The 72,089-nt window shown below is 34.5% G+C and overlaps 1 protein-coding gene across 1 annotated transcript; it reads left to right on the top strand.

Moving 5' to 3' along the window:
- Positions 1-17,835: 17,835 nt before the first annotated feature.
- LOC149828686 (KH domain-containing protein) lies at positions 17,836-38,401 on the top strand. Its single transcript, XM_090017684.1, has 7 exons — positions 17,836-18,371; positions 19,270-19,397; positions 19,477-19,662; positions 19,769-19,864; positions 20,386-20,457; positions 20,597-20,713; positions 36,880-38,401. The coding sequence occupies exons 1-7, from the start codon at positions 18,080-18,082 to the stop codon at positions 38,119-38,121; spliced, it is 2,133 nt and encodes a 710-aa protein (XP_089873810.1). The 5' UTR covers positions 17,836-18,079; the 3' UTR covers positions 38,122-38,401.
- Positions 38,402-72,089: the final 33,688 nt, after the last annotated feature.

Genomic DNA, 72,089 nt, shown 5'->3' with positions numbered 1-72,089 from the left:
ATTTATTTTAAATTCAATTTTAACTGATCTTAATTCTCGGATAAGACCCATCTAGGTGGTGTCACTTTCGGATTACTTCTTTCATCTGGATTTTTCGAAATTTCAGGGTCCTAGTTGGATTGGAACTCTGTCTTTTCACCTTTTTAAGCCTTTTCTAAAATCTCATTTCTTTTTTAAACTAGAAGTAATCCTACCCCTTGTCCATTTCTTTCATTTTGGCCAAAATCTCAGAGTCTCAATTGGATTAGGATTCTTTTTCAGAGTTTCTGTCAGATCAAGACTCTGCCTCTTACTTCTATTTTTGTTTGCTTTTGAGAAAAGCTTTCAAAATCTTTCATTTTGGCCAAAATTTTAGAGTTTTAGTTGGACTAGGACTATGTTCCAGAGTTTCAGCCAGATTAGGACCCTATCCCGATTTCATCTTTTATTCATGTTTTTTACTTATTTTCGAAAACCTTCTCATCTGACTTTCAAAAGAGCCAAAATCTTAGAGTTTCAGTCAAATTAGGACTCTATCATAGAGTTTCAGTCGGACTAGGACTCTGTCTTTCATCTCTATTTTTACTTATTTTCAATAAAATTTATCAAAATCTTTTATTTGGGTCAAAATTCTAGAGTTTTAGTCGGACTGAGACTCTACTTGAGAGTTTCTCAGTCGGATCAAGACTCTATCTTTCATTGTTGTTTTCACCTATTTTTGAGGAAACCTTTTAAAATCTTTCAAAAGAAGGCAAAATTTTAGAGTTTTAGTCGAATCAGGACTCTGTTCCAAAGTCCCAGTTGGATTAGGACTCTAACCCTAACTTCAATTTTCAGAGAATCTTTTAAATACTTTATCATTTATCTTCAAAAAATCAAATTTCTAAATTTCAGTACTTTATTGTAGAGTTTCAAAATTTTAGGACTCTACCCCAGAGTCTCAATCGGCCTAGAACTCTACTATGATTTCCTCCTTTTACTTTTATCTCGCTTATTTTTCAAAAATAAACCCAAATTTAAGAGTTTCAAAATCGGGTTAGGACTCTATTTTGAATCTTATTTTCACTTTCAATTCCACTTGTTTTGAAAATCTTTTCATTCGTCTTTCAAAAATTAGTCCATTTGCAGAGTCACAGTTGATTCGGGACTCTATTTCAGAGTTTCGATTGAATTAGGACTCTAACCCTGACTGTATTTTCTGACTTATTTTCATTAATTTTGAGAAAATCCTTTAAAAAACTTCTTTGTTTGGCTTTCAAAAAACTAAATGTCAGAGTCTTAGTTGGTTTAGGACTCTAAGTCTAGAGTTTCAGTTCGTTTAGGACTCTATTTTTTAAAACCTCTGATTGTCATCTGATGATTTCAACCTTGTTTTAAAACCATTTTCAGTCTTTATTTCAATTTTCGAAACCCTGATGTGGGGCCCACACAGTTGGTGTCACATCTAGAAGAGTCTCAATCCATTCAGAACTCTGATAGATTCAAAACTTTTAAATTCAAAGCCAATTTCATTTTAAACCTCTTTTTGAAAACCTGTATTTTCAAATTTTAAAATCGTTTTGAAAAATCAAGTGAGACCCACTCTGGGTGGCGCCACATTTGAAAGAGTTAGGGTTAGCCTAGGATTGGTTAGTATTCCAACTAGGTTAGGAATCTAAAAGAGTCAAAATTGTTTTTTTTAAAAGTCCATTTTCACCTTAGCATTTTTAAACTCATTTTAACCTTTAAATTAAAAGTTTTAAAGAAACCAAATGTGGGCCCCAAAAATGGCGCCACATTTGAGGATGTTTTAGGGTTTAGTTAGGACTCAGTTAATCTAATTAGGTTAGTATCCCACCTAGGTTAGGAGTTTATTAAAAATCACCTCTTTTAGTTAGCCTCATTAGATAAAATTTTGAAAAAGTCAAAAGGCATTAATTATCCCTAATTAATAGCTTTTGAAAAATATTATAAAAAAAGGGGCATAGGGGGTCGACCCATGCTCTCTCTCCCCTATTATTTTCTTGCTTCTTCTCTCTCCTCCAGCAACCTTCCTTCCTCCATTGGTGCAACAACCTCCAAGGTAAGATTTATTTATCTCATTTCATGCTTTTTATTACTTTCATTACTTGTTTTTTTTTTATATTTTCACCATTGTCGCCCCTTGCATATGGATTTCAAGCTTAGTTTTCATTCAAGAATCATGAAATTGATTCAAGAAAGCAATCTAATGTTGTGTGAGGGCATTTTTCATGATTTCAAACCTTTGAAATCATTTGAACTATCGTGTTTTATGTTTAAGCCAAATAAAAAATGAGATTCGCTCGTTCAATGGGTTGAATCCCTCTTTTCAAAAGCTAAATTGAATTCTAACCGTGTATTCCCTAATTTTTTTTATTTATTTATCATGTTCATGTTTATTTTAGTCATTCAAATGTCAAATCCAAATTTGTGATGTTATTTGTATGTTTTCTTTATTATTTTTTATGTTTAGATTAGGTTTTTCATGCTTTATCGATAATATGTGAATCTCGATCTCAGGCACGCGGGAACCATGTTATTTTATGTTTAAGTTTCTGTTCAAAAATACAATTTTTTTAGGGTTAAACCGTGAAGATGTCAGTGATTTTCTATAAAAAAAATTGGATTATTTTGGGTTCTATAACTCTGTCAAAAAAATAGAAAACCGAATCGTGCTTTTTAAACCATGAAAATGCTATGTGGATTCAGGAACAACTTGTCGAGGTAATATGTCTCTCGTCGAAGATTTAATTGATAATCTGTAAGTTGCAGTATATTTGTTATCATGTCTAGTATTTTCTGTAAAGTTTTCATATTTTTATATATCTGTTTGCTATTTTTTCTCTGACAGAAATCAGAAACGGTTTCACAGAGTCTGTTATGCATTATCTAAACCCTAAATCGACTTATATCGTTTGTATCTCCCTCACCGGAGATTTGATCAACGATCCATATAAAGGAGTATTTTTATCTGTGTATATATTATCATTTGCTAAAATTTTATATTTTTTTAACACAGTCGTATATATTTTCCTGCACCCGAAACCATATGTGTTTATTTCAACTCATTATTTATTCACCAAAATCAAACATATATTGCTGAAACGATATCTCCCTAGCAGAAGATGATTTTTTTGATCTGTAAAAAAGAAAACTTCTATTTATCTGTCTAATATCTCTTTGTAAATTTTTATGAATTTATATGGTGGTTTGATAGTGTGACAGATATGTGCCCGTGGATAAAATCACGTATTTTAGGGTTTTATTAAATTTTTATATTAAAATAATATCAAAAATATATTTTTGTGAATGCAGTTTAATTTTAGGGTTATCATAAATATCCATATCATTTTTTATAGATTTTTTAATTCATTTGATATATTATTTAATCAAATCACAAAAACAGGATGCCCGTAAGACACTGGCGAAAATCACTAATTTTGTGATATTTCGATTTTTTTATAAAAAGTTTTATATTTTTAATGTTTGATTATATTTATAATCGTGTCAGGTTGATTCACACCCGATTTGGTGTTTATTTGAATCCATTTGAACCCTAGATCCAAAGTTTTACCAAAATCTTTTTTGAAAACCCTGATTTCAAGGTCATAGTCTTGTTTTTAGGGGATTTTTATAATTTTTTACAAAAAAATGAATTTCAAAGTTGTTTATTTTTATTATTTCTTCAATTTTATATCATCTTTTATTATGTTTATCTTAGAAAAACATGAAAAAAGGCTTATATCTGGATAAATCCCTCAATTTCAGATATTATTGGATAAATTAAGAAAAGCCAACATATTTTCACTAACAAGTTTGCTAGTTTTGTAGGGATATTTAAGACTGTATTTCTTTTTATTTTCCTTTATTTAAATTCAATTAGTGATGTAAATTAAATATAAATTTGGAATAAGAGTTTACTTTTCCTGCTTAGAATAGGACTGCATTGCATGTAGTTTATTTCTTTCAATAATGTTAATATGTGATGAATGATGATTCATGCATATTCAAACTCACTATGGTCTACACGAATGGCACATGCACAAGCTTTTAAGGAGTTGATAAACTCGGTGGGTTTCGTATTTGTGGTCTTAGTTAGAATATGAACAAAACTCAGATTTATCATCTTTTTCTAAGCCACAAACATCATGTACTCTTAGGCTATCTTCAAAAGCCATTGCATATTTCAATCTTTTTAAAATACTTTTTTTTTTAGAACCAAATGAGATATTATTCAATACATATTCGTGACCATAGTCAGGGACATGTAGAGAATTTATTTCATCAAAATTCTATAAGGCACATAAATTCCTTTTTCAAGTGATTTTCTCAAATTCTTCAGAAAATACTTTCTCAAATTACATTTATTCATTCATCTAGGTTAGATTGCATCATGAAAATATCTCATAAGGCCACACACCCCTTCTTCTGAATTACTTCATAAATTCGTCTAAGAGAAATCGATTTTCTCAAAGTTGCTAAATTTTCCTCAGAAATCGATTTTCACAACACATCAAGATTTCTTCAAAACATGGTTCACGATTTTAAAGGTGTCGATTTTCTAAATATTTCAAGCATACATCATGTTTTTCAAGTCGAAATCTTTCTAAGTCATAGCACATGATTGATCCTTGGTTTGATTACCCCTGGTTGTGGTGCCAAAAATAGTTGAACCTCGTACCAACAGGCGAGCCTCATTCTTCAAAATTATCCTGCATTTTAAAATGGAGGTGAGTTATTTTCAAAATCTTTTTCAAAGGTCAGTTTGACTTGCAAAAGTAAAATTTTGTGATGATAACAGATTTGTACTTAGGTTTGCTCAACCGTTAAGTGATTATTGGTTTAGGGTTTATTATTTGTAGTGTTTCCTTTAAGTGTAAGGAACGTCACATAACATTAGTTTAGGCTTTAGGGTCCAGAGTTTAGAGAAACGTCACCTGACACAGTACTAATGTTATGCGACGTGTCATTCATTTACACGTACTAATGTCGTTTCGATGATACTAGTGAATAAACGATATCTTTTAATTAATATGAAATATAATTTATTTATTTATTATATTCTTGGGCATGATTTTTGAAAATGGGCTGGACGTGAAATGACGTGAAATGAAATGTTGGTTAACTTTAGTAGTGTGTTCTGCAAGGAACACAAGACGTTTCCTTTAAGAGTAAGGAACATGCGACATTCATTTTCCTACTTCGTGAGCAACGAACAGAAAAACTGACATTCCAATTAACCACCATTGTCGTAAAAACTGTATCGATGTCAAAGAAGGACGTTGCAATTCAGTCGTACGTCCACAAAAAGGGTATCTTCGATTCTTTTAACTTGCTTCATCTTTTTTATGTCATTTACAGTTCGTTTACTGAATATAATGCTAAGTTCCTTTACTGAATATTCAGCTAATTTCAGTGCAACATCCACAAACAAGGTGCCAGAAAACTCAGCAAAGTGCTTGAAGAGAACATCGATCAGAAGCGAGATAAAATTGCAAAAAGACACACTATCAATAATTTTGTATATATAAAACCACTATCAGTTATACATTTATGTATGCCATGGTCATGTATATTAACAAGTGCATATTTGTTGTAAACAGACTATACACGATTTCGTCATGTGTATTCACAGCAAGGGATTAACCATGTTGGTCCGCGTCGTCACCCCTTATTTTATGGTATATCAATTATCTTACATGTTTATTTTCTTTTTTGATTTACTAATGTACCTGCGTGTTTTAAACTTACTATTATTACTGTTTCGTTCAACAGAGTATCATCCATTGAATGTCATACGCGGTTGGATTTCTAGATAGACTAGGGTGACGGTGACCAAATGACAGACTTTTCATCAAGTGAAAAGGTTTATGATCATATCGATTTATAAGATGTTAAATCTATTTAAGATCTTGTTTTGATTCTTAATATCGATTTTTAAGCTATCAATAGGAATTTGCATATGGATTTAATATATTGTTTTGATTCTTAATATCAATTTCTATGTTGATTCTAAATATCGATTTAAGATAATATTTTGATTCTTAATATCGATTTAAGATATTGTTTTGACTCTAAATATCAATTTTTAAGATATCAATACAAATTTTCAAATCGATTTAAGATATTATTCTGAATCTTAATATCAATTTCTATGTTGATTCTTGATATCGATTTAAGATATTATTTTGATTCTTAATATTGATTTCTATGTTGATTCTTAATATCAATTTCTATGTTGATTCTTAATATTTATTTTAAGTTATCAATAGGAATTTTCATATCGATTTAAGATATTGTTCTGATTCTTAATATTAATTTCTATGTTGATTTCTAATATCGATTTAAGATATTATTTTTATTCTTAATATCGATTTATATGTTTATTCTAAATATCGATTTAAGATGTTGTTTTGATTCTTAATATCGATTTAAGATATTATTTTGATTCTAAATATTGATTTTTAAGATATCAATATAAATTTTCAAATCGATTTAAGATATTGTTCTAAATCTTAATATTGATTTCTATGCTGATTCTTGATATCGATTTAAGATATAATTTTGATTCTTAATATCGATTTCTATGCTGATTCTTAATATCTATTATAAGCTATCAATAAGAATTTCTATATCAATTTAAGATATTGTTTTGATTCTTAATATCGATTTCTATGTTGATTCCTAATATCGATTTAAGATATTATTTTGATTCTTAATATTGATTTATATATTGATTCTTAACATCAATTTTCAGATATTGATTCCTATATTGTGGAAATCGAAAAAGCATTTGGTCTTATACATGTTGGATGTATGAAAACAAAAAATATGGTTATACAACTCCTTGGACTATAACATTGGTGTAGACCATGACATTGTGCATTTGGTAATTTTTTATCTATAAGATTATTGTATCTTCTACTGTGGCCTGAAATTTACTTGCTTTTGCATAAACCACAGGTTGGATTTTTCATAAACATGTTGGGTGTTGACATTGGCCCATGGAGGCTTCATGTCATAGAGGATGCTCCTTTACAAAATAATGGCATTGATTGTGGCATCTTTGTAATGAAGTATATTGAAGCAATATACTTTGGACGAGCACCAAAATTCACCGTTGTATGTTGTACACTTAAACATGTTTTATTATCCTATATTATTGTTGACTACATTTCTATATTGGTCTAACTTTCAGTTTTTTTTTAGGATGATGTACCTGAATTATGCACAGAACTATGCGAAAAATTGATGAATTTTCTAATTGTAAAAGATACAAAACCCCAGACCGCAAGGCTACCTAGAAAGTAATGAAGAACGCGAGGCCCTCAGGAGTAAGAAGAAGTCATTTTAAACGTCTACCTGTTCTCAAGGATAACATGAAGAGAGTTACGTTCTACTGCTGAGAGAGAGAGATAACAATTTTTAGTTCAACATTCAATTTCCCGAACATGACAAATTTTTTGTGTACAAACATTTGTAACAAATTTTGTAAACCCTGTATACAAATTTTGTAAGACTATATACAAAATTCACATTGATCCATAAACCAAAATTACGCACCTGGCACATATGTGTTGAATATGCAAATCGCCACCTCAATCGTGCAAATCACAACAATATCAATTCTGGAGGAACACGTTTCAAAATCATAATACAAATATTTTGCAAATTAACACATCTTATAAATTGATATAATATTGCATAATATATTACAAATTGATTTGTAATATCGATTTATATTTTGATTCTTAATATCGATTTCTAAGCTATTAATAGGAATTTCTCTCTCAATTTTTATGATATTTTACCATCGATTTGTAGATATTGCTTTCTAACACGATGTCTACTATAAATTTATAAGATATTATATTGGTTTTTGTGAGATATTGTTTTGTTTGTTAATATCGATTTATAATATATTATGCTGAATTTGTATATCAATTTGTAAGATATTATGTGTTTTCTAGTGTCAATTTGTGAGATATTGTTTTGGTTGTTAATATCGATTTGTAATATATTATGTTGAATTGTTGTATATCGATTTGTAAGATATTATGTGTTTTCTAGTATCGATTTGTGAGATATTATTTTGTTTGTTGATATCGATTTGTAATATATTATGTTGAATTGCCCTATATCAATTTGGAAGATATTATGCTGAATTGTCGTATATCGATTTGTAAGTTATCAAGCCAAAGAGAAGTGGAAATTTTTATTAGCTTTCTTAGAAATGAGAACTTCAGGGTCATTAATTGATGAAATAGGGAAAGGTTCATCAACGGAATCTTTGGCTTCTTAATATTAGTCTGATTACTGATTTTGTCAACACACCATCTCTTTTCTCAAGCAAATGAATGAGGCAAAACCGCCTCTGCAACCTGCCTTTTTTAGAATGAAGCTTTTCGATATGGCAAGCACAAAAGAGATGTTGATGGTGAACGTGAAGGATCCTGCAATCTCACATACTGCCTTCTTGGAGGCTCTTCCAACACGGGTCTCCTCGACAATGAGGCTTCATGGTACGACAATCTTAGAGGAGAAGACTGAAGTGGGAAAGATGGAGGCTCCTCCAATTTCAACTGCAACTGCCTTCTTGGCGGGGTTGGCTCCTCCAGCATCAGTTTTTTCGACGATGTTGGTGTGTTGTGATAAGACAACAACGAAACAGAGGGTGGAGAAGATGGGGGCTCCTCGATTCTTACCTACGACCGCGTCAATGTCACTTCGTATTCAAAATCACTATAAACTACAAAAACCATGCAGAAAAGGTTGACGATACACTACAAACTAAAAACCATGCAGATAAATAAATGCATTGAGCAGACCATGTTCTAATTCACTATACTTCACATGCATTGTCATTGTCATCCTCCTTTTCACCTCTTTATGGATCAACGATTAGACATGATCAAAGCCCAAACAAAACCAAAATAATATCTTACAGTTAATATCGATTTGTAATATATTATGCTGAAATATCGTATATCGATTTGTAAGATGTTATGTGTCTTCTAGTGTCAATTTATAAGATATTGTTTTCTTTGTTAATATCAATTTGTAATATATTATGTTGAATTGTCGTATATCGATTTGTAAGATGTTATGTGTTTTCTAGTGTTTATTTATGAGATATTATTTTGTTTGTTAATATTGATTTGTAATATATTATGCTGAATTGTTGTATATCAATTTGTAAGATATTATGTGTTTTCTAGTGTCGATTTGTGAGATATTGTTTTGTTTGTTAATATCAATTTGTAACATTATTGAAGTATTCATAATATACTCTTGACTTTGGATTTACCAAAACATATTCATAACATACCCATCTTCATCCAGTTGCATTGCACTAAAGAAACCAAGGTCATTGCTTGAATTCTTCTGTAGGTAATTAACCAAAGAACATATTCCTCCATTCTTTATGTTGTCTGACCTTTTTTTTCTCAAATGGTTTCTTAGATCCATAGGTGTGAATGGTACATTCTCGCGACCACCATCTATGTGCACACACAAATTGTATGTCTTTCTTGGTGCAATGCTGACGCTATCAGCTATTTCAGTAATTGCAACATGCACTTCAGTTACTTTACGATATGACCTTAACACAAGAGTCATAAATGAAGGGGCTAATTCATGGTTATAATCATTGATTAAAGTATGAACAACATATTTTCCATTCGGAAGTCTTCTTAACACCATTCTCGCTGGACAACCACATCTTGAATTTGGCTTGCTCCTTGTTGGATTTTCACTTGACTTCTTCCAACCTTGCTTAGAACAAATATATGTCTTTCTCACCATGACACGCTGTGCATTTTTTGCCCAAGAATACCTTGTAACACTGAAGACAAGTTTTAAGGCATAATCATTGTAAAATTTGTATGCAGTTTCCTCATTATTAAACGACATTCCCTCTACGGGAACAGAGTCAAGTGTACTATCAAGTAAACTTGAGGTGCCTGCACCTTTGTCTAGTGCACTGTCATGATCGTCTACCTCATTATCGAATTGCATTTCATCTGCTGGAATATTCAAGTCAAGAGTGAATCCAATGCCTACACCCTTCTTATCATGTGCATTAATAGTGCACATATTCACTTCTTCAAGTGCATCGATAGTATCAATGTTTGTTGCTCTATACCTTTCCAGTGATTAAGATACATCATCTTCACTGCAACTAGTTGATATGCTCAACACTGTCATGAGAAAAATATCAATTTGCATTAGCCAGCACATACGTTTACAACGATTTATTCAAGATGCATATAACAATGGCTACCGATTAATTAAGCAAGTCAAAGAAATGATTGAATGAATCACATCAAAGCAACAACTTAATAGCTTACAATTAGATAATAACAAACAAAACCATATCTCACAAGTTGACACTAGAAAACATATAATATCTTAAAAATCGATATATGACAATTTAACATAATATATTACAAATTGTTATATGACAATTCAACATAATATCCTACAAATCGATATACAACAATTCAACATAATATATTACAAATCAATATTAATAATCAGTTATCATATCTCACAAATCGACACTAGAAAACACATAATATCTTACAAATCGATATACTGCAATTCAACATAATATATTACAAATCGATATTAACAAACAAAACAATATCTCACAAATCGACACTGGAAAACACATAATATCTTACAAATCGATATACGAAAATTCAATATAATACATTACAAATCGAGATTAACAACCAAAACAATATCTTATAAATCAACACTAGAAAACACATAATATCTTACAAATTGATATACGATAATTCAACATAATATATTACAAATCAATATTAACAAACAAAATAATATCTCATAAATTGACACTAGAAAACAAATAATATCTTCAAAATTGATATATGATAATTCAACATAAATTATAAATTGATATTAACAAACAAAACAATATCACCAAATCGACACTATAAAACACATAATATCTTACAAATCAATATACGGCAATTCAACATAATATATTATAAATCGATATTAACAAACAAAATAATATCTCACAAATCGACACTAGAAAATACATAATATCTTATAAATCGATATACATCAATTCAACATAATATATTACAAATCGATATTAACAAACAAAATAATATCTCACAAATCGACACTAGAAAACACATAATATCTTACAAATTGATATATGGTAATTCAACATAATATATTACAAATTGATTTTAATAAATTAAACAATATCTAAAAAATCGATATACATGTTACTACAATCGCTATTTGCGTTACATTGCATATACTGAGTGAATGGACGATACCAGATGGGGTAGAGGCCCTTGCTCACATCTGTAACCAAGCATTCTTGTCAACAGGTCTTAGCGTCTTACAAATATCTTCAAGTTTTCAACCATTAAAACGATAAAATCTACCTGCAATAATAAAACAGTGTCTTAATGACACTCACGCAGCCATATGTTCTTCGACAATAGCATGATGACATGAAAAGGTATTCACCACGCTTTAATGGCACTTGTTGGAATGTTTGTGCATCATTGTTTTTTTTCATACTGCCTAACGAAAATGAAGAAGAAGATATGACTGTAAAAAGAGATGTCTGACAAATCCCTCTATGACACCCACCAATGATCGAACCAGTCCTTCGATTTATAATTATCTCGATGAGGTATAAATGAACCCGGGAATATTTTCTATCTGACACAAGGCATGAACGAGAAGGCGACCATGTGTTGTAACACAAGCTAAAAACAAAGGCGAAACATGCAAATCTATTTACGAGGAGCGGGCAGACATTTTTGTGCAACACATATCTATCTTACGGGAGGACATTTTCGTCAAAAGCATATCTACCTTTTTTAAATGTTATTTTATTATAAAGTCATCGTGGGCAACATTGGCATATGAATTAATGTGGGTCTCAAGATATTCCTCCATACACACTGAAACACGTGAATTTGTGTTCTGGGGAGAACACACAACACCCTCCCACCAACGACACCATTGTCGACTGGACGGTGGTCAGACGACCACCCAACTAAAACCCCCACTTGCTGTCGGAGGCTAGCGAGGGTGCCACCCTAGTCTTCTTCAAGATTAGGGGTTCGCTTGAGACCAGCTCACCTTCTCCTTCTCCCGATTTTCCTTTTGTCGGTTTGCTGTGAGGACCACCACTCAAACCACCTTCTCCCCTCTTGCTCTTTACTACCGACGGCCAGCGACCATTCACTACCGACCCACCCCACTCTTGTTTATGCATGATGCCTAGGTAAGTTCATTCCTTCTCCACCGTCTTCTTCATTTTTCCCTTTTTTCTTTTTCTTGAGAGAATAAGGGTATTTTGATTTTGATGGAAGTTATGTTGAATATCGTGATGATAGAAATGAATTCAGGGATGTGTGGATGGATAGTGTTGGTGTCAGTGTGAGGCCTATAGATAAAAGCTTCAATGAATCTTAGAATAAGGCAGATGATTTCCATGATCTCACTTCTACAGAAATTGGAATGATTAAGAGGCGCAGATCCAATTTGCTTCAGCTAAGGGAAACAATTTTTCAAGCTTTAAGGAGGTTTAAAGGAACCTCAGCACATAAGAGCAAACAAGGAAAAATGTCAATAGAGACAAAGGATTTGTTTGACCAACTAACTGAGGATTCCATGAAACTGATAGAGAGTGGTGATTATAATGTTTATCATGTTAAGAGGGAAACTTTTGTTCAAGTGGCAGAAGGATACGAGCGCATGACCTCTGCAAGGGATGGTACATCTAAAAGTGGTGGAGCTAGTCATCTTGATTCAGATATGGCAAAAGACGTATTTTCAAATGATGCAGGGCCTAGATTGGCCTCCATTTTAGTTTCTAACTTGACCAAAGATGCAACTACTACTGGTAGTGCATTTGATATGTTTAGGGAGGAGGATGACATTACTACATCTAATGCTACTTATGATGGCAATGTTTTGGTCTATGATTCTGCCACACTGCCATCATCAGTCGAAAAATTCCATGCTATCCCAAACCTTTGATCCTAGTGACAACACTTTTTCTCTTTACCAACCAGGTAGAAACTTAAAAACAAATTATATATTTGAGGATTCATCAGGGTACTACTATAGTGCCAGTTCGGGCTATTATTATGACCCTTTATCTGAACTTTATTGCAGTACAACATCAAGAAAATGCACTCTAGCACTCTCCCACCGTGAGAGGATGCCTCAGTTGAACCTGTTCTTGTGGTTCGCTTGGTGTTGTGTGTTGCACACCAAGCATTTGTTGTTATGCCTACGCAACAAATTTCTTGTAGTTTTTGTGGGACTTCTTAGTTTTTCGAGTTCTGCTACTCTCTTTTCATCAAGGTAGGATTCCTAAATTAAATTTGTAGAATAGATATTCTTGTTGTTTGGTATTAATCTAGTGTGTCTTAATGATATTTTGCTTAAGTATTGTAACATAGTGTTATATGTAGCGAATTATATTTAGAAATGCTTAATTCGATGGTTTTGCATAAAATAAACTAGCAAATGCATTGATTTTATTATTAACATGATTAGTGTAGCGTATTAACGCGGTTAGTCATGTTGTATGATTCTGAAATTTGATTATGTCTTGGGAATTTTGATGCATGCTGAGTGTTCGGTGAAATGCCTATGTGAGACCGAATTTTAGTTTTGAATGTGATTTTCGAACATGGTTTAAAAAGGGTTTTCAAAGGTCAAATATGCATGTTTGAAACTTCATTTCGAAATAGGTTTCATATACATTGTAAATATGCCTTTGATTTCATAGTTTGTATTATAAACATGCACTTGAGAGTGCACGAATGTGCGTAGTTAACCATGTTAACACGTACATCACTAGTACTGTCTTCTCGTATGCACGTGCATAGTTTGTGTTTGCAAATAAAATATGCTTAGATATAATTATCAGTTTTAATTATAATAACATAAATGCTTAGAGTTATATATATTGCATTGTGATAATTGATTTATAGGTACAAAAAAAATAATGAATATTTGTTGTTAAGTATTGCTTGCGACTAGAAAAGCCATGCACATTGAAAACAATGCAAAATACAAATCAGGTAAGTACCCGTGATAAGTATGTGGTGCAAATGCGTTACACAATACATTTATTTTATTGTATGCAACACTTTCATACTTATACACGCCACTTAGTTGTGGATATCTAAGAAAGTTGTGACTGTAGTTCGGAGATCATGTTGAGCATGATTTGAATGTATGAAAATATAAGTATTTTTCTTGTTGTCATTTAGGAGATCATGCTTGTCATAATTTTAAATAGTGGAATATGAAGTATGTTTGCTTCTAGTACATGTTCGAGCATACATTGTGTGAAATGAATGTTGCATGATTGATGTGATTGACATGTCTATTGTGAATGCTTATATAAATAATAATTTTGTAAATCATGTCATGTGTGTAAAGTATGTATCATGAATGTATGTTTTAAAATGAATGAATCATGTGTGTGAACATGAATACGTTCTAACATGTATCATATTTATGTGTTGAATTATGATGTGACATATTATGCATGAGAAATTGAATCATCTATGACATGTTTCATACATAAAAATATATGTAGTAAAATCATACGTAAGGCACATTGTAATTGAATCATATATGAAAACATGTTATAAATGGATCATGCTATTATAAATGGATCATGCATGAGAGCATGTATAGATGAATCATGATATGATAGGATCATGCATGAAAGCAAATATAAATATATTATGTAGTATGCATGAGGGCATAGTTACAAGGTGACATATAACATGCATAAGAGCATGTAAGATTAAATCATGCATATGACATAAATTGTTTAATCATGCGTAAGGGCATGATCTATTGATATCGTGCATTAGAGCATGGGAAGGTTATCCTGTGATATAATGATATAAGAATGTGACATATGACTTAATAATAAAGATAACCTTAGATCATGGGTCTATTTGAGGCACCGGTAAAGCCAGACGCTTAGAGATGACTGGATTTTATTCCGATTTCATGAGATGGCTAGGTTTGTCCTGATCTTTTTGTCCTTCCAAGAGAGGGAAGTCCGGTACAAGCCTCGTGAGACATATTGAGTTTTTGAGGGCTGAAAACACCTCTTGTCCCCCTCCCACGAAGGTTAGAGGGCATGTTTACCAATGAGTTTTAGGTGGTAGTACCACAACTCTGTACAGTTAGAGATACATGCTTGATTTTTGCCAGTGATTTTTAGTTTGGCGTAGGCCAATACCTGAGATCATGAGTCTGTTCTCTCAACCACTGCATTACATGATTAAATCATTCAGGAAAGAACCAATTAAGCCATATGAGAGCAAATAAAATATAAAAAATAATAAATACTCTTATAGTTTTTTATGGATGTCTATAGTCTCTTTTATACTAGATGAGTCTGAATAAACAAGAGAAACAATGAATTAGATTTTTATAATCACTGTTATCATATGCATAAACATATAGATGTGAACATGTAGCGACTACTAAGGTTTGCATATATGATTGCATATGAATTTTATATGTGAATGAAAAAGACATGTTTATTGTCATGTGATTGACCTGTTGATGCAAGTCACAGACTTGTTAATGCATGTGAGATGTTTGTGTGTGTAAGAGACACAGAGAAAATGTCGATTTAGGGTCTGTTCATTATTTATCTTAATGCAAAAGTGCATTAATGTTCTGAGAATGAATATGAGAATTGATAATTCATAGAATGCATATTATAGCCATGAGTTGATACGAGTATGCTCTTTTGAGGAAAAAAATGTAAAAATTTATATTTTCATAGACTGTTATGTCTTATTGTACATGAAAGCATGCACGTATCAAGTACGCTGAGAGGGTTGAATGAAATTTCAACCTATTGGTCATATGCCTTCTTTTAAAAGCATATGATGTATTTATAAGAGACTCTAATAGCCTGAATTGTTTGAGAAGCATGTGTTGTGCTTCATGCTGGACATGATCAATGAGATTTGACCTAGTTATGTTTATGCAAATACATATGAATTGATATTGTCATTTATTTATGTGAATACTTGTCATGAATATGAATGAATGTAATCTTTAATGTCATGGATGAGAATGAATGCAATTTTGAATATATTGATGCAATTTACTTAATTATGAATGTCATAGAATGAATGATTATAAATGTGAATGAATGTTATGCCAATGTTTAGATGCGGATTTTCTTGACCCTCATTTTTTGTAAATGATGAGAATCACATTCTAATTGTGCCATTACAAACTTTATATGTATTCTTCAAGTTTAATTTTGGTTTTTCTTTGGGCAAGTGGTTGATGCCTCACAACATTACAGATAACCTCTTAAAGGACTGAGGCAAAGTGCAGGTTGCTGTGCGGTTGAAAGCTCTACTCTTACCTACTATGATCCCTTAAGTATCTAGACAATTTTGATGGTTATAAACTTATAATAATTTAACCGTGTTATTTATAGATCTTTACATTTAAAGACTTGTAATATTTTAAAATGAGAATATTTATGAATTTTGTCTTTCTACTTATGCGATAGTTGTGGTTATGATTTTGAAATTTTAAATATTTATATTACTCTTCAATTGTCTTAAATCTTAAATAAATCCTGTCTTCCACATTTTCTTACATGTGAGGATTCTTAGAATAATAACCCTAACCGAGTTGTATTTATGGATGATTCAATACTAGATCTGATATTGAGAGGATAATATATGCTCGTGGTTGCATTCAGATGGATAGTCAAGTATTTAGAACGGTTGAAATATAATCAGAAATAAACTCGTTGATATATTACTCTCGAGAATCATACAAAACTTTGTAACAAATAGAAAGTTTTAAATCTTTTTTAAAATTTTGGGTTTGAAAAAATTTTAATTGATGTACAATTTTTATTGGACATTCTTTCATAGATTTTACACCTTGCAAATCTAGTTGCATTTTTCACACTCTTGCATAGAGCACCAAAACAACCATATCTAATTCAAAACCTTTTAGAAAATTAGAAGCATGAATACACCATGGCATCAAAAGCTTCCATGTAGTTATGGTCCATTATTGTTCACATCATATTTTTTAAAGAACCCATGTAGATTGATAGAAATCATGTCATGTTCTATTTTTACTGAATATGATATACGGTTAGCCATGGATATGGATAGATATTGATATATGATTTCTGGTTATCATATATCTTTTCACTAGCAGGAGAAATGCATAAAGCAACACCAGAAACCAACACAAAAAATGAGACGGGAGAAAGACATAATGAAATGCAAGAAACAATTTATTGAAGTAAATGAAGTAAAAATTTTGAAGATCTAAAATTTTGAAGATCTAAAATTCAGGAACTGTAAATACCTTTTTTATTAAAAGAATTGAAATTTAAAATTTCTAGTATTTAGAGCTAGCTGATTCTCAATTGACATTCACGTTCCCCTCTACTTTTCTCTCTCCAACATAGTCCAAATTTGTTTAAACCTTGCCATGTCACGTAACTGTCTCCTCGTCTCGGACGACATCCTTCTTCCAAACAGAACCTAACAAGTTTGCAAGGAAGTGAGGTGGTTTTCAGCAATTGTTAAAAGAAAAAAAACATAGCGGTTTTGATGCCGTTCATCGCTGTAGACTCTTACATCCGGTTCAGCCAATCATGATCCGGACTTAGCCCACAAAAAGGGACATGCCCTAAAGGGCGGTAAATTCTAAGGACTCTTTTGTCTTTGAACGAAGAAAAAGGGGAGAAACTCGTCATTTCCCACGCACTAAATAGTTAATGCCAACTATAAAAGTTCTCCTCCCCTAGGGTTTACCGTAACAAGATAAATCTTGAGAGAGACAGAGGGAGAAACCCTAATTCCCTTCCCTCTCCTTCGTCAGCCCTCATTTCTCCCTCGTCATCTAGGGTTTCCTACCCTCTACAAATCCCATTCTCGGGTTTGTGAACGTCCTAGACTTCTCGTCTTCGCTCTTCTTCATCTCGCCCTTCGGGTTGCGGATCTTCGTCTAGGGTTTCCTTCGCTCTTCATTCGCGTTTAAGAGTTTCTGAATCGCGAAGATGTCGGACGATCTGCAGTACGCGTCGCGGGCGGACAACAAGAGGAAGTTCGACGACTCCCTGAACCCTCCGACGTCGGTTCCCCCTCGGCGGTCTACCGGTTTCTCGGCACCGATCACCTCCCCGACTTCCGATTCCCAGGCGCCGCCTTCCTACAACAGCGTCCCTCCGCCGGTCGACGAGATCCAGCTCGCGAAACAGAGGGCCCAGGAGATAGCTGCTCGGCTTTTCAGCAACGCTGAGGCGAAGAGGCCGCGCGCTGAGAATGGCGGTGCTGATGATGGCGGTGGAGGTGAGGCGTTGGTTCTCTGGAATTGATGGTTGTTTTTTAGTTCTTTTTATTGTTGCTTTGGGTTTCGAGTGATGCTGAAACCATGGTTCTCATGTTTTGTCTTTTTGTAAAACTTGCTTAGAATATCTTGTTTGGTTTCGTAGTTTCTAGATCTGTCTTGATTTTAGGGTTTATGTTGTTTAGGATACTGAGCAAGATTACACAGATTTTGCATTTTTATCACATTGTTAATTATCTGCAAAATTTGTAGACCTTTGCTATTCTTAGTGTCGCTTATAGATACTTTAAGTCAATCTTTTAGCTTTGCGTTATGCTTTGTGGTTCATTGGTTTTAATTTTGCGAGTTTTAGTTTTGAGTTTTAGATTTCTATTGTGTTTAGGCTTCCGGGTGTGCGCAATATTTGCAGAATTTATGCATATATTGATTTCTTAATTATATTTTGGCGTTATATTGGATCACTATGGTTTTTGTTCTCCGTGAATGGTGCGAACCACAAAGAATGTGACTACTGTTGTTTTTCATCTGAAAATTGATTGATCATTAGGCATTAAGCAAATAGGTTCTCGTGTCAATAGTGTTGACTTTGAATTTTGTTTCGGTGTCTCGTTGCTCTTGTTATTGACTTTAAGGTTTAGGGTCCTTCCTTTTGTAGGGTTGGGTTGGGAACATGCGAACTTGATTACAGTGTTTTAGTTTAGCATATTGTTTAATCATTTTTAGGGTGACTAGTAAGTTAATCTCTCTAGGACTTGTATCGGCTTCAGTGTTAAGGTTTTATTTTTTTCATGCTTCGTTGGGTGCTAATTGTTTTCAATCTTCGCAGTGTGGCAATTTTCCCTTTGCATTTTTTGCAGCCATTCAAGAAGTTTCATGTCCCTTGCGTCTTATTCTTTCCAGATTATGCTCCGAAACCATCAGGCTTTCCAATCTCCAGTTCACAGTCTGGATCACTTGGCCTTGGTTCACAGACGGGTTCATATGGCTATCAGGGTACCAGTAAAAAGATAGATATACCTAATGGAAGGGTAACACTCATCTGTGTTACATCTGTATGTAACTATTTGATCAGGGATGTTATTCATCTTTTAAATTCTTGGCAATCAGGTTGGGGTGATTATCGGAAAGAGTGGTGAGACAATCAAATACCTTCAACTTCAGTCAGGAGCAAAGATTCAAGTGACCAGGGATATGGATGCTGATCCTAATGGCTTAACTAGACCTGTAGAACTTACGGGTACTCCTGAGCAAATAAGCAAGGCTGAACAGCTGATAAATGATGTCCTGTCAGAGGTATTAATTTGTAAATAATGTCTTTGTTTATCTAATGTTATTTTTCTATGTTTTCTGTTTATGATTTAATATAGTTCCTCATATGCATGATTCAATACCGATTCAGGCAGAAGCAGGGGGCTCTGGCATACCTGGTACACGAAGATTCAATTCTGTGACACCTGGAACTGAGCAATTTGTTATGAAAGTTCCTAACAATAAGGCAAGCTCTTGCTCTTCCTTTTTTTTGTAGTAGGGGTTGGAGGGGGGGGGGTGTGGGCACTTAGTCCAGATCACTGTCACCAAAATTGCTGATATTTTGAAAATGTCACAATATTATCGGCTATTTCAAGGTAAGCCAATAATATCGGGAATATATCACAATATTTTCAAAATATCACGATAATATCACAATATTTTTTGAGATTTTTTTAATTTTAAGTCCTATTTTTTGTTTGCTTTATATTTTAAAATCTTTTAACACATGTTTCTTTATATTTTTGAAAGAAAAATAATGCAAACCTTATTATTTTCTTAGTTTTTTTTATTATTTATATTTTTTTCAATTTTCAAACTTCTGAGATTTTCCCGAGATATTTCTGAGATTTATCAACTTTTGAAAATCTATCCGAGAAATACCCTTGCTGAGAAATGATCTTTACTGATACATGTGACTATGGTCCAGATTATTTGGTATCTTGAAATTTCTTTTCCTAATGATGATGGTGATTGCCTTTTAAACAGGTTGGTTTGATCATTGGTAAGGGTGGCGAAACTATAAAAAATATGCAGAGCAGGTCTGGAGCTCGTATTCAGGTCTGTGATTTCTCATATACAGGATAAGTGTTATTTACTGTGCACACAAACACACATGGACATGCATGTGCTGCAAGGTCTTTCATGGTTTGCTCATAACGGGCCATGTGTTACATGTGGTTCTTTCTTACTGTTGCAGATTATTCCCCTTCATCTTCCTCCTGGTGATCCCTCAGCCGAGAGAACAGTTCAGATGGATGGCACCAAGGAACAAATTGAAACTGCAAAACAATTAGTCAATGAAGTTATCAGTGATGTATGTTGTGGCTTTTTAGTTTCTTCTTTTCCTTCGATAAGGATGTGTATAAGCATTTAACTATTTATACATTTTGTGGCCGTCACTCCAATTTCAAATTCCTCCATTTAGGCATGGTTAGATTGTTCTGTAAATTTCATTAATCTTTATTGTCATGTTCACTTTGCATTCATTGCAGACTAACAGTGGTAACAAAACAAAGTGGGCAATGCCTTTGCTCGGTCTCCTTTTTGTCTGCATCTGATAACTTGGTTGATGGTTGTAATCTTTACTGATTAGGAATTTTGCTATATTAAATTCTGGGGTACTGTTATTATATGCCACTTTTTTCTGTTAGTTCTATTTTGTTAGTGAGAAAAATAATTGCCAGACTACGAAGTTTGACTGTGAAACGTGCTGCAACTATGCTTCACTACTTGTAAAGTGATAGTTTATTCCTATGCAGGTCAACTCAACTTTTTTATTCTTTAAGTGTCCTTGACCCTGCAAAAATGGTTAACATATATATTTTGTATTGATATTTATAATTTTTTGTGCGGGTGTATTCTATGTAGTCAAAAGCGCTAGGCAGTGCCTAGTCGGTATGCCACTAAAAAGATTAGTCGATGACTAGTCGGACTAGTCAGTACCCCAATTAAAATATAAAAAAATATACAAAATATGCATATAAATATGTTTAATTCTTTTGCTAATAAAATGTTTTCATTACACATACAAAATTACACATGCTTTCACAAAATATATTAATATACATAACCAGAATATACATATATATAATTGTCCACACACACACACACACACATATATATATATTCAATTATTCATAACATATTCAGTACAATCAACAAAATATGCTTTCAGCCTTTCACAATAACACATACATATATACATTAGAAACAAAGTAACACACATATAAAAAACATAATCAATTAAAGTTAAATGTGCATGCTTTCAATGTTTTAAATAAAAAATCCCAAAAGCAAACACACACACACACACATATATTAACTAAGCATGTTTTCATCATTTCACAAAACAAATCACACAAATACACACATATCTATGTCACATGGGTGTGGGTGCGGGGGTGCGGCACTTTCAAAAAACTTGGGTGCGGGGGTGCAGCAAAAATAATATATATATATATATATATATAATATAAATTTTAAGTTTTAACAGTTAACAAATAACAACATTTACCCAACATGAACATCTATAAATAAAACCATTTTTTTCGTAAAATCCAACGTGAACCTCTGTAAAAAAATCTGATTCTCGTTGCTTTAGAACCCAACATGAACATCTATAAATAAAGCCAGATTTTTCCTTAAAATCCAACGTGAACCTCTGTAAAAAAATCTGATTCTCGTTGCTTTAAAACACAACGTGAACATCCTTAAATAAAACAATTTTTTTTCCTAAAATCCAACGGGAACCTCTGTAAAAAAAATCTGATTCTCGTTGCTTTAGAACCCAACGTGAACATCTATAAATAAAACCAGATTTTTCCCTAAAATCCAACGTGAACCTCTGTAAAAAAAATCTGATTATCGTTGCTTTAAAACCGAACGGGAACATCTATAAATAAAATCAGATTTTTCAACACCTAAAATTACAGGTTTTTCATCAATCTAAATGAGAGAGATTGAAGGAGAGAATGAGAGAGTGAGAGAGGATGCATACCGGACGGTGTCACTCGAGGTCGTCGTCGGCATCGGGGTTGGGAGACTGGTCGTCGCCGGCATTGGGGTCGGGTCGTCGCACAGTCAAGGTCGTGAGGAGAGGTCGGAAGGAAAGGTCGACCCTTCTTTATCGGGCTTCATTTTTTTAAAGTCCAAACATTGGACAGTTATGACCCTAGGTGTGTTGACCGCAACTAGGGTCAGGTTGACCGCACCAGGTGCCGCACCCGCATGCGCACCCCCGTCGCGTCATGTCGACGCGGGTGCGGCACCTGGTTGGCCGAATCCCTGTGACTTAGACACATATATGTATAATTATATATATATATAAAATAACAGAATATATAAGAATAACAAATGACTAAAATGCCCTTGTGCCTAGGCATGGGCAGCTTAGTCGCTGACTAGGCACCTTAGTTGGTACCTAGTCTACAAAATTGGTACCTTTTAAGGTGCCCACCTAGGAATTGCAAAGCCTAGGCGTTTTACTTACGCCTAGACCGACTAAGCGGATTAGTCGGTGCCTAATCGGTACCTAGTCTACAAAATTGGTACCTTTTAAGGTGCCCGCCTAGGAATTGCAAAGCCTAGGGCATTTTACTTACGCCTAGACCGACTAAGCGGACTAGTCGGTGCCTAATCGTGGCTTTTGACTACATAAGGTGTATTTCCATTCTTTTAGTACTGGTGGCTTATGTACAGTGTTTTTTAAAAATAGTCTCCAGGAGATGGGTATTATTTTTATGTTTTTAATTTATTTGTCGTGTAACATATTGGATATTCTTTTTGTGAGCATCACACCAAGGGATTTATTTATATTCAATTCACCATAATCACTGGAAAGTGGGCACTTTTGTGCCATTTTAAAATTTATTACCCAGGAGGTATTGCCATTCATGTGTTAGATTTCCTTTGTGCTAATATTTTAATCCAAAAAATAGTAAAGGATCCAGTATGTGCAGTTTGCCAGTTTCTGAAGAGCTCTATTGCATCAATAATGCAATCAGCATATATCAAGTTATCAACATATATATGTGGTGTATACTCTATTGGTACATTTGTCTCTTTGTATTTTGGTGTCCTAACTTCCAACTGCTATTGGCTATCGAAATGATGGAGCTTCAGCATACCTCTATATCTTTATATCATCCTCTTATTTTTCTTTTTGGAAATCTGTGATTTTTTGCTTCTGTATTATTTCATTGTCTTTCATTACAGGACATGTGAGACGATATAAGCAAACATTTTCCTGGCATTGTGAATTGCTTCATGATACCGATTGCAAAGTCCTAACTACTTGCATTTTGTGTTCGTGAAATCCTACCTTGGCTAATCTGTTTCCAAGCGGGTTTTTTTGGAGGGATTATCACAGTGCAATTTTTATATCATCTTTACCCAGATATCTACTGATTGACTTTGTTTCGATTTTCTGGCTGACATCTTTTTGTCCACCTTTGAGTTCTATGATGGTATTTCTTGCTTGAACTTTCCGTCGTTCAGCATATTATTTTATTATCTATATGTCTGTGACGTATTTTCCATACACTGTTGAATAATCTAAGACCCTTGCACATCAAAACAATCTCCATGCACCTGGATAGCGATGAGTTACATCCCATCTACTGGAGCTTCCAGATTACAAAATGTTTTGTAATTCCTTTCTTTTCAACTGCCAATTTTATTCTTTAAGTTTTTTTTGTTCAAATCCTATCCTACATTGTCCTCGGCTACTTAACATAGTGTTGTTCAAATCCTATCCTACATTGTCCTCGGTTACTTAACATAGTGACTGCTTGCTTGCACTTTTATATGTATCTTTATGCTGATCGTTTCTGATACTCTGTTGTTTCTTCTGTCCAGGTCTCTTAATTTTCTGTTTTTTATCTTTTTCTTTCTAATATTCTATTTTGTCATACTTGCTTGTTCTATATTGCTATGTTCTACTTAAATATTTACTTCTCATCATCTTGTTTCATCTTAAGTTCAGTCCTTACCTGTTATACTTGTTCACAGTATCACTTTTGTTGAATTATGACTGATGAAATCGACATTGCTTTTTAAATATCTGAAATTTGCGAACCTTTCTTTTAGCATGAGTGAAAGAGCCAAGCAGCATCCCTGGTTGAAGATATGGGTCTCTATTATTTGTTTCTTTCAGCAGTGCGTCCTGGTTGAAGATATGCCTTGCTTTGCAAATTTTAAACCATAGTCACAAATATTGGCAAAATATTCAATTTCTCAAGATAAAATCGTGATATGATAAAAAAATAATTTTTTACTATTTAAATGCAAAATATTGAAAGTATCGGTTTAATTAAATATCTTGCGATTTTATTGTGAGTTTTTTAAAACAAGCACAATAAACATGTGAAATATTTCTTCACATGACAGGCAAGCCTTCAATGCCGTAAATCATCCTATGCTGCCTGCTTTGCTAGTATTAAATGCTACGCAAGATTCAATGCTGGGATGCCCATGGGCTGGGGTAGGCTTATGTGAATGAAAAGAGGGATGTTCCCTCCCTTCTATAAGCTGAGGGGGTCCTCCCACTGCCATTACATTCGATATGGGACTATTCTAATAGTTCCTATTAAAGTGGTAATGTGGTATACCCATGTAAGTGATGCAAATAAATGCCCTAACACACTTAATGCCTTTGCTTTGGCTAAAACCAAACCCCTTCCCCACTCTCTCATCTCAATATATATATTTTACTTTTTACATTTTTGTTTTACCAAGATTTTCCTGAAATTTTTCTGAGAAAAACCCATTATCTGAAAATCTCCCGAGAACAAGATTTGTGACTATGTTTTAAACTAATGTGTTTATTCATTTCTCTTTTCAAATCTATACTGCTTATAAAGGAAGGATGAGGGGCATCAGGGAACAAAATAGATCAATGGTTTAACAATTTCAAAATGACGAAGCCATTTACGATGGATTGTATGTCATTTCTTAATTTGTTCCAAACTTTTTAGTTTTAGAAAAGATTACCCCCACCACGAACAGGCAGCTATGCACTTTATTTAAAGGTTTTCAGCATTTTGGTCAAATGCCCTCTACAACTTGATCTCATTTTCACGTTGCCATGCTCTCTCTCTCTCTCTCTCTCTTTGAGAATACCATGAAGAAGAATAAAGCGAGACAGAGTATGAAGGGAAAATCCTAACTTAGTTACTAGACAAGTGTCTGTCCTTATGGTAGTTGTGTATAGAGTTGGGATCTTTTTATACTCTAAAAGTACATGGGTTTTATTTGAATTTGTGTGTAATCTAAATGTTTCTTTCTGGGATGAATTTAGATTTACTTTTCAATACCTTTTATTTTGTGGCTTTATGAATATGATCCATATAATTCAGCATTTAGTACATCTTTAGTTTTACACGTCTTACATGTTTTCATGTTTATGTTCTGCTTGTATTGTTTTATGTTATTATTTCTTGACACATAATTATTGTCTCGTTCAGTGTGTCTAGCTAATTGAGGTTATTTTTGGTTGGCAGTTCAGTCTGTTATTAAACAAGCAGACTTATATTAACATGCTAAATTTCTATTGTCTTTGTGTTTCTGGGATAACTGCTGTCTATGTGTGATCCATCAGCTTCCCCTCTCTGTGTTTTATACCTCTGTGTGCTGTTGTGATATGGTTTGCGAATGGGGCTATACCAAAAAACCTGATGTGCCTGTTGATTATTTTATATGATTATATCTCAGCTCTTTTTTTATCTGTATATTGAATGTACAGAAAGATAGAAAAATGTAATCTCATATTCTGTAGGAGGCACTGTCTTTAAGTTTCATATATTCGGTTGACATTCCAATAGTTGCTTTATCTTGTGTATTAGTGTTGAAAGTTATTGTGAGCCATTTATATGGAGGTTGTAACTGGTCTCTTTTTCATTCATTATGTTGAAATGGGCTGTCAAGATCTGGATCTGAGCTATCCATAATGATGCCATATCATTTTTCCCTATTTGCCTATTTGTCCATTTTTTTGTGAATTGTTTTCCTGAGCATTCTGGATTTAACCTGTTATATCTAAATCTTTTATGCACATTTTCTTATATGATATTGGATCTTAAAGTTGATATGGTGGGGTTGGGTTTTCTCTTTAAAGTGGTTTGTATATAGAATTGGGAGTGGCCTCTGTAAAGTGAATGTCAAGGTATTAATGTATCTCAGCTGCTGACCTGTCTGGTATCTGCAACATTGTTAAATACCTGCAAGTTTCTTGATGGAAATGTGATTGATGTCCAGCTGGATCTTTACATGGATATGGTTTGATATTTGAGATTATAAAGCTGCAGAATTAGTGGTAGTATTTTTCCTTTGGTTATATACTTGCAGTTAGCTGCTGGATGAGTTCTCACTGACAGTGGATGATGGGAAGTCGTGTGTAGGGGTGAAAATATCAGGTGCAATATGATTGCACAAATATTTGTGCATTAAGCACCTGATCACCCTCCATCTTGGGGATAGACCCTGTCAGTTGTGGGGTCCAAGGCTTGAATGAGGGCAGTAGGACCATTGTGCTTGTAAGTTTATGATATTTGCTAGATTTTGGTCAAAGGAATTGCATGGGTATTATTTGTGATGTTTGCATCTCTGGATAAGAATTTTAGCATCATGGGATAGCTGAAAATAGTTATCCCTTTGCCACTGGCTCTTCTTCCCACAGATTTTTATTCTGCAATCTGCTTCCTTGATTTTATGTATTACTCACTGCCCAGGCTGAATCATCCTTAGTCATTTCTAGAGTTCTGGTTATCATATTAGAAATTGTTTCGATGAGGCCTACATGGTGCAGGATGAAACTACAATTGGTATTTCCATAGTGCAATTCTGGTATGGTCTTCAACCTTAACTATGTATTCTGATTGGGAAGCTATTAGTCTTGTGATAATGCAGAAGGCTGTGGACTGCTGAGATTTTTATTATATTATGACTGTTATAGGTCTCTCTACTGATGAATCACTCATCTTGCAAATTCTTGATGTCACTAGAAAAGAATAATGTCCAAGCCCCTCAACAAATTCTTTATTTGGTCAAGGACCAAGACATTATGATTTTTTCTTCTCTTTCTCTGTCCTTGAATGCTGATGTGACAGTAAGATTATCTAGTTCAATGGCACTGTGTTGGACTCTTGAATGTTTTTCATTTCAATTAATCTTTATTTGAACTTCCGCTATTGTTCTAACATGAGTTTACTTTCTTAAAGAGACAAGCTGAGTTGTAAAATTCATATTATATTTCTAATTGACAACCTTATTTCTGCCTATTGGTTTGTGTTGATGTTAGTGCTTACCTTTCTGATACTCATTATTGTAGGGGTGTCAACGGGTTGGGTTTGGTTCGGATCCAGGTGGAACCAGACTTGGACCAAATTTTTGGGTATGGTATTGGGTCCGGACCTGGGTCTAATTGGATCTACTACAAGAGAAACCATACCTGGACCTGATAAGAACTACATGAACCATACCCGGACCATACCCGGTAAAATAATATTTTTTACCATTTTTACATTGAAAAATTACGGGTCTTAATTGGAACTCAGGTTGGGCCTGTGTCTGGTATAAAATTTCACAAACCATACCCGGTCCATGTATCAATTGGACCTTCGGGTCCAGATCTGGGTCTTAATCGGGTCTTCTTATTTGTCACCATACCTGGGTCGGGTCCGGGTAAATCTGACCCATTGACACCCCTATTATAAAGGAAGCATTTTATAGATTATCATTCCATCCTTATTGGCTTGGGACAGAGTATTTGTTTTTTGCGTACAGGAGGTGCTCTTTTTTAGAGATAGCTATCCAAGTATTCAGAAGCTTTCACAAACATGATTAAAATATTTTGTAAGATATACAAATATCTTGGCCATCCTAGTTTATGATGCAGTTAGTTGTGTCTGGTTGTTTAGTGTACCAGATCTGTTATCTCTTTTGTCTATTTGCTCTTTGTTTGAGATAGCCATCCCAAGTATTCAGAAGCTTTCACAAACATGATTAAAATATTTTTGTAAGATATACAAATATCTTGGCCATCCTAGTTTATGATGCAGTTAGTTGTGTCTGGTTGTTTAGTGTGCCAGATCTGATCTCTCTTTTGTCTATTGTTCTCACTGACAACACCAAACCGCCTCTCTAGTCTTGACTATTATCTCTGCATGGCAAGAGCTTAGGCACTACGCAATGCAACACAGATCTAATATTGTGAAATATGGGCATTATGAAGTAAAAGCAAATAGAAAAAATTTGTGCACATTAAGAAAATTTAAATTGTGAAGTATTGAATGGAACCAATAATGCAAAAATCTTTGTGGTAGATGTTGAGAATTAAAAAGCTATTTTTTGTGGGTTTTGTGAATGGGTGATACCTTTACTCAGGGCATTTGATCATTTCATAGATGTAGGTGTTTCAAGGGTACTTGCCATACCGTGGAGAGCATCTGTAGCTTTCTCCTTGCATGAGGGAGTGGGGCAGCTTGAGATAAAGGAGTTTTAATATATTGGTATGAGTGCACTTGTCATTCTTCAATGTTAAAGCATACTTCTGAACAATGTCATAATTATTGCTAGTGACGTTGAGGATGTATAACATTGTCTACCAATCTATGTCACCTGGGTACGGGTACGGGTACGGGTACGGGTACGGGTACGGGTACGGGTACGGGTACGGGTACGGGTACGGGTACGGGTACGGGTACGGGTACGGGTACGGGTACGGGTACGGGTACGGGTACGGGTACGGGTACGGGTACGGGTACGGGCACATGCACGGGCACGGGCACGGGTACGGTACGGGTACATGCACAAGCACGGGTTGTAATGAAATGGTCTTCCACAGATGCACGAACAACCAAACAAGTGCCTATTGGAGACACTATAAGCTTGACCCTTAAAAGGGTATACATGGAAGAACACGAAAAATAAATAATATTTTATTCAAGCACAAAAATGCTTAAGAAGCATGAAGTTACATTATTGAGGGGGAACACCTCTATTTATACAAAATGGAAGGGAAAGTGGAGAGCTCATTTGAGTTGTTTGGACCCTTGTCCAATGGCTCTAAATATAGCCGTTGGACAAGGGTCCAACGATTATATTGTAGTCAAGTTCCAACTAGGAACTTGACTAAACAATATATCTAGTTCAAATTGAACTAGATATTTAAGAAATAGAAAATAAAGAAAAAGAATATATATATATATATATATATATATATATATATATATATATATATATATTAGACTTTATTTTTAACACTCCCCCTCAAAATTACGGGACAACGTGCAAAAGTTTGTTGAAGAGGAAGTGAAATATGGAAGCAACGAAAGGCTTGGTGAAGAAGTTTGCTAATTGATACTTTGGTGTAACATATGGCAGATCGATGATTCTATGTAAGTACTCCTTTCTGACATAGTGACAGTCCATCTCAATGTGTTTGGTGTGCTCATGAAACGTTCAGTTGTTTGGAATGTAGATGACACTTTTGTTGTCACAATACGTTTTTGACGCTTGCGTCGCTTCAGCTCCCATATCTACTAGCAATCGTTTGAGCCAAACAACTTTCATAGTGGTGGCTTCCATGACTCTGTATTTAGCTTCGGTAGAGGAAAGTGATACCTTTTGTTACTTTTTGCACCTCCACGAAATCAAGGATTCACCTATGAACACACAAAAATCAGTGGTTGAGTTGCCTATTATTGGGGTCACTTTCCCAATCAACATCAGTATATGTAATTAAATTTAAGGTTCCATTACTTTTGGTTGACTTTGTATACACACCTACCGTTTATAGGTTTCTTACTCGGATGAATATCTTGGATAGTTCAGGTGTTGGCCTTTTGTGACTAGACGCGCCTTATACCTTTCCAAGGTTCCATTACTTTTGGTTGACTTTGTATACTCACCTACCGTTTATAGGTTTCTTACTCTGATGAATATCTTGGATAGTTCAGGTGTTGGCCTTTTCTAATGCATCAAATTCTCTTTTCATGGCTTCTATCCATTTTATATGATTTTTGGCTTGAGAATATGATGACGGTTCAATGTATGATTGTATTAATGCAATGATTGCCTTTTATGTGGGTGAAAAGGATTCGTAAGACACAAATTTTTGGGAGGTCTAAAATTTCTAGATGTCCTTCTCGGTGAAACATTTGAGTATTTTTCTAATGCACATGGAAGATTTTGCTCTCTACGTCTTGAATATTGTAGACTATGGATTTGCTTTTCATTATCATCATTTCCAACAATAATAGGACTTTGATCATTGTTAAAGTCACATTCAAAATCACATTCATTGGATTTTGAAGTTAGATCAATTAAAAAGGAATATTCAATGACATCCTTGATTTTTTGAATTCAAAGAAGCTTTCTTTTTTAAAAAAAGATACATTTCTTGACACATAATTTTTCATTTTGTTGAAAGTCAAAACACCTGTAGTTTTTTTATTATCATCATATCCCAAAAGGCACATGGGATTGCATGAGGAGAGAGTGTCGTTTTTTGTTGGTAAAAACAAAACATTTGGATCCAAAGATTCTTAATTTAGAATAATCTTGAGTTGAATTGACAAGTTTTTCTATTGGAGTTACATTCTTTAACGAGGAAGATAACATCCTATTGATGAGGTAGGTGACAGTTGGGACCGCTTCAGCCCAAAAACTTTTTGGAATTTGATTTACAATTAGCAAGGTCCTAATAGTTTCCATAATGTGTCGATGTTTACGTTCGACTAGGCCATTCTGTTATGGAGTGCGTGGACATGATCTTTGATGTGTAATGCCATATAAATTGAGATAGTCATTGAATTCTTTGGACATACACCCTCCCTTTGAATCGGTGTGAAAAATGGAAATATCATTTTGAAACTTATTTTTAACCATTTTATAAAATATTTGAAAGTTGGCAAAAACTTCGGATTTATGTTTAAGAAAATAAATCTAAGTATGTCTAGAATATCCATCAATAAAAATGACAAAATATGCAAAACCACCTTTGGAGATAACTGGTGTAGGGCCCCAAACATCTGAATGTATTAACTCAAGTGGTCGTGAAAAAACAAAAGTTCTAAAAAATGGTAATATTTTTCTTTTGCCAAGAATGCAGTTTATACATGAAAAAGTTTTAGAATTACAAAATTTTTCCAAACTTGGAAAATATTGAATTTTAGACGTGAGGATGGCCAAGTCTTTTGTGCCATAAATCCAATTTTAATTTTTCAACATTATAACAAAATGCATTCTTGGGCAATTCCAAAAAGTTCATGTAATACAGTCCCCATTCTCTATGGCCTTTCTCAATCAACTTTCTTGACTAGCGATCCTATACCCAACAACCATGAGAAGAGAATGATATATTACATCTATAGTCAGATATGTGCGAAACCGATAAGAGATTAAATTTAGTTAGACGATATATCTAACTTCTAGAGTAACAAATTTTTTAGATTTTTGAAAATTTTCAAAACATCCTACTCCTTTTATTTATTTGCCATCGATTGTAAAAACCTTTGACACACTTGAGTTATTTTTAAGGCATTCGGATAGGCAATTGACATTCGGGGTCATGTGAAAAGAAGCACCAGAATCTAAAAACCAATGAAAGTTACTTGGATTGGAGAAAGATGCAATAGTTGTTTCAGTTGAGGCTTCAATTGAGGAAGATATCTCTTTGAGAAGAGGTTGAAGAATTTTCAATAATTGAGCCATAGATACAGGTTCATCTTGATCTTTTGACTCGGATTCAACAAATGCAACAGATGCAACTCTTTTTTCTTCTATTTTTTTTTAACTTTGGACATTGAGGCCTATGACGCCCCAGTTCATGACAATGCTGGCAACTGACTTCTTTTGTCAAAGTCACCATATTGCCTTCCAAAATGAGGCGGCTTGTAAGTGCGTGTATGATTTCTCGATCTACACACAGTTAAAACTGAGCCATCATCAACTTTTGGAGTACTTTTTCTAAATCTATTTTCCTCCACAGTGCTCTTCTATAATATCAACAATAGAAGCAAATTTTTCACGATGTAAAAGAGCCGATTTGGTTGATTCAAACTTTCGGCCTTAGACCATTCACAAGTTACTCGAAATGTTCCATATCGAGTTGCTTTTGGTGAAGCTCGATATCTTCAGCATAATGCCATTTGGGCTCAAGAAGAGCCAACTCTTCCCAACATTTGGACAACTCGTAATATTCTCGAATAGTTTTGTCTTTTTGAGTCATTGTCCGAACTTTGTTTTGTAAATTGCACACATGTGCAATATCTTTAAGAGAATACATATTTTAAGGTATTCTCAAGCCTTATCGACATGCTCAAACTTAGCAAGACTAGAGCATTTTTAATGTCTACACTATTAATTAGCCATGACATAATTTTCCCTATCGTTCACTCTTTTCATTAGTGGCTAACGCCTTGCTCTTCTCCTCTTTCGTTAGAGGAACCTCTTTATCACCCTCTTTCTTGGTAAGAGATAATTTAGGTTTCAAATCAAAACCATCCACTATACCTCATAATCTTTTTTCCCAAATGTGGTGCTTCATAATCGAAGCTCACGTTACATAATTAGTATCATTTAGCTTTATGGGTACGATGAAGATCTTATCATTGTCATCCATCTTTTAGAAGGCTAAGAGAGGAATATATGAGAGAAGAGCGAGAAAAAAGAGTAGACGAGAATAAGAGAGGATACAAAACCAATTTTTGTAGCACAAGTCCTCCTTCCTTCAAACAAATCTTCTTGAGCCAAGAACAAGGTGATGAAACACCTTTTGCAAGTGAGACATGGAAATTTAGGCGGAAGCGCTCCAAGATCTATGGTTTTCGTAGCTCTGATATCATTTAATGAAATGGTGGTCTTCCACAAATGCACGAACAACTCACAAACAAGTGTCCATTGAAGACACTATAAGCATGACCCTTGAAAGGGTATAAATTGAAGAATACTTGAAAAATAAATAATATTTTATTCAAGCACAAAAATGCTTAAGAAGCATGGAGTTACATACATTATTGAGGGGTGACACCCCTATTTATACAAAAGGGAAGGGAAGGGAAGGAAAGGAAAGGAGGAGAGCTCATTTTGAGCTCTCCTTAGAGTCGTTTGGATGCTTGTCCAATGGCTCTAAATATAGCGCCCTTGGAGGACAAGGGTCCAATGATTATATTTTTAGTCAAGTTCCAACTAGGAACTCGACTAAACAATATATCTAGTTCAAATTGAACTAGATATTTAAGAAATAGAAAAAAATAATTAAATATATATATATATATATATGTTACACTTTATTTTAACACTGGTACGGGTACGAGTACGTGTACGAGTACGGTTTCATCGGGTACGAGTATGGTTTCATGTACGGGTACGGGTACGGGTACGTAAGGTGCTACATGGCAATTCCAAAAAATGTGAATATGGGGATTCAACTATATATATATATATATTAAATATCACATAAATACAAAATAAATTCAAAATAAACTGAATATAATCTAAATATATTATATACTGAAAATATACAACAACAAACAACAACTACGCCTTTATCCCAAAACAATTGGGGTCGGCGATATGAACTATGGGGATTCAACTATATATATATATATATTAAATATCACATAAATACAAAATAAATTCAAAATAAACTGAATATAATCTAAATATATTATATACTGAAAATATACAACAACAAACAACAACTACGCCTTTATCCCAAAACAATTGGGGTCGGCGATATGAACTAACAAAGAAAATCATTCTGGGTCTTCCACATGAATCCTTCTCCTCCATTCATTTCTATCCAATGCCATGTCCTCGGTGAGGTTCAAAGCATTCATATCCTTTCCTATCACCTCCATCCATGTCTTCCTAGGCCTACCCCGACCTCTTTTAACTAATATATTTTCCCATTTCTCCATCCTTCTAACTGGAGCATCATTATGCCTTCGTCGAATATGTCTAAACCACCATAAACGATTCTCTCTCATCTTATTTTCAATGGGTGCAACGCCTACTTTCTTACGTATCTCCTCGTTCCGAATCTTATCTTTTATTGTATTTCCACACATCCATCTCAGCATACGCATCTCAGCTACACTCATTTTGAATATGATGTCTCTTGGCAGCCCAACATTCCGTACCATATAGTAAAGCGGGCCTAATAGTCGTCCTATAAAACTTTCCCTTCAACTGCAATGGCATTCTATGATCGCACAACACTCCAGTTGCACTCTTCCATTTCATCCACCCAACCTTTATCCTATGATTTACATCTCCATCAATTTCTCCGTACTTTTGAATGATAGATCCCAAATATTTGAAAGAATTATCCACCGGTATTTCTTGCTCACCAAGCTTCACTACACTCCCATCTCTATTTCGTTGCTTACTAAATCGACATTCCATGTATTCTGTCTTACTCTTACTCAACTTAAAACCTCTTGCTTCCAATGTCTGTCTCCATAATTCTAACTTAGCATTAACCCCAGCTCTAGACTCATCAATCAAAACAATATCATCAGCAAACAACATACACCACGGCACATTTTCTTGAATTGATCTCGTAAGCTCATCCCTCACTATAGCAAATAGGAAAGGGCTTAAATCAGATCCTTGATGTAACCCAACCGTTGTAGGAAAATTGGTTGTCACCCCTCCACAAGTGCAGACATTGGTTACTACTCCTTCAATTATACTAATGTACTTGAGAGAAACACCTTTCTTCATCATTGTCCACCAGAGAACGTCCCTAGGTACTCTATACTGAAAATATGAAGTTATAAATTATAAATTGAATACAAGCTTGTATGTACTGAGCGTAAAATGGCGTGTCCGGGTGTTGATGTGTGTCAACACGGTGATACGTTCAGTGTTCGGGTATCATAGCTACCAGCTAGCTTCATTTTTAACCAGCTAGGATTGTGCGTTCCCTTCTCTGGGCTGTTTGTACATTCCCACTTTTTTGTGGTTTAAAAACTATGCTGCTTTTGATGTACTTGCATACCCAAATGAAAAAGCTTCTTGTTGCTTTTAGCTTCCTCATTGTTCATCAAAAATATTATCGCTTCTTATTTCGAAACTTGGGCTCCTGTTTTATGGGAGGCATTTTTATTAATACAGATGATGTTTATACCGTTCTGTTGACGTCTGTTCTGTGTTCTACACTGCAATATCCTAGTAGTAATCCACAAATATCTCAGTCTATTGTGAAATGGCTTCTGTCTGAGGTGTTGGTCTTTCATATAATGGTGAGGTCTCTTGGTCTTTTGCATAATGGGGAGGTTTCTTTATCAATTTTTTGAGAAGCTTGTTTGATTTATCTGAAATTGATTTTGTTCTTTATGAAATTGGAATTTGATTATCACAGTTGTAGATTAAAGTTTAAGCCCTTTGTGATTTTTGTTAGATGATTGTATTTGGAGTGTTACATTCCAACCAGTAAGAATTGTTAGGGATTGTGAGCCCAATAATGTCAAAGAATGATTCTGCAATTGCTGCTGAACAATGTAAAATAAAAGGCATCACTGGTAGCTGTTTTTATCAGTTAGTTTCAATATTACTGGAGTGGTAACTGCACAACTGAAAAGGGATGGCTGAATGGCTCTAGTTTTCTGCTGGACAGTAACAATGAACCTTTTGGTGTTCACCTTTAAATTGTTGGAGAATTAAAAGCCTTTGGGCCTCAGCAAAACTATACACATTGAGGTTTGGTCATGACACTTTTGCAGATATACCAGTCATAAAGTTGCTCGTGTCAAAGAAACTCATTTCCCTTCTTTTAGAAATGAAGCACCGTTTGTTTGCTGTTCTGCTAATCGAATTTTGCACTGCTGTCATAATTGTGCTTTTATTAGGTTGGATTTGAATAATAGAAGGCTGAGGTTTTGGGTTATAGATTTGTCATGCATTGCTTTGGATCCTCTGTGCTTGGTTGTGTCTGCAGATTTTTCTTCAATAGAAATAGAAACTGTAACTACTGTCTAACATTGATGATTCATTTGGCTGATGACTCCTTCCTGCTTAAGTGTTCTGTAACTTCGATTGCCACGTTTAGTACAATAAGTGGTTATACTGAGGTTGTCTGTGGTTTATATTGTAGCATGAACCTACCTGCACATATTTTCTCATCTCTTAGGGTTGTATTATTCGGTGTATCTTGGTTAAATGTTGTTTCTCATGCTATATATAATTAGAATATTTCAGAGGTTTTTCTTTCACAAATCATTTCTGTCCAAGTGGGCGTGGGTGGGGGAATCTGATGGTGAGCTCGTTTGTTGATTTCTTCTCGAGGTTTGTAAGTAGGGTACTCGTGTGATTAATATATTGTTTATGATCATCCAGTTATGTTTTATTTTCTTGTGCCATGTTACTCTCATGATTTGGTGTGACTGACATGTTGGTGATAATTTGCCCTGACTTGATGTTTTCTTATGTTATAGTTTGTTTCTGGTTCATATGTTTTCTCTCTTTTTTATGCAGAATCGCTCGAGGAATCCCACTATGGGAGGCTACGGTCAACAAGGTTACCAAGCACCGCGACCACCAACTAGTTGGGGTCCCCCTGGGCCTCCACCAATGCAACAACCAGGTTATGGCTACATGCAACCTGGAGCTTATCCTGGGCCCCCACCCCAGTATAATATGCCACAACCACCTTATGGAAGCTATCCCCCACAACAAACATCAACAGGATTCTCTTCTGGCTGGGACCAAACTCCTGGTGCATCTGCTCCACAGAGCTCTCATGGTGATGGCTATGATTATTACAACCAGCAGCAGCAACAACAACCGGCACCTGGGGGATCCATTGCTCAGGCTGATAACACTGCTTATGGTTATGGCCAGACTCAACCAGGAAGTTACAACCAGCAACCATCTTATGGTGAATCTGGCTACTCTCAGCCACCAGTTGGGCAGCCACAAGCTTATGGTCAGGATGGTTACGGTGGCTATCAGGCACCTGCTGCACAACCAGCATATGGGCAACAGCCGACAAATCTGCAGCCAGGCTATGATCAGCAACAAAGTTACGGCTCCACACCTTCCTATGGAAGCAAAGACGGATCTGTCTCTACTTATGGATCACAAGTTCCCACCCAAGTTCCCCCTTCTCAAACTCCCCCACCTGCTTCACAACCACCTGCTGTTGGAGCGCCATCACAAGGATATAGCAGTCAACCACCATCTGCTGCAGCAAGCTATCCTTCTCAAGCACCTAACCAACCTGGTTATGGGATGCCACCTTCTTCTCAGCCTGGCTATGCAACCCAACCTCCTGCTCAGCCAGGTTATGGACAGTCACCACTAGCTCAACCCAGCTATGGTCAGCAGCCAGCTGCACAGAAGCCTCCTGGTCAGATAGTATATGGACAAACCCCAACCTCTCAAGGAGGATATCCTGCACCTGTGCAACCAGGTTATGTACATTCACAACCTACCCCAGCACCAACTGGCTATGCACAGCCTGATCCTAGTAATCACCGAGCTGCACCGACAAGCTTTGGGTCATCACAGGGCACATATGGACAACAGCCGTATGGGGCACCTGCACCCTCACAAGCAGGCTATGGGCAACCACCATATGGTGACTCATACAATGCTTATTCACAGCCACCTGTTTATGCTGGAGAGAGCAATGCAAGTGGAAATGCACATAGTGGTTATGATGCGCCTCCAGGAGCACCACCTGCAGTGAAGACTTCACCGCAGAGTCAATCATAAGTTCTTGACTAATACATGCTTGAACGCTAATGTGGTATGTTTTATGAGGGGTTTTATCGTGCCTTGTTGGAGAATGTAGCTTCACTGGGTTAGGTTGGTTTTGGGTATGGCTGCTTGATATGAGAGGTATGTGGGATTTCTTTCATCTTAAGACATTTTAGGATCTTGTAGGTGCTATGCATGTGAACGGTTAAAAATGACCGTGATAGATATGTTTCGACTGCTTAAGGAAATTTGCTTCCTCCATGTTAATCTTTATCTTGAATCGTTTGTTTCTTTGGCATTTTAGGAAGAGTTTGTGTTAATGTGTCATGTCATGCTTCTTTATCTTGAATCGTATTGAAAATCAAGATCATGTTTCTTTTATAGTCAAAAGGGGGTTATGATGGAATTCAAACCTGAGACCCCTTGGTTATGATAGTGCAACTTAGCCATTTAGCTCTCATTTGACCTTATGATGATCGTGGTTGATAGTGGCGATGACTTTTTTGCCATTGTTTTCTTTCTGCACGTTTTTTTTCCTGTTAGAGGTGGCTGGCCATTTTCAATGTTATCATGTTGTGTTAAGTTGATAAGGGGTAAAATTAATGACAAATTCTTGTTATTATTATTTTGTAAGATGCAATCTGTCACAGGGATACAGCCATTTTTATGAATGGTTGGAAGGGTTTCAAGTTGGCGGAGGTAAAGTTATCATGCCCGAGGTGTGGGATTTATTGCTGCAAGGCTTTAGGCCAAATGGAAAATTATCCCTGGTGGCAGGGAAAAATGATACTCGTAAAGTTTTGCACTATGGGCACCGACACCATTTCATGGTTAACATTGACACCTTTCTGCTTGCAATGGGACATCTAAACCATAATGGTAGTTTCTTTACGCTAATTGAAAAAAAATTCTGGTATACAAAAATGCCATGGTAGAGAAAACAAAATTGAGTAGCAAGGTTGCTAGGTTGTGCTGCTGCTCACGAGGGCTTGATAGGGGCGACTTCTGAATGTCACCAAGTTAGGATTTCAGAAGTTTTTTATACGGGGCATCCCTTTCCATTTACTTCATGGCGATTGAAGATTTTCCTTGGCCTAACAAAAAAACAGTGACTCTATCAGTGATTAACGAGAGACAAGAAGGGAAGGGTAACTGGCACATGTAAACCTCAAAATATGTAATCTGATATGCGTCAAGATTTTTATAGTTTTTTGATTTTTTTCTAAAACTTTACCATACGGATGAAAGCTTGGTTTTATAAAAAAGGCTCTTAGATCATCCAATTACATGTATAAGTAAGATCTTTTAAGGCTTAAAAATCAACTGTACAAAGTTTTTATAATTATTTAATCATGCAAAATCACATTTCTTGATCTGATTATGATGTCCAATTGTTGATTCCAAGCAAATGGACCACGCTGAAGGTTGTAGGGTTAGATTTGTAAAAAAATCTTATGAAAATCTTGGTTTATACTAGTTTACATATTTCAGTTTCATATATATATATATATATATATATATATATATATATATATATATAAAATAAAGTTGGGGTTATTCAGTCCGCCTGCAATTACACAACATACGATATGTGACGTGCACCAACAGCTCCTACCAAACAAGCGGAGCCCACCAAATATATGTAGTGTACAAAAAATGGAAATTAGTAGGAAGCGGAAGGAAAACAAGTGTTTATAATGTATTGTATTTAGATGCATATTCAAGTTTTCTTCTGCTGAAGTCACACACACACACACAATAAATCCTGAATTTGTGGTCCAAAGGAGGTTGCGTCCAAAATGTTTGTCAGCACTACGCATGCAAACCTCGTGGGACTAGGGCTGGTAACAGCTCGTGCAGGTAGTCTAAACGAGCCGAGTATGAACAATGAGTGCTTGTTTTGGGTAGGCTCGTCTAGGCTCATTTGGACAATTTATTTAAGTTTGATGTATTTCATATGTCAAAGAACGTAAGGTAGCTCAGTTGGTTAGATGGGTGTGCATGTAGCAATAAGGTCACAAGCTAAATCCCATTGCACGCACATGTATAGGGTGTTGGTACACACAATGGCAAAATCAGGATTTTAGAAGACTAAGATCCCAAGCTAAAATGCACATTTTTAAGATCACTATTTTTAGAACTTCAATCGCCCCACTGAGATTTTTGAAGTTGCAAACTGGGTTCCTCTCTCACACATCAACTTACAAGCTAAATGAGAGCAAAAGAACAAAACAAAAGAAAAACAAAAACAAAAACAAAAAGAAAAAGCTTGCTAATTAGAAAATCTATGATCCAAAATGACGAAAATGAAGGTTGTCACCCACAACGATCAAGAACCACCAAAACCACCTAACAGTCACAAAGCTCCTTAAAGACCATTTAAATACCCTTTAAATACTCTCAAACAAGTCAAATCAAGCGAAAAACAGAAAGTCAAAGTTGGTTCAATCAAAAGTCAAGGTGGGCTCATAACAATCAAAATGGACTTGGGTGCCTCAAACTGCAACTCGTGCCATTGCAAGCGAACTGCAAACTGCACTAACAAAGCGCCACACTATACCTTAAGAGCCCTTGAGCACACACATGTGTGTGTGTGCGTGCAATCGATGTATTTGTTCCTACATGTTACACAACAGTCATAAAGCCACCGTAAGACATAAAGGTTTTCAAAAGATAAGATATAGAGAAAAAAAACTGTATCTAAACCACAAAAATTTTCTCTCACTCTTAAATATTGGACTAAACACTTTTCAAAGTTATTTTTATGGGAAGCAATAAATGCATCAAAACCTAATAAAGAATATGTACTTCGCCATCATATAAAATAATAATTTTAAAACTTTTTCTGACAATTCTGCACTAATTTCAAAATATGTTTGGCTTGCATAGAAAGCTTATGCATTATTGCATCTCTTTTGGACTTGAACCCCCCCCCCCCCCCTTAGTGAAAATAAAATCCTAAATTAACTAAGGTACTAAGTTGGCTTACCTGGAACTTAGCTCCTTATATTGTTAACAGAATTTTCCATCACAGAGGTTTTCAAAAGTTCAATTTGTATAGATTTCAAGTTGGCATATTTAGAGTTGTGCTTGTCTAGATTCATGAGTGCTACACAGAATTGTCAATTCTCATCAGAAGCGGCTTACACTTTTACACTTACATAGGTGAGTTAGTTTAGGTCTTCTTTAACATACACCATAGCCTTAAGGCCTACAAACTCATTAAGAGCTATTAGCTCAATCGTCACATTTGTTATAACTCATAAGTACACATCATAAATGGGTTCACATAAATGTGCTCAGTACTTGTCATTTATTAATTTATTTTCTATTGAACCTAGGCATGTGGGAACTCCAACACTCTATATTGGGTATCCTTGGACGATGATTTAATTGACTTAATTTTTATTCTCCTCTATATTTTAATGATGACATCCCTTAAAAGGCCTTTCATCAATGAGTCTGTCAAATTTTGAGATGACTTTATATATTTCAAAAATATAATATTATCATCAATTATTTATTTGATAAACTATTAGACTTCTCTTTACATTTCAGATTACATGCTTTACTGATGCCAAAGCATTAAAATAGTAGGTGTGAGTTTCTCACCTAGTGGGATGTCCACTAGCATATTTTTAAGCCACTCAGCTTCTCTACAAGCAGATGCCAAAATAATAAACTCACATCCTATTATAGAATGAGTTATACAAGTCTTTCTTTGTCCTCCATGTAACTACATATCTACCAAGAATGAAAACCCAACCACTAGTATATTTGAAAACCCAACCACTAGTAGAATGAGTTATACAAGTCTGCTTTAATCCATATAAAGATTTTTCAAGCTTACAAACTTTGCTTTCTTGCCCTTGCGCTACAAAGTCTTCAGGCTACTCCAAACATATTACTCCATCTAATTCTCCATTAAAAAAGGATGTTTTTATGTTCATTTGATAGATTTCATGCATATATATAATTATGACAATTAGATTTCTAATAGTAGCTCTTATGATTACAGGAGCAAAAATATCAAAATAATCAATACCTTTTTATTTAAATCTTTTTTCAATCAAACGAACTTTAAAATTTTCAATTGCTCTCAAACAAATGGCTCTACTTCTTACCGTAGGCGGAATATGCCTACAATGCGAGTTATCATGCTTCCATCAAGATGACTCCATTTGAGGCATTGTATGAGTCTTGTAATGACCCAAAATAAAAAATTTACGAGAATATTTTTTTTATACTTTTAAAATAGTTTGAAGGTCAACAAAAATCATTTGTTAAAAATATCGGTTAAAAAGATTGAGCGGGTTACAGATCTATCAAACCATACACTGAATTAAATTTAATCTATCAATCACATAAATAATTTAATTCAATCTTATAATGTCAATCCAAAAATCTCTGAGAAAAGAAAAAGATTATCTCTAAATAAAATCAATATACAAGAGACATACTACAATGCATTCAACCAACAAAACATATAAACATTTAATTCAGGTATATATGTTATCATAATTACATAACACAATTATATTTTAGAAGCCAACATATATTTTATGCATGAGCAGATAAAGATGCATGCACTTATCATTGCAGAACATGAGATCTTTCATGCATAAGTGACTTTCAGAATTTTACTTAATTTTTTTTAAATGATGCATGCATGACTAAATAAATGTACACATATTTAGGATTTCACTTCTTAGCCCCGTGGGTACAAATATAGGCTTAACCTGGATCAATACCATAGCTCAGAAGGGATAATTTCAAACAAGTTATGACTTAAACCTTAGTCGAAAACCTTTCATCAGTCTTGGGTGATAGATGACTTACTCGAGAGAGAGCTCCTAACACCTCTAGCCTGATGCATCAGACTTCACTTATGAGTTCATTACCTGCCACTTAGCAGCTATTGTGGAGGTTTTTTTTTATCGCCGTGGTTGGAGAGAAACAACTTTTCGTGCTCAAAACTTAGTTCCACGGTGCCTGTTGTACCACTTACCCTCTCATCGTAAGCCTAAATAGAAATAATGTTCACATAATTAGTATTTTAATTATATTAATTTTATTATTTTTCATGCACACATATAATGAATCTATCTCTAAGATTCTTGCCTCCAATTTGAGCACTTTGATAAATGATTCAATGCCAGAATTATTTTCATGCCTTGCATGCTATTTGTAACACATTCACATTTATTTTCACATTCATTCATAGGCATTGAATAGCATTCACATCATGCATTTGCACAATGTTACATGCCACACACACTTTAATGCACATATATTGAAATTTAGTGCAAAAATGCTCAATAAACTTTAAAACAAATATTTACACAACATTACATGTCATAAATGTATATTAATTTATCATTCAAAACCATACATAAACATCGAAGGTTCATACTTCCCACAACTTAACCAACACATATTCGGTTAAGGACCCGAATAGGCGAGATTCACCTTGTTTTTACAAGCACCATGTTGTACACATGATGAGAACTGAGCCCATCTTTTTACTATATTTGTGCACGTTTGTCAAATTTCTTATGCCGTAAACCATTCATAAAAACACCACAAAACGAGAGAGTTACAATCGTTTTACCACTAGGGGTTGGTTCTTATTTAGCATAGGTAACAATAAACAAAATGAGTAAATTTTAGCAAACCCATTTTTTTTTTTGCAGCAGTTTTGAGTGGTAACAAGATGTAATATGTATTAAAACCCCTCCTTTTTTTATTGCCCACCATTTTAATATCAACATTGGTGTGAGGTTTGGAAAATGATTTTTAAAAAGATATTTTAAGTAAAAACAAGTGTAAAAGCTAGACACCAAAGTATATAAAAACTGGCTCGCACTAGTGGTGGAGTCTGGGTCGAACTCAGGGAACAGAAAAATACTTTATATTCAAGTACACAATTAACTACTCTTTATTGCCAAAAATAAAAAATTAGTTAATAAAATGAGAGTGCTGCCCCTACAGAGGGCTTAAACAAATAAATAAAGTGCCTTATTACAAAAAATAATTAATGAAATAAAATAAAACCTAATCTAAAAATAAGAGAAAAGTCTTCAGTGCTTCGAGTCTTTAGTCCCTTTCTTGAACTTTTGCATCTTTGTTCACTTTTGTATGCATTTGATTAAGGGCTTTCTAAGGGCCTTTTTGGGAGCTTGAAAGGCCTTTTGATAAGACCTTTTCAGGACCTCAGAGGGCTCTTCGAGAGTATAAAAATGGGCCTCTCGCACGTTCGATTACTTTCTTGCACAAACCCAAAACACAAATGCAGCAAAAACGAAGAAAACTAAACCAAATCTAGGCTCAAAAATCAGCAAAAAAGAATTGAACTAACTACACTAAAAGACGAATTAGTAAAACAAACTATATAACCAAGTGTGTAAAAGAGAAATCTAACTAAACTAAAAAAATAGTAAACTGATCAATTTAAAACAAACAAACTACCTACAATGACTTGAAAGTAACTAAAACATACTGACTTGATTAACTCGACAAACACGTGACTAGAAAAGGAAGATCATAAATCTGAATTAAATTTACACTAACTAATTATGCAATGAACTAAAAACTATTTAAAAAAATCTAATTCGCAAGAATCGTGAACTACAAAACTAATTGACGAAAGCAACTTGACTCTGACTAGCAATAAAAGACGTGAAATCATAATAGAACTACCAACAAAAGAAAAGAAAATTAAACCTAAGCTAAGCAATCTGAATACGATAATGACTATTTATGATAAATTGTTAAACTAACTAGTTGATAGAGTATTTTACCCTAACGTGACCTAAAACCGACTATAACAAAGTAAACTATATTGCAGCTAACGTTAAGAAGTTAAGGCAATTCAAAATATATGAATTAAGTAACCGAATTGACATACGTTGTGTACCCTAAATAAAAACTGATAAACTGATTAACCAAAAAGGTAAGACACTATTTGCTAAATTACTACATATGAGATATACCTTAACGTCAATTGTTAACCTGATTTATAAAATATAAACTAACGTCAATGCATCGAAAAGACTGGATCTAACCTACTAACTAACAATTAAAACTACTTAAAATAACCTAAAGAAAAAAACCACATGCTGAATACAAATTACTATATACCTCTAAATACTAGTCAACAACTCTAGTGGCTGCACCACATAATGCTTACTGATTTCTAAACAACGTCCAGCAAAACACAAAACTACCTAACAAATCATGAATGAGATCAAGCTAACCTACTTGCTAAAAAAATTAACGTCTAAGCTGAATATATAAATCAACATGAATATCTACAACTAAAAAAAAAAAGAATTAACGTCAAATGGACTACATGATAAATTATGAATTAATGTCAATGCCTATATGCTAAGATCATGTGATTTTTTTTCTTTTCAATTGATGAAAAAATCAACCTAAACTACATGCAACAATGATGAAAAAAAGACTAAATTAAACTAGATGTAATAAGGAAATATTGCACACATAATCTATTAAAAAAAAACTATTCTAACTAATGATCTACGGTGAGATGGGAGAGAAGAAGATATAAACCTTACGATTCACATCCGATGGAGGGGTTGAGAAGAAGATGGTTTTTCTTTTGAGCAGCATGTGCCTCCGTCGAGTAAAGCAATAAAAACCGATGCCAGAGAAATGTTAGAAGCAAGACTAGTCTGAGGAGGAAAAGAAGAGAAGGGGGGAGAACCTATTGGAAACAAAGAGGAGGAAGAGAAGAGAAGATAAGAAAAGAGAAGAGAAGATAAGAGAAGAGGGAGAAGAGGTCTACGTTTTTTCAAGAGAGAAAAACTTGTTCAATGGTTGGAACAAGGCAACTTATAAACAAAAATTAGGTCAAAACATATTTTCTATTGAAGTCCAAAATATTTTCAAAAATTCCAAAACAGGTCTTCCTCAAAAATGTGTTTTTCAAAAAATGAGTTTTCTAAACTAATTAAAATTAGTTAATTAAAGCCTAATCTAACTAAACTATAATTAAAAAAAATTTTAAACTAGTAAAAACACAAAACGTAGGACTGGACTAGAAAATTTGATTTTTTCTTGAAAATTCAATTTAAAGCAATTTCTTGAAAGCAACGATAAAAATGGGGTTTTAATGTAATTTTATCATGGATAATGCATAAATAGATATGAATAAAATACAAATATTATGCATGATCAAATTCATCTATGCTTATCATTTGCTAGTCCTCGAGCAAACTGAAGCAAAAAGCAAAAATACTAAGCTAATCAAAATAAAAACCTAACTCACTTTTGTAGGAATCACTATTGCATTTAGCATATGCAACAAGCCCATTAAACCCCTGAGTTGCTCCAGTGGACGAGTAAGGTCTCGTGAGAGTTTGCAGTGATGCTACCCACAAATATTTCTGTCATGTATGCATAACATTCAAATTCAAAGAGCATTAAGCAATTAAGGAGTTTCTTTTTACAAATATTTCATGCCATTAAACTTTCAAAATATAATTAGAGTCTTTTACCTGCCACCACATAATAAAAAAATTTCTTTCACTTTTTTGAATATCGTAATCATTTATGCTTTATTATCAGAAAATCAAATATGTACATGTTATTATTTACTAATCCTCACTCATATGTTTCTGCATAGGTTTTCTCAATATTTATTCTTAAGCAATGAACTTTTTCTTTTATGCTCTTTTTTTTCTTTTTTCAGATTTTCATTTTTTCACACTTTTTTTTTCTTTTTGTTGAGAACTATATCAATTTTTCAGTTTTCGTGACACATGTAACAAGATTTGGGTCAATGACTCCCTGATCAGATGACCTTAGGAAACTAGATACCGAGTATCCCTTGAACTTAATTGCTCAAGTCACTATACCTTACATTCTCATAGTTTACGTATAGCTTTCTTTTTTTCATGTGCAATGTCAACATCTATTAGGCTCTCTATAAAGTCCATGTAACGGGCTTTTGGGGCCGATGACTCTCAAGCCAGATGGCTTTATGGCACCAAGTGTAAACACCCCTCAGGCTCTACTTGCTCAAACAAAATAGACCACATATATTAACTTAGACAAAGAAATGATTTCCTTCGTTATCATTTTCAACATAGGAATCAAACACTTCAACTAGTGTCTGAGAGCAATTACTGGAGAATACAAAGATATCAAGCAACTAAATGTATGCTCTTTTCACTTTTTGAGCTTATGAATACAATGTTGTTCATTTGCTTAGTTTTTTCAAAAATAAAACTGTGCATATTCATACCTATGATTCAAAATAAACTCTAATATGCATCTATCACCACTTCTTTGTACCATTTCTTTGAAATCTACATAAATAACCATGTTTTTCTAGATTAATGTCAGAAAAAAATATTTTGTGGGTCTTAAAAATTCTCTAAAAATATTAGATTATATAAAACAATTATATACAGTCAAACTCATTCCTTAAAAGCCCAATTTTTATGAGTTTTCATCAATGTGCAGGTATAAAGATAGAAAAAAATCGGGTGTGCAAACTACACCCTCCCCCATGCTTGAATGACATTGTCCCAGCGACACTCCCCAATGCTTATATGAAACTAAGTAAATGCACATGAGGCACAATAAATGAGGAAAAAGAGTAGAATGAACTTGATATAAAATATAAATGCACGTTCTATGACTATAATGAATACAATGGATACATGACATGGCATGAAACTCATGAACAAAAAGAAAAGAAAAGAAACATAACTTAAGAAAATCTATAAATCCTAAAGGTCAAATCTATTAATATACAAATATATGGGCTGCCTCCCATAAAGCGCTAAGTTTCACATCTCCAGCTAGACGAATCTTTGGAAAAACCCTTCATCGTCCATGAGATCAATAGACATAAAGTCAAGCTTAATCGAGCTCTCTAAGAAAAAGAGTGTCATCTGTGACACTGCGCACTGTGTTCCCTCCCACTCTACCCCTAAAAGTGATATCATGACAATCGCCACATGAAGATAGGAGATTAGTCACCTCTTGGAGACTACTCTCGAAAGGAGAGTCTTGGACCGATCAACTATCGATATATGCAACATCAAATAAGGGGTGGCTGTGATCCTGCTTGACTAGATCAAGCATCTTTTACATATGCACCTCTTGCTTACTAAAAGCAATCAGCGGTCTGAATGCCTGGTTGACTCAGGCTCGGTGAATATATGATGACTGTGAAAGCTGTGGGCCTTGCCCCATCTCCTGAGGCCTAATGGAGGAGATCGACCCGTCAGTGAGTATGACATTGGGTGCATGAGTCGATTCTTGAATGGGGTGACATGCTTTCCCATTCTAAATGGATGTAACGAATTTGACCTGCGCAGGGTGTGAATCTGTGGGGGTGCAGATCAAATGATATAGAATCCGCTCCCTTTGGGATGACAACAGGCCGACTAGATAGGTGCCCCTCGCTTTGCCTGCTAAAGGCCTGAGCCAACTGTCCTATTTGAGTCTCTAGCTTCGCTATTGACTGCGTATGAGAATAAAGTGTGGCCTTGATGTGTAGAAAAGACCTCTAACATCTTCTCTTGAAATGATATGCTCGATGTGGGCTCCTGAGGAGAAAACAGACTACACTAGGAGTGGACCTGTGAAACTATGGGACACGAGTAACCTTGTGAAAAGTTACTCTGTCTAGGCTATGTCTAGGAGGGCTGATGGGATGGTTTTGCCATCCTAAGTTATATGTGGGTATAAATAGAACGTGTATGGGTCTAGCGAAATCTTGGGCAACACTTACCTGCTCTTGAATGAATTCAGGATATAGCGATGCTGTGGGACACTAAAAAACACAGTGTGCAGGGCTAGCACACAACTCACACACTCTTCCTAATGAACTTCACGAAGACTTGGCTAGGAATTGATCTAATTTCCTAGTCAACAGGTCAACCTTGGTTTGCAAATCTCGCTCGGACCCTACTTCGGAAATCCCAACTTCCCTAGGACCACTAGACACAGATGTAGTCCTATCGAGCAGTGAAGACAAGGCATGATGCATCACGTTTTCACTCAAGGTCTCAAATAATGACCATGCCTCATCCTCACTCTTGAGCATGAAGGTGCCCCCATACAACGAATCAATCATTTGCCTGTCCTTCTCGGTCAGGCCATCATAAAAGTACTGCACCAGTTGCCAACGGGGCACCTGGTGGTGGAGACACTTGCGAAGAAGATCTTTCATCCTCTTTCAAGTTTTGTGAAACTGTTTTTCCTCAATATGAGAAAAACTTGTTATGGCTTTACGAAACTGATTCGTCTTACCAATTGAGAAGTACTTTTTGAAGAACTCGCGCTGCATTCCTTCCAAGTGGTAATCTAAATCGTATCAAGAGCTTTTAGCCAGTGCTTAGCTTTATCCTTGAGGGAGAACAAAAATAATGTCAACCTCATAGCATCGTCTCCACAGTTGTTGATTCGCACTGTTGAGCAAATCTCAAGGAATTCATCGAGATGCCGATATGGGTCTTCATTGCTAAGGCCATAAAATGAAGGTAGCATTTGGATTACACTGACCTTAATCTCAAAGTGGTTCACAACTACATCAGGTCTCGTGATGCAGGAGGCAGGAGTATAAGTGTTGGGCATGAAGTACTCCCTAAGAGGACAAATCATTTGCTGATCCTCAGCCATGGTTGCAATTCTATGGGCTCTCCTGATAAGGGACTCAGGGTCCTCAATTGGTTTGATAAGCTCGGGGTCAAGCGCGCGTCGCCCTTGCATACACCATGAAGTAGACTAGTGTAGCACACATCCTGATTTGGAGTTTTCTAACTAACTAATGCGCTAGCGGCCAAACCACGCAAACTACAAAGCGAGTAAACAAAAACAAATACTAAAAATGAGAAACAAAAAAACACCACACACTTGCACTCACCGAGGAATTTGCGAGAAGTAAACTAAGTGCACAGTACCAGTCATGCACAATCACCTCTAAGGGTATCCTATATGTGGGTTGTGGAAGAAAAGTAAATTGTTCTCTACGTTGTGCAAACACGTGGTTCTAAAACCTAAATGGGAAAAATAAACTAAACAGTCCTAGATATTCAACAGAAATATAAACTAAACAATCCTAAGTAATAACTCGAAAGTAAACTAAACAATCTTAAAAAATACGTGAATAAACAAATAAGCAATAAAGTGAATACTCGTATTTCGCCGTTCCCCAGCAACGACGCCAAAAATTTGGTGTGAGTTTTGAAAAATGATTTTTAAAACAATATTTTTAATGAAAACTAAGTGAAAGCCAGACACCAAATAATAAAAACCAGCTCGCACGAGTGGCGGAGTCCGGGTCGATCTCAGGGAATGGGAAATACTTGTATTCAAACATATAAGCTAAACTACTCTTTATTGCCAAAATAAAAAGAATTAATTAAGTAAATAACTACGATAGTGATGCCCTGCGTAGAGGGCTTAAATAAATGATTAAGTGCCTTATTACAAACCCGATTAATTAATAAATGAAACCCTAATCTAAAAAGAAAAGGAAAGGCTTCAGTGCTTCGAGTCTTCTTGTCCCTTCTTGAGGTAATGCATGTTTTCTTGAACTTTTGCTTTTCTGAGGGCTCCCTCAGGGCACTTCTGAGGGCTTGAAGGGACCTCAGAGGGTACTTTGAGGGCACGAAAAGGGCTTCACGGCACGTCTAACACTTCCTTGCAAAAAACACAAAACAAACACAAGCAGTATGAGGAAAACTAACAAGATCTAATACTTAAAATTCAATAAGAACATAATCTACACTAACTAGAAACAACTAATAAACATGTAACCAACTATGAACTAATTAATAACAAACTGACACTAAAAGACAAGATAGCTAAACTACTTAACAACTACGTTATCTACAAGAAACTAACTAATATAGCCATTTATGAATACTAAATTAAAATCAAACAAAGAAAAATGAATGAAGGCAAATCAGCGACATGCATAAAATCCACTAATAACATGACAAACACGAGACTAAATCAATTGATTAGCTTGACACCAAAAAGACGTGAATATGTTTTATTACTTCCAACAAACCAAAAAGAATTCAAAAAAAAAGAAAATCATAGACGCCTGCACTAATATATATTAACATAAAACTAAACTAAACTAAACATGGCCGGACAAAAACATCTACTTGAAATACTATTTAAACAATAACCTACAGTTGATGCAGAACAAACAAGTAATATTATTAACTAAAGATACCTAAATAGCTACCTACGACTAAATGATAAACAATAGATACCTTGTTTTAATTAATGTTAATGTTTACCCATTTATACAACTTTAAAAGAAGTTAAACTAGTTGAGGATTCTAAACTAATCAACGTGATGACTAAACAATCAAACCCTACTAAACAACTATTGAAATAATAGGCTAATGAAATCAATGACCTAAATAATAAACTAATGCAATTAACGACTCATGAACTAATGCAATCAACGTCTAATGTAATTAATAACTAATGCCTTATATCAAGTAAAATAATTAATATACTAACTCAGTATGTCATAACATCTAACTTGTTAACAAAAAAAAAAAATAAACAAAATATCAAGAGAGCAAGTTGTGTGAAGGCAATCGACGCAGGCCCTTGCGTTGGCTTAGCTTGGATAAAAAATACACATATACAACGTCAATCACTCTATACAGTTCGTAATTGATGCTGTCGACTGAATGGTTCTGGTCACAATGTTTTCACACAGTGATTGACTGATTCTTAAAAAACCAGAATAACGTCAAACATTATTTGGTTGGAGCCAAGACGTTGCAGTTCATGATTGTGAGCAAATCATGACCTGAAATAAAATTTCTTCTTCTTTATATAACATCTAACATGCTCGACCATGCGGGCTCTGCGTGATCCTCACAACAACAGAATGAAAGAAAAAAGATTTACAACTAAAACTATTGTACTCTATTTAAACAGAATACATGAATTTAAACTATGCTATATGTGATGAAAAATAGAAAAACAAGAAATATGCATGTGATGCTATGATCCTAAGCTACAGAGATGGGGGAGAAGAGACAAACCATGATTCGCCTCTGATGGAAGGGTTGAGAAGAGAGTGGCCGCTCGTTTGCATTGACGGCGCCCCTTGAAGAGAGATCCACCCGCGAGAGAAGGGTTGAGAGAAATTAAGAAGAGGGAGAAGAAGAAGGGAGGAGGAGAGCCAGTGCGAGAGGGTTTGAGAAGAGAAGGGAATATGTTTTTGCAAAAGAGGACCCCTCTCTCAATCCCATACGTAGGATATTTAAAGAGAGGAGAGGGTTTGCTACTTTTAATGCTAACTCCTACTATTTTACGAAAATTGCAAAAAGTGATTTTCTACAAAAATATTTTCTAAAAACTCCAAAGACATATACTATTTACTAAACTACTAAGACTTTCTAAAAAAAAACTATTTCGCCAGTTTATTTTTTTGAATTAAAAATCTAAACCCTAAAGAAAATATCACTAACTAATTCCCAAATGACCTAAATCGCTAAATTAACTCACAATTTATGCTTTTTCCGTTTTTTATTTTTTTTGCACGATTTATCGAAACTAACGATAAACTTGGGATTTTAATACGATTATTCACCGGTTCATGCATGAATTAATATGATTTAAATGCTAAAATAAATGCATGATCAATACACATGCCCAGTGATGGTTCAAAAATGACTTGGTCTTTCATGATTTCAGGTGATCAATCAAATTCATAAACTCCCATTTACCACTTGTATGCCATCAAAATTTGAATGTAAATCTCACAAACACATACACACACACACACACACACACTCAACAGGTCCCAATATATATATATATATATATATATATATATATATATATATATATATATATATATATATATATATATATATATATATATATATATATGAAACTGAACCAACCCAGTCCCGTGAAGGACTGGTTCCGTCCATACCCGAAACTGTTTGGGTCTGATCCTCAAATGGACTAGCCTCTAAACACCATATTTTTTTCTTTTCTTTTTCTGAGACTGATCATTCCCAGCGTTAGCAAGGACTGATCAAAAATATCCTACACATCATCCAACACTGATACATAAATGAATCAGTGTTGTCTGGATCAGATCGGTCTCTCTCTCTCTCTCTATATATATATATATACATATATATATATATATATAACAAATCTAGCACTTTAATGATTAGCCTTGGCACGAATAGGGATTGATTCAATGTCGATTTACATGCATAGGACCGATCCGGGTATGGACAGTCCATGCATCAATTTCATTATTTCTCCACCGATTCAATGCATTATGGGTTTGAACCAATATCAATTCCACCATTAATTAAGATCGACATTCAGCTTCATATCTATATGCATTTGAAGTATGTTCATGCATACAAGTCTAGCCCACGAGTATTGGGTTACAACCCCCTACCTCAAATCGATGAAACTGAAGCGAGATTCGAAATTCATAGGATAAAAAAGGTACTTCCTCAACGTTGAAACCTCCTTTCAACAACAACTTCACCTCTAGGGTAGGTTCAACAATACCCTTCAATGGCATCTCCCTCCAAATGTAGGGATGAGGGAGAAGAGACAAGTGGGTGGGGAGAGAGGAAATAGAGAAAGAAAGCTTAACGGAAAGAGAGCAAATAAAAGGGGGGTAGTGGCGTTAATAGGGGTTTTATATCTCCTATGAAGCCTCCCATCCCATATGGTAAGCTCCTTTTGTATTTCTTTTCTTTCATGTGTCTTTTTTATTTATATTTTTGTAGTTTATTACTACCTTTTTCTTTTGGTTGAATATGGAAACATAGGGTCCGTATGAGGGTCTTCTTGTATAAAGGGTGGTTGACCTTGTGAACAAGGAAATGAGATCTTCTTAAGTTTCTTATTTTAATGTCTCACCTAGATATTTTATTCTAGTTTTTGGTTTCTCCCAAAACATAGAGGGAAAGGAATTCAACATTTACTTTAATAATAACTTTCTCTAGGCATGACATATATAGATATAACCTTAGTAAAATAATGCCAACTACTTAGGATTCCTTTTATTTCTTTAAAACGCCTTCTACATGACTTTCTCCAAAACGTGAGAGGAAGAATCATGCATATTTCCTTAGCCTTGACCTAATTAAGTAGGTTTTTTAAATTACTTACTAAGGCTATATATACATATATTCTAATTAAATATACCCAATTCTTATAGTCACTTAGGACCCCTACATTTCAATTATGTTAATTTGGTAAACTCTTGGGATATGGAAAGTAGGTGGGGACGTCCCACCCTACTTGAATCTTAATCTACTTAATTTAATTAATTATAAGGTCTAAATTTATTTATATTCTTAAATTGAATTTCAATTCTATTAAATTCTTAATTTAAAATCTTAATTGGATCTAAATCCAAATTGGATTGAACTCTATTTAAGTTAAATCATATCCAATTAAATTCCATACCCAATTCTAAAATTGACTTATAAATCCAAATTCAACTACAAATTCACCTTTAATTGAATTAAAATTAAATTAAAATTAAATTAAGTTCTAAATGCAAAATTCATATTTAATTAAATCACGATTCAAATTCAATTTCTACTAAGATTCAAATTATCATATAATTCAAATTCAGAATTGACATTCAATTTAATCCTAGTTTAGAAGAAAATTTGAATCAAATCCAAATCCAATTATAATATTCAAGATTCATTTATCAAATCCAAATCTATATTTAAATTTCAAAAATTAAAATCCAAATTAAATAAAACTCCAAGTTTAAACCACACTAATTCTAATCCAAACTAAATTGAAACTCAAATCTAATTTGCAATAAACTCCAAAATTATATCCAACATAAATCTAGGTTAAATTCAATTTATAATTCAAAATCCAATTAAAAATAAATTCCCACTTTGAAATTCATCCAAAATCCAAATTGGAGTTCGAATTGCAATTAAGTCACAACTTAAGCTCAAATAATATTTTAATATTAAAATCATCTTTATTCTTCATAAAATTGTCAAAAATTTATGAGTTTTACAGGTTCCCTCCCCATCGACGGTGGCTTATGAGCACATGAGTGTTGCATCCCCCGAGGTTGGTCGAGACTTGCAAACGCGAGACGAGATTCTTGCCAACTTGAGGCAAAATATTACCAAGGCCCAATAGTGCATGAAGCAAATCTACGACAAGGGTCACTCTGATCGGACATTTGAGATAGAAGATTGGGTGTAGTTGAAGCGAAGACCAAGAGGTCAAATGTGTAACACCTACAATTTTTGCTTTCAATTAACTTTTAAATTCATGTTAAAACTAGTTTTTATTCAAGCAAAATTTGAGAGTCTAAGTTGACTAAGCGGTGTTTTGGACTCAAACCAGGGTCCAAGAAAGGCTCAAAGGGGTCACACTCAACCTAGTGGGATGCCAGGTGTGATCAAGGTGGCCCATAGGGGTTCAGGGGTGACTTAGAGCTATTTTGGATCTTACATGGGTTAGGTTCGGATTCAAACCTGAGTTTGGATCCAATATTGTTTTGATCTTATGTTTAGTTATGAATCTTTAATTTAGTTTTGGATTTGGATATTTTTTTTGGTTCCTAGACCCAACCCAACTGAGGATTGAATATAGATAAGGGTTTTGGATCTAGATTGGGTTTTGGATTTAGACCCAAGTGAAATCCACTCTAGGTTCTAGAGACCTCATTAGGAGGGTCTTTAAACCCTAGAGGACTCTAGAGAGGGTGGGACACCCCCACTAGTGGGCCCCATAACTAATCAAATTAATTAGTGGTTAATTAAGATTGAAATAATAGTTAATTAAACTAATTACTTAATTAATTTAAGAGGTTAGTTAGAATATCTTTGGAATAGGGCTTATAGGGATTAGCCTAGCTAGAATAAGATTTAAATTGGATTCTAAGGAGGGGATGCCCCCCCTTGGTGGGTTTTCTAATATAAAAAGAAAAAAGGGGAGTCTCTTTCATTTTTTTCTTCTTCTTTCCTATTCTTTTTCTTCTTCTTTCTTTCTTTCTTGTTGGAGATTTTTCAATAGCCATTGAATCTCCTTCAAGGTTTGAAGATGAGAGAGGAAGGCCGATCTACGTTTGAGAACCTGATTAAGGTAGGTACATCAATCGAGTAGGCATAGATTTTTCTAAATGTATGAAATATACGTGGAACGATTTTCAGTAACAATGATGGATTAGTCTTTGAAACACCTCTCTAATATTGAGTTTCAATCTAGAGAACACGTTTTTATGGATCTACGTTACCATAGAATCAAAAAGAAAAAAAAATAGTTTTTGAAACAGAACGACTTCCGGGCTTCTATTGGGAAAATGATTTGGGAAAAGTTTGTTTCTTGTTATTTGCTAGATCTTATTTGTTCTAGCATATTTAATTTGTTAATATTAGGTTATATTGATGAAATATAAGTTTTATAAGTTCTGAAAATTTGATATATGCATGAATCCATATTCTTGTATGCAAAAAATTATTTTAAAGAAGGTTTTGGCAAAAACGCTTTTAGGGTTTTGTTGTTTTTGATAAAGAAAGTTGATCTGAGCATATATGGTGGATTATTTCAGAGTTAGCATGATTAATCAGCATGCTATTGTATAAAAAAGTTATGTTTTCATGATTTTTTGGGCTTTTTTATTATTCTTGCATAGATGTGATCATATTTGAGATATTTTTTGAAGGCTTTATAATTCTTAGATGATGTATTCTATTGTTTTAGCAAAACTAGCATGAATATGAGCAAATATGTATTGTATTATGATGTAAATATGTTTAGAGCATAAAAAATCATGATTGTATAAATTTTTACCTCGAATCTTGTTCTTGCTTAATGGATCTTGCCTGAGTTTGAATATTGGATTTTTTGTCCTTATTTTTTATCTTGACCTATTTTTAAAATAAATAGATATATCTATTAAAATGAAGTCAATAAATTAAAATAAAAATACTGGAGTGTTCTACATATCCTGATCTTGAATTTTTTATCTTGTTTCACTTCGTTTGGATAAGTTTTGAGGCTGAAATATCCATTGCAACAGAGTATAAATTTTTTGTCTTGTCTGCAAAACTATTCCGACCAACAATTTTGATGGTTCTAAAGACCCAACCCAGGCTCATTAACATAAATTAGAAAAAATCTCCGTGAAAGGTAACATGTATAAGATGATTCTGTAAAAAGTGTTTTGTTAAAAGATTTTTTTATAAGTCTGAAGAAATTCCCCAAGCCAAGATAAATTTCTACACTTGGCAGGATTTATCTTAATTTTTTTTGAGCAGGGTTTAGTCCCAGAAATTTCCTGATTTTATTATATCGAATATTTTAGTTATGTTTCTTGAACTATGTTTCTGAGATATGGGGGCCATTCTACTAAAATTGGAAAAGTATAATTCGATTTTTATGATTTTGGTGGATTTTTCAAAAATGGGTTAATAAAGATATGGATTTACACATTATGACATGTATGGATGCTTAATTTAATTTACATTATGCAACATGGTTAATGATGCTTATCTTAAAATTTGAGCTGCTATGCATGCAAACTGAATGTATTTCATGTTATTCTTCATTCATAACTATTTATATGACATGTATGTTAATGAACATCGAATATCATAAGGTATAATCAGTGTAAAGTAAATTATTATGCATGTTGTTGCTTGTTTAAGTATGACCATGAATTGCATGTGGTTGCAACTTTTATTTATGCATGTGAGCATATGACATGGTGATAATGATGTGTGATATGAGCATGTGTGTGGCTTGGTGTGAGCCTAGGTTCGATGTAACTTATGGGTGCCTATGGTGCACCAAAGACAAAATAAATATCCATGAACATAATTACATAATTACATCGTGAAGGCTGAGCTCATAGTGTGAACTGTGGGTATCATAATGAGTCAAAACAAACTTACTTATGGAATCTTCAATGGAAAGATTGGTCTTGTAAGCCCGGGTGCATGTCTATGAACACATGTAATTTAATTTATGAGCCTAATAATTAAATAACACCTATGACTCATTCAGAACAAGTCCTTTGGACTGGGGCCCACTTTGAGGAGAATGTGGGTACACATGATTGGTTGACTGTTGTTTTGTTTTGGATAGCAACGTCTTCTGGTCTCCTGTCTTCGATCGTAGGGGTCCCAAACTACTAGGTTTCTTAGGTGGTACGTCCAAAATATTTGCAGAGTAGGAATCAATTTTGCGCAGGACCACTAAGAGTTTCTCTCAGTTATAGACTACTCCAGTGGAACCTCAGTGTGAGGTTGTAGATTCTTCTGTTCAATGAGATTAATAAAATACATGGCATAATATACCCCTCATTAGATTGGTCGAATTGAAGTTAGAAACTCAGGAGTGTACTTTTGGGAGGGAAGAAAAGTGGAACATAAGAAATCAAAATGAAATCATTATAATATTTCAATTTGTGCATAAATTGCTTTGTTATTGGCATGATACATTGTAACATGTTTATCCTATAATATGAATGAAAGCATGATTAGTTATGTAGATATGATTTATGCTTAATTCTGATATTGTAATGTTGTATGATTTAGATGTTATCTAAAAATGTGCCAATGTTTATTTATGTAGTTGAAATATTTGTGTTCATGTGTTTTGGTGTTTACCTATTGAGGTCGTGGACTTATGCCTCTACTTACAATATTTCAGGTAATGAGTAGGCTAAAGGGTGATGACAGTTGGCTCAGGGTGGTGCCAAGAGGGTCACAGTTCTTTAAGGCTTTGAGATGACTTAATATTTTTATTATTTGATTATTTGATTAAGTCCTATAAACTTTGATAATGTTGAGACTAGTATTTGATTTATTTTTAATGCGAACTATTGTTTGATTTAATTATACTGGTCTTACTTGTGTGTGTGTGTTATATCTATAACTCGTCCAACACTTGAATCATATTTAAAAAGAGTTTCCTCTATGTTTCTTGAAAATCGTGTAAAGGGGTTTTAAAAAATTTCACAAAAATTTTGGTTTAAAAAATTGGGGCATTATAGAAAGACTCCCTTAGGGCAGGATTGTCACAAGCTCCTACCAAAGTATTTGGTCCATAACAGGTCGAAGAGCAGGTTGGTAAACTCTCATACCATCTGACACTGCCTGAAGAGGTAAAGATTCACCCTATTTTTCATGTGTCTCGCCTTGAGCCCTTTCATAGTGAGCCTCCAAAGGTTGTGGATGTGCCCCATGATAAGGATCAAGAGCCTCAATCCACTGCCATATTAAAGAGCAAGAGGTTGAGAAAATATAATCGAATGATACAAAAACACCTCATAGAATGTGAGCATGACTGGAAGGCCTGGTTTGGTAGAAAAATATTACAATTCTAACAAGTATAATATTTTAAAGACATAAAAAAGTCACTTCTGAGACACAATTGAATTCAATGTAGCTCAAGTATCCACAACTTAGTTTATCAATATCCCATGGACCAAAGCAATAGCTTCTCACGCCTAGCTTAGCCATGCAGATACAATTTGGGTCCTTTGCCTGATTGGTCCAACAGTGTACCGAGATCAGTACCTTACACAAGGTGATGTATGAGTAATACACACATTCATTCATTCATTTATCGGTGTGCCTATAGCTAATGCATTTTTTCAATAATTATAAGTTTATCCTCTGGTACACGGGAGAACTTAACTTTGCATCAAACAAAGCCATCTAGGTGTTTATTATGCTATGTATTTTTACATGACCAGAGGCCTGAGTGAACCTGTTTGTAGTGGGGCGACAATTTTCATATCAGAATAAACCCCACTAGGTTATTTTAGATACATTATTCTACTACAGTAGTGTGGTTGAATCCCTAGATCTTAAAGATAACCTGACCTCCTAACCTCTGCATGACCGGAAGATCACATAAACTTTTTGGTTCATAAGACAATGTATGTCACTAGAGGTGGTACCATTATTATCTGCCTCGATGAGCGTAAAGTCCTGAAGGGGTTTGATGGCATAATCTTTCTTATTAGAACGTCGAGTACCACATAAAAAATCTAGTGCATTCTTCATGAAAGAAATATGAGCCCAACCCCAATCAATTTTTGAAAGCACAGACCGATTTCTTTATGGGTAGGGACTACCATTATGTTTTGTTTATATGCATGCAAACATTGCTCTTGGCATCTATGACCTTCACAAGTGCTTCACCACTTGTGGGTGGATAATCAACTTTGGCACAATGATGCTTACGAGTATTGTTCTTATACAATATTTTATAGAGGCATGTATAATCAATGATCACTTTGGATCGACTCGACATATTTAGCCACAACAAGCGTTGACCTAACAAGGCACAACAACTACTCTAGTGCAGTGGCCCTTATGAGTAGGGTGCCCTTGAAGGCAAAAATGAAATGATCCATCTAGGCAGAGTTCCCACAATGAGGGTATTATCATTCCATCTATACTAATTTAGGTAAGTATTTTACTAAAATTTTTGGCAGCATCTCCCCGGTTTAGTGGGAGAAACATGACATTTTTTTAGCTCAAAAAGTATCTTATCAGAAATTTTGGTAGCATCGCTCCTGTTTAACAGAAAAATTGCTACATTCATTTTTGGATAGATGTGCATCATTGGCCTTATGTTGGTGACTTGAATATTTATGTAAATACAATTTTGCATAAATCCGAAACCTTTTCAATAGAGGTTTCTTTGCTAAACAATGTTTTTAATGAGGCAAGGCATTTTGAATCGCTTTGGGTGATAGAGATTAGTCACCGTTTGTACTTTTATTATAGAACAATTATATTTAGTAAAAGTAGGAGCATGTGCACATAACAACGTGACAACAAAGTAAAGTGCGTAAAGCAAGGCCCAGTGAATGAACCCATGCATCAAGCTAAGTAAAGTACGTAAGCAGGGTCCGGTGAATAAAACCATGCATCAAGCTAAGTAAATTACGTAAAGTAGGAGCTTGTGCACATAACATTGCAACGTCAAAGTAAAGTATATAAAGCAAAGTTCAGTGAATGAAACCACACATCGGGCTAAGTAAACTGCGTAAAACTACATATATGTATATTTTTACATATATATAGTAAATAGAGAAGTAGTCGCAAGGATATGCATGTGGATACTAAAGCAAGCTTGTAGTGTCCTAGAAGGCATAAATTAAGGACTAAGACCCTATGACACATAATTTATAGTAAATATCAAGCGATAGTTGCAAGGGTATACGCGTGAACACCAAAGCAAGCTTGCGGTGCTCTAGAAGGCATGAACTAATGACTAAGACTTGAAATTGTTTTAAAAAAGTGTACGGTAGTAAAAATCCCAAAGTACATGATAGTTATTCCAACAATTAACTTGAAAGAGAGAATGACATGCAAACCTACCAAACTTCGACAGTAGTGGTTGAGCGCAGTATAGAGGTGCTCCTAGGTCATGGTCAACATGTTCTTACATCTAGTACAGTCATAACCAAGCGCGTCTCATGCAAAACTTATTGGCGCAGCGAAACAAAGAGGTATATAGGTCAAAAATGGATTGGACCTAGTTTAGATCTAACTGAGTTCAAACCTACTTGGAGTGGGCTAGACTAGGTCAGATGGGTTAAACCTAGTCAAGAAAAAGATAGAGGAGGTAAAGTTGTCAAGGCCAAGGGCTCTTGACCCAACTGGATTCAGTCTAGGTCAGGTGGGTCCAAGCTCACCTCAAGTGGGCTCAGTCTAGGTAAAGTGGGCTTGACTTAGGCTAAGACCAAAAATAAAAGAAGAGAGAGAAGCTAACCTAGTAGGTCAAGTGGACTTGACCCAGGTGAGCTCAGGCAAGTCCAAGCTCACCTCCAGTGGGCTTGGTGTAGGCTAGAACCAAGAGAGAGAAAGAGGAGAGAGGAGAGAAGGGAGAGGGGGAGAAAGAGACTAGAGAAAGAAAGTAGAGAGAAGGAGAGCGGGGGACTATTTTTCTAAAGGGGTGGGGTATTTATAGGCTTTGAATGTGGGCTCCACCCCATGGATAAGAATGCCCCTTCTTCCTATTTTTCCCTAACCTTTTTGGATAAGGATGTCTATGTCCTTGTGAGGCCCACCTAGATATTTTTATGAGATATTTATGTGAGGTCCATAAGATATTTTTGTAAGATATTTATGTGGAGTCCATGAGATATTTTTTGTGGGGCCCGCATATTTTTGGGGTGTTGCTGATATTTTTTCTAAAAAAAATGAACATGCATTCTCTTTGCCACGATAAGATAAAGCGGATTGACTCTATGCAATTCTGTAATTTTGGTCAGTGAGTGAGATATGACTCCCTTACTGTTTGAGCATATATCCCTAAAGATATATATGCCCTAAGTATAATTGATTCTACGAAATTCCTTCTTTTACATTTTAGGTTAATACAATAAATTTACATATAGATACCTCTTATTTTTATTAAAAAAGTACTAAAAAATTATGGATCTTACAGGTTTGGGCCTACAGTGTTGGTAAACCATCATATGAAACTCAAAAACCTTAAGCAACAAGGCAGCTTGGAGGAGTAACAAGCTGAGTTCGAGAATTTGTGCACACTTTTGCCCTATGTTGATGATGAGACTTTGCTCGGGTCTTATGTTGGTGGACTACGAGAGAACCTTCATATTGAGGTCCTAGCTGCAGTCCTAAGAAGCCCGAAGGAGGCCTATAGAGTGTCTAAGCTCTATGATGACAATCAAAGGCGACTCTAGGCAATGCAGAGACCAAATCGACCAACTCATTTATGTATTCACTCTTTGGGTGGACCGCCCAAGCCGAGTATATCCAAGGGAGTCTTGTCAGCCCATAAAGTAGAGTTGATGATGCATGCATAATGTGAAGAACGTATCAAGAAAAACACATGCTTCAACTACAACAAGAAATGATTCAAAGGCTATACGTGCAAGCGCTACCACATTTTTCAAGTGGTAGAGACTGACACTGATGAAGATGATCCGAACAATGAATCATTGGACAAGGCAGCAAGCGAGGATGAGCTTTGTCATGACATCTCCTACCACACTCTCTTGGGCATCTCTATGCCCAACTCCATGAGGATCAACAATTTTCTAAGCTCTAAAGAGGTAAATGTTCTTATTAATATGAGGAGCACCCATAACTTCATCCGCAAGGGTGTAGTTTGGAAAATTAGGTGAAAATTTAAGGAGCATCCCGTTTTTGATGTTATGGTGGGTAATGGGACTAACCTCAAGTGTGTAGAGGTCTATCTCGATGTCAGATTTTATCTCCAAGGATCTAAGTTTGTGGTGGACTTATGCGTCCAATCGATTCACGGTGTTTGTTTGGTCCTAGGAATCCATTGGCTATAGATTGTAACCCACCAAAATTTATACTTGGATTTTTTTAATCAAAATTAAATTTTCTTTTTTGATAACACAACAAAAATCTTTAATTAAAAACCATTTTCAAGCATTGGTCCCAAAAAATGGTCGTGAGGTAAGACACTTTCTCAATTTAGCAAAACATGTTTCATTCATTCTTAATTAAAGAGTTTATAAAAGTCATCACTTAAATACATCAGAGTTTCAAAACACAAAATTTCCTCAGAAGAAATCTCAAGTCCATGTCCTTTGATGTCCTCAAGCTCCCCATGTCCTCTGCTTCCCTTTCGCCTACTGTTGGGCACTTGAAACATTTCAAAGAGTGAGACATGACATGTCTTAACACAAACCCACCACTACAACACAACCACTAGCTAGTACCATAAAGTAAGTACAATTTGAAAATCCACCGGCAAAACTCAAGATGTAAAGTAGAAAGTGTCGACCCTTAGCTAAATGTATCAATCTTTAGGTGTACTCAACACACTAGAATGGACTTAGAGGGGTCGACCCTCAACTCAAGCTTAGTTGACCCTCAAGTGCCTAAGTGCACCAAACCCACAAACTCATGCAATGCTTACCTATATAAATGAATATTTTAGTTAATCTTTTTATTTAGTTGCTTTTGTATTACGTGCCATGTTCACACACACATTAAGTTTTGATCTTGGTTACCTCCACGAGGGCACCATCCTTAGGCCACTATGGGCACCTTCGGGCTGCCCAAAGAGTGTCCGTTCAACCATTTCTTTGTACTTTTTAACTATGGGAGTCACTGAGATGCTTGCACCAAGGTCTGTGATCTTAATCTCTATTCCCTCTCCCTAAGACACTACAGTCTGAGACACTATCTATCCCTCTCTCAGTGTGTCAACATAGTGCACTACTTAGGCATATAGCCATAACTCCACCTTTGCCTTGAGTATCAGAGTCCAGTGTCCCCTAAACAACCATGGTGGAGGATGGGTCCATACTTCCCATCACGAGACTGTACACAACTTACCTACCATCATATAAAATCTACCTCCCATGAGGTTGGTGTCAGGCGTGTTAACATCTAATAAGAAAGCTCAATCACATACTTTGATGAACATGTGTCACCCCATCTTTCAGGGCATAATAACAAAATAGTGTAACAAATTATTATTTTAATTAATGCCATTCATATGCATACCCATAATATCACAATTCATGCCATACTCAAGGTACATCGGGTCCACACCTTCAATATCCACCTACACCCATCAAATCCATGCTATTCGTTCTCATGCATCATGCATCTCAAACACGTATTACCACACTTGCAATACTAACACATGAATAGTTGGATTCTATGCATACACACATGCATTAAACCACATATCATGTATCATGCCATGCTTGCATACAATGCACTCTTTGCAGTAATCGGTCCCTTTGACCCTCACCCATCATGTATCATGCATGCACAACCAAATGCCATGCATCTAGTGATAAATTTGCACAGTCTAGTGCTAAACTCACACAATCTGGTCCTACTGACCATGGTATGACTGCACATATCATAATAAATTGTATTCATACACTTATGTTGAAAATTGAATTTCAGTACCAACTTGGACTTCATATAACATACCAAACTATATGCATCTAATTCATGCTGAAAAATAGAAATTCAGTCCTAATTTTGTAGGGCACATATGTATCAAATTGCATGCATCTAATACATGTTGAAACACAGAATTTATAGGTGAGAATTTCTGCACAAAACCATAATATACAACATGCACTTAATAATGGTGAAAATAGAAATTTTAAGTGCAAATTTACTGCACAAGATCATGGTGACAAGATGGATAAAAACTGAAATCCAAGTATAAATTTACTGCACATGAACATGGTGACAACATGCATAAATCTCATACATAAAAATTGAAATCTAAGTGCAGATTTAGTGCACATGAATATGGTGACAACATGCATAAATCTCACGCATAAAAACTGAAATCTAAGTGCATATTTACTTCACATGAACATGGTGATAGCAGGTATAAATGTCATGCATACAAACTGAAATCTAAGTGCAGATTTACTGCACATGAACATGGTGACAACATACATATGCATCATGTATAAAAACAACAATTTAGATACAAATTTACTGCATATGAACATGATAAAAACATACATAAATCTCATGCACAACAACTGAAATCTAAGTGCAGATTTACTGCACATAAACATGGTGACACCATGCATAAATCTCATATATAAAAACTAAAATCCAAGTGCAGATTTATTGCACATAAACATGGTGACAACATGCATAAATATCATGCATAAAAACTGAAATCAAAGTGCAGATTTATTGCACGTGAACATGGTGATAGCATACATAAATCTTAATTCATAAAAACTAAAATGAAAGTGTATATTTACTACGTATGCATATGGTGACATGCATAAATCTCATGCATAAAAACTAAAATTTAAGTACAGATTTACTGCACATGAACTTGGTGACAATATACATATGTATTATGCATAAAAAGAGTAATTTCGGAAACAAAATTTTTTTTCATGCTAGAACTCCATACGTAAAATATGAAACCATAAAATAGATATTGTTTTGCAAGAACTAATTCATATCTAAGCATAATTTCTACTTGCATACATAAAAACTACATAGTTAGCTAGTGTACTATGGAGTTAGGGACTGTACCACTCCAAACACCTAAAAAATCTCCCCAAAAATGCAGAATGCAGCTAGGAAACTACTTAAAATGCCAAATTACTCAAAAATTCCTCTAGATCCCCAAAAAACACCAAAAACCATCCTTGAGTAGCATGAGAAAAGGATAGAGGAGAAAAATGAGAGAGAACAAGAGAAAGAAGGGTGAGAACAAGAGAGGGCAAGAGAGGTGTATTATCGAGGGGAAAGAGAAGAGAAATGAGAGAGAGAGAAAGCAAGAGGGAAATAAGGGATGAATGGTAAGAGAGAAGGGGGGAATGTTGTTGTAGAGAGCTTGTGGGGGCCACTTGGTACTCATAAGTGTCTCTAATCCATGCAAATGGATAAACATACCCTTGTAACCAAAACTAATCTCAAAGTATATTTTTTGTACCCAAAATGCCCTTGGATGTACCAAAAATAACACAATGCAAAGCCAATAAACCCCCCCACCTTTTCTCAAAATTTTGAGCATGTCCCCGCCAAAGTCGCCCAACACCTTTAAAAAAAAAACACTATGTCCCAAAACCAAAATGGTTCAGATCCAAACCCAAATTCGATAATTTAAAGGTCTAAATCCCTCAATGAACTAATACTAATTAAATACAAATCCTATACAAAAGCTTATATTTACTACTTAAATGCGAAAATACAGGGTCAAAAAATCAAGGGTGTTACATTTCTACCCCCAAAAATGAAATTCATCCTCGAAATTGAGTTATAGAGAATCACAAAAAAGATATAAACAATGCTCCTACATGATGTTATTGCAAAATTTTACTTTTGCAAGTCAAACTGACCTTTAAAAAAGATTTTGAAAATAACTCGCATCTATTTTAAAATGCAGGATAATTCTGAGTAATGAAACTCGTCTATTGATACGAGGTTCAACCGTTCCTGATGCCATAACCAGATATAATTGAATCAAGGATCAATCTGGTACTTTGCTTTGCTCAACTTGTCTAAATCGATGTTTTATTCCTAAATGCACAAAGAATCAGGCATGTGCTATGACTTTAGAAAATGCAGATTGAAAACATGATGTATGCTTCGAATATTTGGAAAATACTTGGAAAAGGGATGATTGGAAATCATGAATCACATTTGAGAAGTCTTTTTGAAGAAAAAAAAATCGATTTCTGAAGAAAAGGAGATCCTTTTTAGAAAATCAAATTCTGGAGAAAGACTTAGAGAACATCGATTTTTGTTGAGATTGAATTGGAAAACATCAGAAGGTATGGACGTGTGGCCATGTGAAAGTCTTTTCATGATGCAGTCTACCTTAGATGAATGAATAAATGCGATTTTGCAAAAGTATTTTTTTGAAGAATTTGAGGAAAATCTTTGAAAAAGAGATTTTTGTGCCTTATAGAATTTAGATGAAATATATTCTCTACATATCCCTCACCATGACCACGAATATGTATTGAATACATCTCATTTAGTTCTAAAAGGAAAGAATACTTAGAAAAGTTTGAAAAGTATGCTATGATTTCTAAAAATGCCTAAGAGTGTAAGCTATTTGTGGCTTAGAAAAAGATGATAAATCTGAGTTTTGTTCGTATTTTGACTATGGCCACAAATACAAAACCCACCGAGTTTATCAACTTCTTAGAAGCTAGTGCATGAACCATTTGTGTAGACCATGGTAGATTTGAATATGCATGAATCATCATCCATCACACATTCACATTATTAAAAAAATCAAACTATATGCAATGCAACCCTATTTTATGCAGGAAATTATTTTTTTATTCCAAAGTTTACAATTTACATTAATAATTGAATTAAAATAAAGGAAAAAAAAAACAAAGAAAATACAGTCTTGAATATCCCTGCAAAACTAGCAAACTTGTTAGTGAAGATATGTCAGCTTTTCTGGATTTATCCAACAATATTGAAAATTAAGAGATTTATCTAAATATAAGCATTTTTTCATACTTTCCTGAGATAAACATAATAAAAAATGATGCAAAATTGAATAAATAATAAAGATAAAGAATTTTGAACTTCAGAATTTTGAGAAAAATAACCAAAATGCCCCTAAAAACAAGACAATGGCCTTGAAATCAGGGTTTTCAGAAAAGATTTTTGTTAAACTTTTAATTTAGGGATCAAATAGATTCAAATCAACACCAAATCGGGTGTGTAATACCAATGCATGATTATAAACATGATCAAACTCTAAAAATATAAAACATTTCCTAAAAAAATCAAAATTTCATAAAAATATAAATTTTTGCCCGTGTTTCAGTTGAATTGGGACTCCCCAAGCATCCTGTTTTTATGATTTAACTAATTAATGTATCAAATGAATTCCAAAATTTACAAAAATCGATATGTTTGCTTTTGATAACCCTAAAATTAAACTAAAATTGAAAAACATATTTTTTTGGGATTATTTTAGTACAAAAATTAAATAAAACCTAAAAATATGCAATTTTGCTAGCGAGCATGTACCTATCACAGTGTCAGACCCGAATCGGGTGTCATACCACCATAGAAATTTATAAAAATTTATAGAGAGATACTAGACAGATAAATTTTTTTTTTTATATATCAGAAAAAGTATCTATGGTTAGGGAGATATCATTCCGACAATATATGCTTAATTTTGGTGAATACGTAACGGCTCTAGAAAAGACAATTCTAATTTTGGTCTGAATATAAATAGTAGACGAAGTTTAAAAATTACAGAAATCACACTGATAAAACTAGACTTGCTGCTGAATGCTTGATTTTTTAAGGATCATCAATCAAATCTCCAGTTAGGGAAATACAATTCACGCAAGTTGAAATAGGGCTTAAACAATATATACCAGTTATTGTGAAACAAAGTCTGATTTCTGACAGAGATAAAATAGCAAATTGCCATAGAAAAATCTAAACATTTTACAAGATATACTAGACATCATAACAAACACACTACAACTTACGAATTATCGACCAGATCTTGGATGACGGAGATATCACTTTGACTAGCCGTTCCCGATTCCATGTAGCATTTTCACGGTTTAAGAATCAGAGTTCGGTTTCTAATTTTTTTAACAGAGTTACAGAATTCAAAATAATTCAATTTTTTATGAAAAGTCACTGACACATGCACGATTTAACCCTAAAAAAATCAAAATTTAATGACAGAAAAATGAACATGAAATAATGCCATTCTCGCATGCCCAAAATCAAGAATGCATATTATCAATAAGGCACATGAATAAACCTAATTTAAGCATGTAATCAAGAATGCATATTATCAATAAGGCACATGAATAAACCTAATTTAAGCATGTAAAAACTATAAAAAAATTGCAAATAATATAAAAAATCATAGTTTGATGCTTGGATGAGTAAAATAAATACTAACATGATAAAATAAATAAAAAAATCAGGAAAAACATGGTTAAAATTTGATTTAGCCATTAAAAGAGGGATTCAACGCATCAAACAGTCAAATCTTGATCTTTTTTTCAAGCGTTTAGCATAATAAACAAAAAGTAAATATTGTTAATGGATTAAAAATGTGTAAGAGACCATCAAACATGAGCTGATCATCATCTTGAGGCCCTCACATGATTTTTTTTTTAAATAAAAACAAAGGAAAAATATGCTGGAAGGGGCGGCAATGACAAAATTATATATAAAAAAAATAAATAAAATAAAAAAGGAGAAGAAGATGACTCACCTTGGGGGCTGCAACAATGGTGGTGAGAGAGGGCCATAATTTTGAGAGAGAGAGATAGGGTAAGAAAAATATTTGGGGGTTGAAATCCATAGCCCCTATTTATAGCTTTTCATTAGGTTTAATTAGAGGGAGTTTTATTTTCTTAAAACTCTTCCTAATTAATTCAATTAAGCAGGGGGGGGGTTTCTTAGAGCTTCCTAACCCAACTAAACTACTAATTAGTCAACCATAATAAACCTAATTGAGTCCTAATCCACTTAAAACTAACTCAAATGTGGCACCACCTGTGGGCCCCATTTGGTTCTTAAAACTTTTAATTAAAAGTTAAAAACAACGTTTAAAACACTAAAGTGAAAACGAACTTTTAAAAATCATTTTTGACTCTTTTAAACTTCTAACCTAACTAGAACATTGACTAATCCTAAGCTAACCAAAATACTTTCAAATGTGGCGCCACTTAAGTGGGCCTCATTTGGTTTTTCAGAAAATGATTTTAAAACTTTAAAAATAAAGGGGTTAAAACAATTTTTCTCAAAATTCCAGAAAGACACCTAGACTTACTAATATTTTTATATTTTGGAAATGTGAAAATGATATGAATTTGACTGAAAGTGAAAAAATTAGGGTTTGCACCCCTGCAGGGTGGGCCCTGCTTGAAGAAAGTTAAAAACTGGTTTGAAAATCAAGTTTTTGAAATAAAGGGTTTTAATAAGGAAGGTTTTTAAAAGAAAATTTCAAAAATAAAACCAAAGTTCTAAATCAACTAGTGTCCTAAATGGGTTCAAACTCTTCTAAATGTGGCATTAACAATGTGAGCCCCACATTAGAATTTTAAAAATAATTAAAATAAAGGTTAAAAAGGGTTTTTAAAATAAAAGAAAATAAAGGCAAAGAATAAATTCATAAAAATTAGAGTCGTGAACTAACTAAAACTCTTGACTAGAGTCCTAAAATTTTGAAAATCTTAAATTTGAGTTTTTGAAAGACGAACAAAAAGATTTTGAAAGATCTTTTCAGAGATTAGTAAAAATGAATAAAAGATGAAAGCAGGGTTAGAGTCCTAATCAATTGAGACTCTAGGATAGAGTACCAGAATTTTGAAACTCTTAGAATTGAATATGTTTTCGAAAAATAAGTGAAACAAAAGTAAAAAGAGGAAATTAGAGTAGAATTCTTAACCGACTGGAACTCTGGGGCAGAGTCCTAAAATTTTGAAACTCTACATTAAAGTCCTGAAATTTTGAAATTTGATTTTTTGAAGGATAAATGAAGAAGTTTTTGAAAGATTTTCTCAAAATTGAAGTCAGGGTTAGAGTCCTAATCCAACTGAAACTCTAGAACAGAGTCCTAATCTGACTAAAACTTTAGAATTCTAATCTTTTTCGAAAGATTTTGAAGGTTTTCTTGAAAACATGTAAAAATAACAATGAGAGATAGAGTCCTATTCCGATCGAAACTCTGTGATAGATACCTAGTCTGACTGAAACTCTAAAATTTTTGTCATTTTGAAAGTTAGATGAGAAGGTTTTTGAAAACAAGTGAAAAACAGGAATAAAGGATGAAATCAGGATAGAGTCCTAATCTGACTAAAACTCTGAGACAGAGTCCTAGTCCGACTAAAACTCTAAAATTTTAAGCCAAAATGAAAGAAATTGATGAGGGATAAGACTGGCTCTGGCTTAAAACCAAAATAGAGTTTTGAAAAGGGTTTAAAAAGTAAAAAGATAGAGTCCTAGATCAACTAAAACTCTGAAATTTGAGAAATTTGAGAAATAAAGGAGTCCAGAAGAGACACCACCTAGATGGGTCTCATCTGAGCATTGAGATCAGTTAAAAAATGGTTTTAAAATGAATCCAGATCGCTTTATAAAGGAAAGGTTTTGAAATAAAGATCTTGAGGGTTGGTAAATGACAAATATGTTGATTTAAACCAAGGTATTTAAAATTGATTTCGAAATAAAAGTTTTAAAATCAAATATGGATTTGAAGGTTTTGGAAAGCCAGAGTGCTGGATCTCGAAAATGAGATGAAATGTCATGAAGTGATATGAAATGACATAAAATGATAGGACATAACATGAAATGATATGCCTAAATACAAACCCTTGATGAAGGATTTAAGGTACCGAACCCGATCAACAATAGTACCAACTAGAATTGATAAACTGAATAAAATGATCTTGAGAAATGATTTTGCCCCTGCAGGACAAAGGATGACACTGAAGACTGGGGTTTAAACTGGTTTAC

Source organism: Nuphar pumila, chromosome 9, assembly GCF_984573655.1.
Source record: "Nuphar pumila chromosome 9, dmNupPumi1.hap1.1, whole genome shotgun sequence".
Classification (NCBI taxonomy): domain Eukaryota; kingdom Viridiplantae; phylum Streptophyta; class Magnoliopsida; order Nymphaeales; family Nymphaeaceae; genus Nuphar; species Nuphar pumila.
This window is presented reverse-complemented; position numbering and strand designations above follow the sequence as displayed.

What these genes read in the sequence shown, in the direction of transcription:
- LOC149828686 (XM_090017684.1), top strand. Translation starts at nt 18,080, where the DNA reads ATGTCGGACGATCTGCAGTACGCGTCGCGGGCGGACAACAAGAGGAAG. An exon ending in TAGATATACCTAATGGAAGG is followed by an intron (nt 19,398 to 19,476) that starts GTAACACTCATC and finishes CTTGGCAATCAG; the next exon opens with GTTGGGGTGATTATCGGAAA. An exon ending in TGAAAGTTCCTAACAATAAG is followed by an intron (nt 19,865 to 20,385) that starts GCAAGCTCTTGC and finishes CCTTTTAAACAG; the next exon opens with GTTGGTTTGATCATTGGTAA.